We start from the raw sequence: 72,089 nt of genomic DNA, 5'->3' as shown, positions 1-72,089 counted from the left end.
TAGCCTTGAATGCAAATCCAGTGCGGCTTTAGTGCAGATTCAATCTGAAGTATGAAAGATTGATAACTGCTGGACCAGTTTTAGACAAAGTATGACCCTGGGCAAAATTATAAGTGGACTCTTTCAAAACATCACTACTGTCATACCAACAACTCTAGTTACAATCACTAGACCAATATTACCAAAATACTAGTATACCATATACCTACCATAGAAGGGGGCACAACTTGGCTGCCAAGACACATGGCTGCCTGTCCATAGACGTCTTGCTTCACCAGGACTCTAAAATTAAGCAGCTTTTACAGTAGCAGTGAAGTAAATAGGGTTTTGAAAATCTCGTCCACAGCCTGCAAAAGTAATCCACACAAAACCGTGCAGAAATTGACATGCGGTGTGGAATGTAGTTGCGCAGCATGTAAATTTTATCGCCGTTTTGCTGTGGAATTTAACTCTTCTCAATGAGGGGGTGAATTCCACACAGGAATTCACAATTAAACCTGCGTCAAAACCCGCACCAAATGGTGTGAGTGTGGAGGCGGACTATCCACTTAGTGGCCCTCAAAAATAAGCAGTTATGTAGGAAAATGTTAAACAATTATCTCCTGATATTTTTTGTGCACAAGAGATACATTTACTTTCTGGAGATACTTTTCGAATCAAACACCCCTACTGTCCTATAATATTTCAATCCCATTTTACTACCAAATCTAGAGGTGTTTTGATTGCATTTAAAAACTATGGGGATTTTCAACCTATACAGGAAATCATAGATCAACAAGAAAGATAAGTCAAAGTAGTAGTCTGTCCTATAAACAATGCTATAAACACAATAGCCTCTGTCTATGCCCCCAACAAAGAACAAAGGTGTTTTACTCAAAGAATTCTGTGTATGCTCTCTAAATGTAAGCAATGTAAATTAATTAGCTTCATGAAATTAATTGCAATATCAGATCTCAGCATAGATACTACATCTGGTATAGGCAGTCATGTTAATTCTTTGGGGAACATTTGGTGGAAAAAAGAGCTCTTTGATGTATGGAGAGCTATACACAGCTCTGAAAGAGACTACCGATCTTACTCCTAAATTAATAACAGATATATATGTATATATATATAGATATTAACAGGGATACCCCGCATTGCCCGTGATTGGAACTTCAATGAAAGACACATTAACATGTATTAAGATTTTAAAGAAAATCCATGTTGCTAATAGCAATCACAGCACAGTTTTTATTTTACCTCAGCAGTGTAACAAATAGCAACCAATCACAGCGCTGCTTTTATTTTATCTCAGATGTTGGAAATGAAAGCTGAGCTCTAGCAACCAATCACAGTACAGTTTCATTTTACCTCAGCAATATAAAAAAATAATCCTGGGCAACGCCAGGTATCCCTGCTAGCTTAACAATCACATACATGCAGCAATGACGTCTGCCCTGACGTGTCTGGCTGTTTGTGTAGGCATAGCTTAAGATGTGCACCCCCACCCCCTCACGGCACGATGCCAGGAGCGGAGTGGAGGTGCACCTGTGCATCACCCAAGAAATCTTTCTTGTCACATTCCCTAGCGAACTCTATAATTTTGGGAATAAAACAGTCGTTCCATCCTTCCGAGGTCGGTAAAAAGAGTACCCAGCTTGGTGGGGGGTAATAAATAAATTACCTGAAATCGCTGCGGAATAGGTTGGCACTATTCAAATATTTATTTTATATATTGTGAGACAGTGACTGGCAAAGTGCTGGAGGGCAGATATATTTCACCTAGGATGCTCTCGTATGAGGCTTTAGGGAGCACCTGGACCGAAACGTGCCACCGAGCAGCTTGGGCTCGGTGGAGGAAGCCAGCATTTGTGTGTCAGTAACACTAAGTTACTGACACGTTGTAGTGTGTAAGTGGCTCCAAGCCGCATAGTCCGGGACGGCTTTTCCTGGAGTGGTCAAAGCGAAGGGTGGGATGGCCACTCCCATGTACCAGGTGAGGCTGGTACCAGGCCTTATAAAGCCTGGGCCTGCAGGTCTTGGAGAGTACGTTTGCTCAACTCTACACGTAATGTTTTGTGTAGATGCACTGTGCCGAATTTGTCTAGTCATTTGTTATGTGTGTTGCACAGCTGCAGCAAGTAAAGAGTTAATGTCTGCATGTACCTGGGATATGCCTGTGAATGTATCCATTTCATGTCATATGGTGTGCTAGAGGTTATAAGTGAATTGGGTGTGGAGAGAGGATATTAAAAAAGGAGAACGAACAGTCAGTAGCATGGGGGTACCATCAACTTCCATGTGGTGAATAATGGGGAAGAGGAGCGGTTCCCTGAAGCCTGTTATGCCAGGGACCACTGAGGAGTAGAGAGAATGAGAGAGAGTGAGCGACAGAAGAATCTGATCACCGTGCAGAGATATTGTGACAAGAGTGTATCTGTGGAGAGTCTATCCCTTCCGCCTTCCAGGAGCAGTCCCAGACAGATAACAAGGACTGTTGGGCCAGTGTCATCCTGAGTATATTCCCTTCCAGGAGTGGTCCCGTACAAGTATTCAGTACTGTATGGCCAGCATCATCCTGAATTCCTCCCAGACCTTCTTTCTCTGTGTTGCCTGCATCGGTGTATCATCGTGCTTTTGTAAAGTCTTCCAGTTATCTACAGTAAAGTTTTGCCAGGCCCTGGCTGTTCCCAGGGGCTGAGGTACTTAATTATTACTCAGTCTGTGGACTCTGCTTATTACCGCCGAAGTCTTATTCCGGTAGTGAGAGAACGGTGGCGTCACCCGTGACAACCTACAAATCCTGTTAAATGTTTATTGGCCATCCCTATCCTATGGGTGTCTGAAGGAGACCTAGTGGTACTCAGGCTGAGGTCACGTATATCCCTCCGGGAAGGAGTCTTGTATGTGTCGCCGTGACAACTGAAAGCTTCACCCTCCCAGCTCCTCCCCGTTGGCCTTGTGTCCTGAGTGGACCTTTCAGGTCACCACACAGGTGATTTGCAATAATTTGATTTATGCAGTGCTATTTCAGATATCTACAATGCTTTGCATTAAGTGCGTGTGTAATCAATTCATTGTGGCTGCCATCATGCCCTATGAAATGCATGCACTCTGATATGCGCTGTCTGTATGTTTGGAGGTATTATTCATTTGCATGTGTTTGGATTAATGCACCATATTATAAAAAGGGCACATGTACTGATGGCCTTCCATTCCCCCATAGGAAGCCATATGTAATGTGATGATGCAGGTTGTGATTGGGCTGCTACCACAGTCATATATTTGAAGGCTATTTCAGCTTGGATTTGTCTACATCCCCTTTCTGGAGCATGTGTGGTATTTAGGACTATTTTTGCTACTTTCCAGTGCCAGATCATTGTTTCCCATTTGGGACTAGTTTTTTTTTTCTGCATGCTGCCCGCTTGAGTTACAGAGCAACGCCTGTAGACAGGCGGCCTAAAGCTTGTTCATTTTACTTTGGGTATGTATTTTTTTTTAATGTGTTTCTGGTTGTGTCATGTTCACATCTTTTTTTGCACCCCTCTTTTCGGCACAATGCACACGGGCATATTTGCATTGCGGGATCCGGAGCGCGCGTTTGCCTCCAGACCTTGCAGCAAATACTGCCCATAGACATGCTTTGCAAAGTGCGTTTCCATGCCCAAAAGGTGGAAATCAACTGCGATTTTCTGCTCACCGGGGTAAAATCGCAGCATGTCCTATTCTAGAGTGAACCTCGCACAGCTTCGCACAGACGTCTTCCATTGCAGTCAATGGAAGCCGTCTGTCCCGCTGCGAGTCACCATGGATCCGCGTCATCGCCGACGTGACGGCGTGTCATTCTCTGTACTATGCATGTGCGGCAGTGTGCCAGCCTGCACATCCGCAGAGCAGAGTGAAGACCACATGACAGGTCATCCCCCGGGCACAGGGTCTGCTTCCGCTGCGAGCTCTCGCAGTCGGAATCCGACCCAGCCGTGTGCATTCGGCCTTCCTCAGATTTGTGGTGCCCATCTGTTATGGATTACTAGATGATAATAGTGCACCACATATTAAAAGTACCCCCTTTAGACTAAAGAATAATAGTGCCACCTTTTGTACTGCACACAGTGATAGTGATCTTCTTAGTGCTCCTATATCCGGTCGTAGGTGGTGTGACGCAGGTTCGGGATGGTGCGGTGATGACAAATGGAGGCAGAGGCGGCAACATCATTATCTATAAAAATAACTTTACTGAACAGTTGTATCATAAACCGATAGCATGAACTCCCTCACTTAAGAATAATAGTACTTCTCATCACTTGGTGTCTTTCACTGACATATACATCTCGTTCTGTTCCTCCTAGCAGCAGCAAGGCACATGGCGTTTTCATCACTTCTTCACATAACTATCAGCACATACATTTATATTAACCTTTTCCAATCCACTGTCTGACGTCTTCAGACATTCTGATTAAAGGCTGTACAGCTCGGATGTCGGAAGACGTCCGTCAGGGTATTCTTACTGTATATTACTGGCCTCTCTGTTGTCGGGGGCCTCTCCAGCATGTCCCATACCGCAGTACTGACTCTAGCCAGCAGATGGTGCCATTGTATAATGGCAGAAAGAGAAAGCCCCCTAGGAAAACCATGAGTCCAAAATTGGATTGCAAAGAGTTAATATGTCTGTAGGCCCTGATCTTAAATGCCCCATAGGAGCAGCGTTCCTTAACTACTGAACACATCACATGTCTTTAAACATCATCCAGAGGTCGTCACATCATCATCATCGTACGGTTTCGCATTTTTAAAATCACATTGCTTCACACTAATCTGTACTGTGCCATTACACTTACTGCACCATAAACTCTTCATACACCTCATATGCATTATACTCTATTATATTACATCACACATCATAATAACCCATATAACACATTAATTGCTCTTCAGTCTACCTTCAAGGCTGGAGATGCTTATTTATTATTTTCGTTTCTTATTTTATGGGCATGGGGCTAGGACTAGCAGGTTCTTTAGAAGTGAGATTTGCCACAATTACTTGTGTGATTGTTCTCAGTGAGAGAAACCAAGTAATCTTTTATATATGATACCTTTTAATCGCTAACAAAACTAAATGATGTTACAGCAAGCTTTCAGGGATATCTCACCCCCTTCGTTAGGCTACTGAATGAAACTAGTTAGGATGGCACATAATTATAACCTACAGATGCAGAGGGGAGGTGAACACATTACTTTTGATCTAAATAAATGCTCACACAGAAATTTGAGACTGTTTTGCACTCAAAACTTAAAACAGAAAAACAGAGCTAAGACATACATCGTAAATCAGTCCACTGAGCTCAGGACAGTTTTATGATGTGTCTTATTTCTCCTTCAACCTGCACATGGAATGAGATGCAGCACCACCTATTGGATGGCAACATTATTACAAGTCAAGTTCTGAATTTATATGAAGTTTTAAAGAGAAAAATATATATATAATTGGGAAGAGGACATCCCTTTTGACCTCCTTCAGACCTTTCATATTTTCCACTTATGTAAGAATCCATGAGGTTAATTCCATTCTTCAGGGTATCAAACATGACCATGAATTTGTGCTCCCAAATTGTTCTGTGATGCTGCGACTTGAAATTGCCCTTCAGTATAATAACTCTCATAATTCTCACAAGTACTTAGAACTGCAACTATTGCTTGACTAGCCAGATGTACCCTAATACAGATAGGGACACTTGTTATGAGATAGTTTAATCACTTATTCTTATCCTATTTAGGCACCCTAAAAAAATTATCAATGCAGTTTCACTCTAGAGCATTTTTTTTACTAGAGAATACGTTGGTACTGGCATCCTTGGTTTTCATTATACCTTAGTGATGTCCAATATTCTCCTAATGAGGTTCACTTAGGAGTCGTGTTTACAACGAAACGCGTTGAACCTATTTGAACCACTCGCAATCATTTAACATTTCAATGTTATGAAATGTGTTCAGTACTAACTAGAGATGAGCGAACGTACTCGTCCGAGCTTGATACTCGTTCGAGTATTAGCGTGTTCGAGATGCTCGTTACTCGAGACGAGTACCACGCGATGTTCGAGTTACTTTCACTTTCATCTCGGAGACGTTAGCGCGCTTTTCTGGCCAATAGAAAGACAGGGAAGGCAATACAACTTCCCCCTGCGACGTTCAAGCCCTATACCACCCCCCTGCAGTGAGTGGCTGGCGAGATCAGGTGTCACCCGAGTACATAAATCGGCCCCTCCCGCGGCTCGCCACAGATGCATTCTGACAGAGATCAGGGACAGTGCTGCTTGTGCCGGAGCTGCTATAGGGAGAGCGTTAGGAGTTATTTTAGGCTTCAAGAACCCCAACGGTCCTTCTTAGGGCCACATCCGTGTGCAGTAGTGTGGAGGCTGCTTTCTGCAGTGTTGCACTTTTTTTTTTTTTTTTGTATATCGGCCGTGCAGAGCATTGCGTCCTGCAGTAATTTTACATTGTCCAGGGCCAGTAGTGGTGAGGCAGGGACAGAAGACATATTTAGTGTATATAGGCAGTGGGCCTTTCCAAAAACATTTGGGAAAAAAAAATCTATTTGGGCTGCCTGTGACCGTCCTCAGTGTACTGGGTCTCTGCTGGGGGTAGTTGTCCTAATTCATACGCAGCCAGCTAAGTGTTACAGCAGGCTTGCGCAAAATTCTTTCCTGCCTCTGTGTTGCCTCTTACATCACCGCTGTATTCCTGTCCACGAGTGTACTGGGTCTCTGCTGGGGGTAGTTGTCCTATTTCATACGCAGCCAGCTAAGTGTTACAGCAGGCTTGCACAAAATTCTTTCCTGCCTCTGTGTTGCCTCTTACATCACCACTGTATTCCTGTCCACAAGTGTACTGGGTCTCTGCTGGGGGTAGTTGTCCTAATTCATACGCAGCCAGCTAAGTGTTACAGCAGGCTTGCGCAAAATTCTTTCCTGCCTCTGTGTTGCCTCTTACATCACCGCTGTATTCCTGTCCACAAGTGTACTGGGTCTCTGCTGGGGGTAGTTGTCCTATTTCATACGCAGCCAGCTAAGTGTTACAGCAGGCTTGCACAAAATTCTTTCCTGCCTCTGTGTTGCCTCTTACATCACCACTGTATTCCTGTCCACAAGTGTACTGAGTCTCTGCTGGGGGTAGTTGTCCTATTTCATACGCAGCCAGCTAAGTGTTACAGCAGGCTTGCACAAAATTCTTTCCTGCCTCTGTGTTGCCTCTTACATCACCACTGTATTCCTGTCCACAAGTGTACTGGGTCTCTGCTGGGGATAGTTGTCCTAATTCATACGCAGCCAGCTAAATGTTACAGCAGGCTTGCGCAAAATTCTTTCCTGCCTCTGTGTTGCCTCTTACATCACCGCTGTATTCCTGTCCACAAGTGTACTGGGTCTCTGCTGGGGGTAGTTGTCCTAATTCATACGCAGCCAGCTAAGTGTTACAGCAGGCTTGCGCAAAATTCTTCCTGCCTCTGCTGTGCGTTCCGTAAGCGAAGTCAGCCTCCAACCACAGGCCAATAAGCGGCACATTTAATTACAGCGTTCTGTTTCTGCACTACTGGTAATACAGCATGCTGAGGGGTAGGGGTAGGCCTAGAGGACGTGGACGCGGAGGCCCAAGTCAGGGTGTGGGCACAGGCCAAACCAGTGCGGTGGACAGGGGTAGAGGCAGGGCCAGACCGAATAATCCACCAACTGTTTCCCAAAGCGCCCCCTCGCGCCATGCCACCCTGCAGAGGCCAAGGTGCTCTAAGGTGTGGCAGTTTTTCACAGAGACGCCTGACGACCGACGAACAGTGGTGTGCAACCTTTGTCGCGCCAAGATCAGCTGGGGAGCCACCACCACCAGCATGTGCAGGCATATGATGGCCAAGCACCCCACAAGGTGGGACGAAGGCCGTTCACCGCCTCCGGTTTGCACCACTGCCTCTCCCCCTGTGCCCCAACCTGCCACTGAGATCCAACCCCCCTCTGAGGACACAGGCACGAGTGCCTACCGGCCTGCACCCACACCCTCACCTCCGCTGTCCTCGGTCCCATCCAGCAATGTCTCTCAGCGCAGCGTCCAGACGTCGCTAGTGCAAGTGTTTGAGCACAAGCGCAAGTACGCCGCCACGCACCCGCACGCTCAAGCGTTAAACGTGCACATAGCCAAATTCATCAGCCTGGAGATGCTGCCATATAGCCTTGTGGAAACGGAGGCTTTCAAAAGCATGATGGCGGTGGCGGCCCCGCGCTACTCGTTTCCCAGTCGCCACTACTTTTCCCGATGTGCTGTCCCAGCCCTGCACGACCACGTCTCCGGCAACATTGTACACGCCCACACCAACGCGGTTACTGCCAAGGTCCACTTAACAACGGACACGTGGACCAGCACAGGCGGGCAGGGCCACTATATCTCCCTGACAGCACATTGGGTGAATTTAGTGGAGGCTGGGACAGAGTCAGAGCCTGGGACCGCTCACGTCCTACCCACCCCCAGAATTGCGGGCCCCAGCTCGGTGCTGGTATCTGCGGCGGTGTATGCTTCCTCCACTAAACCACCCTCCTCCTCCTCCTCCAACGCAACCTCTGTCTCGCAATCAAGATGTGTCAGCAGCAGCACGTCGCCAGCAGTCGGTGTCGCGCGGCGTGGCAGCACAGCGGTGGGCAAGCGTCAGCAGGCCATGCTGAAACTACTCAGCTTAGGAGAGAAGAGGTACACGGCCCACGAACTGCTGCAGGGTATGACAGAGCAGACCGACCGCTGGCTTTCGCCGCTGAGCCTCCAACCGGGCATGGTCGTGTGTGACAACGGCCGTAACCTGGTGGCGGCTCTGCAGCTCGGCAGCCTCACGCACGTGCCATGCCTGGCCCATGTCTTTAATTTGGTGGTTCAGCGCTTTCTGAAAAGCTACCCACACTTGTCATAACTGCTCGGAAAGGTGCACCGGGTCAGCGCACATTTCCGCAAGTCCAAGACGGACGCTGCCACCCTTTGGACCCTGCAACATCGGTTTAATCTGCCAGTGCACCGACTGCTGTGCGACGTGCCCACACGGTGGAACTCTACGCTCCACATGTTGGCCAGGCTCTATGAGCAGCGTAGAGCTATAGTGGAATACCAACTCCAACATGGGCGGCGCAGTGGGAGTCAGCCTCCTCAATTCTTTACAGAAGAGTGGGCCTGGTTGGCAGACATCTGCCAGGTCCTTGGAAACTTTGAAGAGTCTACCCAGATGGTGAGCGGGGATGCTGCAATCATTAGCGTCACCATTCCTCTGCTATGCCTCTTGAGATGTTCCCTGCAAAGCATAAAGGCAGACGCTTTGCGCTTGGAAACGGAGGCGGGGGAAGACAGTATGTCGCTGGATAGTCAGAGCACCCTCATGTCTATATCTCAGTGCGTTGAGGAGGAGGGGGAGGAGCATGAGGAGGAGGGGGAAGAGACAGCTTGGCCCACTGCTGACGGTACCCATGCTGCTTGCCTGTCATCCTTTCAGCGTGTATGGCCAGAGGAGGAGGAGGATCCTGAAAGTGATCTTCCTAGTGAGGACAGCCATGTGTTGCGTACAGGTACCCTGGCACACATGGCTGACTTCATGTTAGGATGCCTTTCTCGAGACCCTCGCGTTACACGCATTCTGGCCACTACGGATTACTGGGTGTACACACTGCTCGACCCACGGTATAAGGAGAACCTTTCCACTCTCATACCCGAAGAGGAAAGGGGTTCGAGAGTGATGCTATACCACAGGACCCTGGCGGACAAACTGATGGTAACATTCCCATCCGACAGCGCTAGTGGCAGAAGGTGCAGTTCCGAGGGCCAGGTAGCAGGGGAGGCGCAGAGATCAGGCAGCATGTACAGCGCAGGCAGGGGAACATTCTCCAAGGCCTTTGCCAGCTTTATGGCTCCCCAGCAATACTGTGTCACCGCTCCCCAGTCAAGGCTGAGTTGGCGGGAGCACTGTAAAAGGATGGTGAGGGAGTACGTAGCCAATTGCACGACCGTCCTCTGTGACGCCTCTGCCCCCTACAACTACTGGGTGCCGAAGCTGGACACGTGGCCTGAACTCGCGCTGTATGCCCTGGAGGTGCTTGCTTGTCATGCGGCTAGCATCTTGTCAGAGAGGGTGTTTAGTGCGGCTGGGGGAATCATCACGGATAAGCGTACCCGCCTGTCAACCGACAGTGCCGACAGGCTCACACTCATCAAGATGAACAAAGCCTGGATTTCCCCAGACTTCTCTTCTCCACCAGCAGACAGCAGCGATACCTAAGCAATACGTAGGCTGCACCCGCGGATGGAAGCATCGTTGTCTATCACCATCAAAAACGGGGACATTTTTGCTTCATCAATCTGTGTATTCTATTCATCCTCCTCCTCCTGCTCCTCCTCCTGAAACCTCACGTAATCATGCCAAACGGGCAATTTTTCTTAGGCTCACAAGACTCAGTCATATAATTTTTGTAAACAATTTTTATACGTTTCAATGCTCATTAAAGCGTTGAAACGTTCACCTGAACCAATTTTTATTTTAACTGGGCTCCCTCAGGCCTAGTTACCAATTAAGCCACATTAACCGAAGCGATTAATGGGTTTCACCTGCCCTCTTGGTTGGGCATGGGCAATTTTTCTGAGGTACATTAGTACTGTTGGTACACCAATTTTTTGGGGCCCTCGCCTACAGTGTAATCCAATTAATTTTTTTCCCACCTGCATTAAAGCTGACGTTACATCAGCTGTGATGGGCAATGCAATGGGATATATTTATGTACCGCCGGTGGCTTCCTGGCACCCACCCATGCTGTGGGTCCACAGGGAGTTGTAACTGCATGTGTCCACTTCTAAAGAACCCCAGTCTGACTGGGGCATGCAGTGTGGGCCGAAGCCCACCTGCATTTAATTGGACGTTACCTCAGCTGTGATGGGCACTGCAATGGGATACATTTATGTACAGCCGGTGGGTTCCAGGGAGCCACCCATGCTGTGGGTGTACACGGAATTCCCATTGCGGAGTTGTACCTGCCTGTGACTATTTATAAAAAAATGCGGTCTGACTGGGGCATGCAGACACCTTGACAGAATGAATAGTGTGTGGCACATAGGTTCCCCATTGCTATGCCCACGTGTGCAGCTCCTGATGGCGGTGGCACAGGATTATATTTCTCATTGCTTCTGTACAGCATTGTGGGCTATCGCCCCGCCCCTTTTAAAGAGGGTCGCTGCCTAGCCGTGCCAACCCTCTGCAGTGTGTGCCTGCGGTTCCTCCTCATGGCAGACGCACTTATAAATAGACATGAGGGTGGTGTGGCATGAGTGCAGCTGAAGGCTGCGCAGGGACACTTTGGTGTGCGCTGTCGACACTGGGTCGTGCGGGGGGGTTGGGCAGCATGTAACCCAGGAGAAGTGGCAGCGGAGTGTCATGCAGCCAGTGATTGTGCTTTGTTGGAGGTAGTGTGGTGCTTAGCTAAGGTATGCATTGCTAATGAGGGCTTTTCAGAAGTAAAAGTTGTTGGGAGGGGGGGGCCCACTCTTGCCGCTATTGTAGCTTAATAGTGAGACCTGGGAACTTGAGATGCAGCCCAACATGTAGCCCCTCGCCTGCCCTATCCGTTGCTGTGTCGTTCCCATCACTTTCTTGAATTGCCCAGATTTTCACAAATGAAAACCTTAGCGAGCATCGGCGATATACAAAAATGCTCGGGTCAGCCATTGACTTCAAGGGGGTTCGTTACTCGAAACGAACCCTCGAGCATCGCGATAATTTCGTCCCGAGTAACGAGCACCCGAGCATTTTGGTGCTCGCTCATCTCTAGTACTAACCTATACTCGGATATAGATCTGGGGGGTTATTGGGTTACCCCAGTCTACTTATATCTCCTGAGTGCCATCTTTTTTTAAGTCTTTTTGGACTTGGTCATCCAGACAAAAAGGCCCCTGTTTTTCACTTGTGGCTACCCTGGCTATTTTTGACCTTATCTCTGTATGGGACACTCCATAAGAGTGTTGATCAGTTGCACACAACACTCTTTGCTTTATTTAATTGTACTATGTAATTGAGGACTATGTTACTCCTGTGAGGATATACCCCAAGGGCAACACCCTGGTTATATTTAGAATAATAGAATTATGCAAGTTCCAATATTCACCTAGGGGTTGCTGCTACATATGGGTGTGACTATTGAGTATATAGGAGACTAAAACCGTCATAGTCCCATATCTATCAGGACTACTTTTGCACAAAGGGACCCATTTTTTGCCTCCTTTTGCGCACCCATTTATGTTGTTTTGTATGTGTGGTAATGCACCCCTACGGAATTGTTATCCGTTGGGACTGTAGAAGTAAGGGGGTGGAGTCACTTCACATCTTCTCGCATCTCCCTTACTCAAGTACTGTTCCTTTATTTGTTCTTTTTAAGCTCGTCTTTTAATGGTGATTATAAATAAAAGTTACATTTTAGGAGTCAATCCAGTAACATATAAAACATTAACCCTTTATGCAAGGCCATGCTGGTCTATTAGCTATGGTGCCATAACCCCAATTACTATGTTACAGTCTCACAAATCCATTTACTCTCATCCTGACCAGGGATTTAATCTTATACAGTATAGGGGGTTATACTACCCTTGCACAAATAATTTATCCCTGCTCGCTCTCTCTTCAGTTGTTGTCCGGTGCAGGTTTTCAACACCGCCACCACAGTGTCCAATCCTGTGGGGAGGGAGACTCCCTCTCCTCCAACACGCTGTGCGGGGCTTCATCCCATGGATGCAGTTGGTCCGTTATTCTTTGGCCCTTTCGGACTGCAAGGCCTTTTCTGGTCTACCAGGGAGGGCAGCTCCCCCAGCACAAAGTCTCTTTAAATGGCCACTACCACAGAATGTAGTACCTGGCTACTTTTTCGTGGTCACTCAGCAGTAATACTTCCAACTGTTGTGCCCACTACACTGTAAATATGCCGAACATTGTGTCCCCTATAGCGTTATAATAGCCTCTTTGTGACCCCCCAGAAAATAATAAATGTGGGCATTGTTTTTGTGTCTGGACACAATGACAGTTGTTATGGGGACAAAGAAGGGTAATTAATATTTTTTTTAATAAAATGCCCTTTGTATGCTCCATTGTGGAACGGCTGAGGAGAAGCCAAATACAAATTTTAGCTTTTGCCATATACAGCAACAGTGTACATGCTTAACCATCCTTCCATTCATATGGGAGGCTATGGGCCCCTGTTCTCCCATGGTAGTGTAAAGTGGTTGAGGGGGGCAGGTTGGGGTTCTCCTCTACCTCCCAGAGGAGCAAGCTAAGCTAGATGATCATCCAGGGGCAAATCAGGGAGTAAGAGATCTGGCTTCTACAGCATCATGGTCCACCGGCTATTTTTATGTTGGCAAAGGTGCCAGCAAGACCTTGTGGCTGGGTTCTAGCCACACCGGTTCAGGACTAGGCCAGGTTCTAAAGTATGCCTGTGAGATGGCAGTGCTCTGAAGGGAAGGTATCGAGTAAAACGTCTGCACTCCCCCTTTCATGATGCAGCAATACTAGTTTATTAATGATAATTTTCCCTGAACAGGACCAAATGCTTAATATTGGGTAGAGGGGGAACAAGGAACATTTTTTTTTAATGTATGATCTTTTCTCCCATTTCTGGGCAAAGTCACAAATTTCGTTCACAGGTTGTGTTAGTAGAAAGGTCCTTACTTTGCTAGCCAAATTCCAATGTTGGGGACGGTGCTTATTGGCCAAGGGAGGAAGTGAGGAATAGTCCTCTCACTAATTTCTTTTCACACCTGTAGGGCAAACTGTTTTCTAGCCAGCATGACTTCACACAAATGCACAGCAGGACAACAAAACAAACATCCAACTTGCCCTCCTTACAGTGGGACCCCATATCTTATACACAACATAGCTTGTGATAACCCCTTTAATATATGTAGGTTAAAGCTAATAGGACAAATCAATACTTTGAACCTCTACCTAGGGACGTAGCTAAAGGCTCATTGGCCTGGGTGCAAAAGTTTATCTTGGGGCCCCCCAACTTCTCTTAACCCCTTAACGCAGAGGTGTAACTTGAAGCTCCTTGGCCCCAATGCAAAACCTGTAACAGGGCCCCCAACTATAATGCTTTATTCATAGTACTGGGCTCCCTATATGGAGAAGAGAGGCCTGATGGGCCCCTAAGGCTCGTGGGCCCGGGTGCTACCGCCTCCCCTGCAGTTGCGCCAGTGCCTCTACTCCCCAAAAACCTTGCACGCCTGCACTGAAGTGCAAATATACACATAACATATGTTATTTTATTGGTGGCATTTATCCCTCCAGTACACAGGAGAGGCGCTGTATTAATGTGCTCTGTTATGACAGGTAGCTTCCTATATACTTCACTATGTTAAAAACCCTCTGTTAGAAGTCATTCTGGATCGTTTGGCTATATCAGTAGCATATACTTAGATTTCTATACAGATGGAATAAATTTTGGTTCTTCCTGTGAGCAAAAACGATCTTTTAAAGTCTGACATGAAGCAGACTCATAGGAAGGGAAGAAGAAAGGAAGGTGGAATATTCTGACTCCAGAAGCAAGTAGATGAGAGCTGAGTTCTCCTCACGGAATGGGGGCTCCGTTATTTCTATAAAATAAGGCAGTTTCAGATTTGAACAAAATAACACATTTTAAAGAAACATTCCAGATAAAACTGCTTAGTGTAGACCCTTAAAGGCAATGTATAACCTATATTTTTTACTAATTAAAACCAGATAGTAACACATGTTCTCTTTTCTAATGTTTCCATTTTCTGGTTATAGAATGACAGGAAATTTAAAAAAAAATATGACCAAAAATTCTTTAAAAATATGTTTAACATATAAACTTTTTCTTTTTTAAACAATCAGTAATTTTTGATGATGTGTTCAATTTAAAGGGTTTGTCCCGCGCCGCAACGGGTTTTTGTTTTTTTTTAACCCCCCCCCGTTCGGCGCAAGACAACCCCGATGGAGGGGTTAAAAAAACACACCGGGTAGTACTTACCCGAATCCCGGCGGTCCGGCGTCTTCATACTCACCTGCTGAAGATGGCCGCCGGGATCCTGTCTCTCTGTGGACCGCAGGGCTTCTGTGCGGTCCATTGCCGATTCCAGCCTCCTGATTGGCTGGAATCAGCACGTGACGGGGCGGAGCTACACGGAGCCGGCATTCTGCACGAGCGGCCCCATTGAAGACAGCAGAAGACCCGGACTGCGCAAGCGCGGCTAATTTGGCCATTAGAGGCCGAAAATTAGTCGGCACCATGGAGACGAGGACGCCAGCAACGGAGCAGGTAAGTATAAAACTTCTGATAACTTCTGTATGGCTCATAATTAATGCACAATGTACATTACAAAGTGCATTAATATGGCCATACAGAAGTGTATAGACCCACTTGCTGCCGCGGGACAACCCCTTTAAGGGGTCTGTGCATGACACAGGGATTTAAAAGGGTTGTGCCGAATTTTAAAGTTATTCCCTATCCTCAGAATAGAAGATGCATTTCTGATGGATGAGGGTCCAACTGTTGGGACCTCCGCTGATTACAAGATCTGGTGTCACAAAGGTCTCTGCATAAATGGAGCAATGGTTGAGTATGCATACGGCTGCTTCATTCATTTCAGTAGGACTGACGGTTCAAGTGCTCAGCTACCATAGGCAGTGTCATTAAAATAAATGGAACAGTGGTGCACATACTCAACCGTCACTCCATTGATGTGGGGACTTTTAGGATCCCCGTTCTTTAGATTGATGGGGGTCACAACAGTCAGACCCCCAGTTATTACATGGATGGGGATAAATTCGGTATAACTCCTTGAAATAACACCAAAGAAAGATTACAAGTTTTTGCTGTGCCTTAGTTCCCTCCCTTATTTGTGTATATCTCCCCGAGAAGCATGCATGGCCTTATAAGTCTTTTCACTTATCTTCTAGGTACTTGAAACAATACCTCACCCAACTAACAAAGTGTTAGTGACACCTTGATCTTGAGTTCCATTAAAATGAAAGCATCTTTTAGAAGTAGTTATATACATTTGACGTTGTGTTTAAAAGAGTTGCCTGGCTAACACTAAAAATAACTTTTCAAGTACCACATTTAGAAATTATGAGTTAGTAGAGGAGAGTCACTGTCATCCATTAGCTTAAATCCCATTTACGTACTGCAGTACGCTGTAATACCAGGCAGAACCACTAGTAACAATGTGTAACTTATCTGGTAAACAACAATGGGAACATGGCACTCATCGCAATATTGTGGACCTTTCAAACAACTGATCGGAGGGGGTGATGAAGTCGGATCCACACTGATCTAATATTAATGATCTGTCCTAAGGATAGACTATAAGTTTTTAGAAACCAGGTAAACCCATTTTCTCTTGTGTGAACAATGCGGCGGTCAAGCTTGCACGCTAATGCTTCATTCTTCTCCATGGAACAGTTGGAGATTGCTAAGCTTGGGGTGAGAGGAGTTGTAGGGAAGCAGCAGTGTGAGTGCTGCAAGGAAGTCATAGAAGTAACAAGTAAAAGGATTCTCCCATGCATTTTGAAAGAGAGAAGTCTACTACATGAAGGAGAGAGAGAGAGACCGTCGGTGTCCAGTGCATCTTTGTATGATGAAGCGAGTACACATAGTAATTGTTTGGAGCTAGCTACAAAGAGAGAGATGGTCATAAGCGTGAGAAGATCGAAAGCTGGAACCAAAAGAAACCAGTGGAAAACTTGGAGAGGAGAAAGCAGCAAGTTGGGAGAGAGAAGCAAGTGTGATCAGTGGTCTTAACCATCCTGTATTCAGCAGAACAGTCTCAGATTTGGGCAATTGTTCCTCCATCCCAGAAGGGCTTGGCACTGTCATGCCCACTGCTATCACTAGAACCGCCTTCCACTAATTAATCTTTCATCTACAGTAAACTAAGCCAGTGTGAGGTCACTACTCACGGGTCCTGGCAGGGTACTGCACACAGCATAACTTCATTCCCCCCTACTGGACTCCGGATGCACAACGATGAGAGCAAGAGTCAGGGGTTGGAGTGGAATAAAGTTATGCTGTGTGCAGTATGACATCACATTGGCTGAGTTTATTGTGGATGCAAGTAGTTAAAGGAGTGGGGCACTATACGTGGAGCCACAAAGGGTCACTATAACAAAGAGAGGCCACAGAGGGGTTCACTATAACTAAGAGGGACTATAGACTATGACATCAAAAGAGTCACTATAGCAAAGCAGAAGAAAAGGAGGGATCACCTGGAATTATAAAGACACAAAAGGGTCACTTATATCTGAGGGGCCACAGGGGGTGCTCATTGTAACTAAGTGGGGTCCCAAATGGAATACAATGCTATGGGAAGAATTATTAAAAGGAGCTTTAGCGGCAGGATGGGGAGGGTGCAGAGTTGAGTCATGGCTGAAATCAGTCTTCATGGTAGTCAGGGTCTGGAGAGAGGAAAAACAAAAAAGGACATTACCGAATAGGGATGACATTGCTTCTGTCACTGCAGGTAACTGCACTGTAGTCACTATCACCATGTAGAGCTGGTATCTGGCTATTATTTAGGATGGGGGGGCACTGAGGGGATATATTACTGTGAGGTGGTCACTGGAGGGCACTATTACTGTAAGGCTGCATTCGCATGGGCTACAAAATCTTGCTACAAAATCATCGCTACAATGTGAAGCCAATGGTTTCCAATGGGTTCTTTCACATGAGTGATGTTTTGTAGCAAGATTTTGTAGCCCGTGTGGATGCAGCCTGAGAGGAACACAAAGGGTGTGGCTTAACACAAAAGCAACATGGCCCAATGTAAAAAAATGTGTCACAATACACGTGGCTCTAATAGTTGTTCCTCTTTTCATTGTTCAAACGTGGGAAGGGAAGGGTGTGACTGCTGAAGGTCCTACCCTGAGTGTCCACCCTCCTGCCACCAGCGAAGGGAAACTATGCTGTTAGAGCCTGAGTTACTCTTCAGATAATGTTACTTTGCAGCAGCAATTTGGAGTCAGAGATGTCACATTATGGTGTCAAAAATGATTCCACAACAGTATTGTCATTTTTGACATATTGTCATATTGTCACAGTTCTTGGCCCGGTATCCATTTGTGCAGTCAAGAATGGGGTGAATGGAGCTGTCCGTCTCACGTAAGAGTGCGTCCACTAGCTGAGAGACTTCCTGAAGCCAGAGAGTATCAGCACATAGATCTCAGTGAGACGGATACACCATCAACCCACACTGACATCATCACTGGCACCAAGTCAGCTGAAAGCCTCCCTAATCACCATACAGATACTAATCCCCTTACAGACCCCGATTTACCAGACAGCCAGGTCCATTGTTGTTTTGGCATCTTTCCCAGGTTAAGATTAAACCATCTGGTATTAGTATTACGACCCATCTGATAGCTTGGTCACCTGAACGTTGGTAGATGGGCCACCATGATTTGATCAAATTATATACCAAGAACCTTGCATTATTTAATGTGGTTAGAATATATACTATAGTTAGGTATATTTTCTGATAACAAATGTATTTTGAGTGCTGTTGCCACTTTATGTTATGTTGCAGCCATAGCTTTACCGTGCACCTGTAGATTTCTATTGGGAAGTGCTGACTTTTTATTCTTTTTTTATTGTAGGTCCACAAACACCCTGATTCAATATCTGAGTGGTATTGCAATGCCAACTCATGGTAATGCTTCATATGCCCAGAATACCATCATGCAGAAGTAAACAATAACCGTTCCCATTCAATGACTGCAAGCATTGGAGTTAGTGCCCAAAGTACTTATTTAAAATAGGAAAACTTTTATTATACTAAGAATAAGCTTTTCTTGAAAAAACCTCATTGAGACCTTCTCGGCACTGAGTTGCGCTCTGGTATACAGTATATTCTGGTATATGACATACATCTTACTTCCAATCTCAATAAAAATATTAAAACTAAAGAACAATGAGCATTTCTCTGGATTGGACGGTAAAAATACTTCCTTATGAATTATTTCTCCTGTGTTCCTCCAGCCGCTGGAGATGGTTAACAGTGAGGATTGAAATATAGATTTTCCAGAATTTAAAAGGCACTGACTAAAGCTTTTCCCATCTTCCCGGTGAGATTTTCAGCATTATGTTGCACACATTGTACTGTACATTAATAATGTAGTGTCATTGGAGCAGTAGTAGCTCCCCAGTGCTGAAATATATAGATGTAATTGTAATTATCACCAGTGGAATCTGCCAATAGTAGCCAGAACATTCCTTTTAGCTTGCATTCAATAATACAGGAAGGTCTAATAATTCGGGACTTCTTTCCACCCCAGAACTGCAATATACTGCATCATTGTACAAGACCAAGCTAAAAAATAATCATAATAAATATAAGACAAGTCAGGGGCAGGCAGACATTGAACTATAACATACCTGCTACGTGTGTTTACCTATGTGATATAGTGCCATCTATTGACCATAGTATGAAAAGTTATCGAAATGTGTTCCGTATTAAATAGATGGGGTGTATCAGTAGATTACATCATTCTATTCTGATGAGTGGGTGTATGAGACCTTCAGAAGCTTTAACAATTCTGAAAGAAAAAGGGATGGTTGCCCCTTCAGCATTTCTCCTGCAGAGCAGCGCTCCTTGCCACCCACTGTGAAGGGAGCTGGAGTACTGCTCTGTTCAAGGGAATCTGGCTGTGTAGTAGTTCCCTGCATAGTGAGTTGCCGATGGCCAGGAACTTCGCCATGCATAGAGGATTGGTGAAGGGCGAGTCAGACGACTTTTATCTGTACCCTATATCTTGTTAACAGACATTGAGTAGGGAACACATAGATGGGAGTATGACTGCAGGATCAGACTACAGAGATATTTGTATATGCCTCTCAAATATTCTGGACCAGAATTCGGGTGCTGCCCCCTAGGAGGCATGCTGGTTGTCCTGATTTTAAGGCTTTTTTTCATTCTCAGGAAACAGATGTAGTTGAATACAATGATGGAGCAGGGAGCTGTCAGACACCATTCATTTTGGCACCCCTGCCATCCACAGCATGATAATGCAGAGTATGTGCCTACAATCATGTTAGTAGCTGGGAGTTCCAGAGTTGGCAGGGCAAAATGGAGAGGAGCCCTCAACTTAATGCATCCCTCACTCCTGTTGCAAGCCCTTGGACACTGCTGCCGAATACCCAGAGCCTAAAGCACCACGGCACGAATTAGCAAGATGGGAACAAGAATGGTTAGTGGCAGAGGGACGAAGCTATGCTCAGCTGTATCCTCTGCCTAGCAAGGAAGTTGGATAGGGTTCAAGGAGGGGAGAGAGAGGCACTGCACATGGAGGATTTTGTAACAGGTGCGGAATAAGACACCGTATATGGAGAAGATGTACATAGTTCAATAGGAAATATAATTCTTTACTGAATGTTTGGTAATAGTGGAGGTGACAATTATGAAGAGAGTGCACAATTTCCAAAAACTTGGATACCCATAGGAAGTGGTTTCTACAGAATCAGATAACTTAATAATATGGTTCTACTCTTATGTGATCAGCAAATATTCCACCCTGACCAGGAGTCAACAACACAACAGCTTCTGTATCACACTAAAGGACTTCTTCCACTTCGTCTACTGCGTTACAACCTGAGCCAGGGAGAAGGTTAAGTCTCTCAGTCAATCAGCTTGGTGCTTAAGGTCCTGTCAGCTTATTGCATCAGAGCAGAGCTAGATTAGACCATGTGACCTCCTTGAAGGTCCTGCAGATATATATATATATATATATATATACACCATAACTATGTAGAAACAAGCCTATTAATTGGTTAACCCTTTGCATCATCATTTACTACTATGCAGAGGCATTAAGACGTCATTCTTACTTTGTTGGGCACAAAGCTGTAGACACGAAACTGTAGATGATTTTTAATCAGGACTTCATTTTGTTTTTTGATGCATCAAAGTAATAAAAATGGTTGAAAAGGTGAACATGGCCTTTAAGTGTTTTAATTTTATGGCAGGTGATCTTCTTTAAGCATAGTAACATAGTATGTAAGGCTGAAAAAAGACCTATGTCCATCCTGTTCCACCTATTACCCCCAATGTTGATCCAGAGGAAGGCAAAAAACCCTAATGAGGTAGAAGCCAATTCTCCTCATTTAAGGGAAAAATTCCTTTCTGACCACAATCTGGCAATCCGAATAATCCATGTATCAGTGACCGTTCTAAAGTAATTAATGATTGTAACATGTAATATTATGACACTCAAGAATAATATCCAGGCCCCTCTTGTACTTTTTTTTTTTTTGAATTTGCCATCACCATGTCCTCAGGCAGAGAGTTCCATAGTCTTACTGCTATTACAGTAAAGAACCCCCTTTTATGTTGGTGTAGAAACCTTCTTTCCTCTAGACATAGAGGGCGTCCCCTTGCTACAGTCACAGTGCTGAGTATAAAAAGATGATGGGCATGTCCTCTGTATTGCCCCTGATATATCTATACATGAGAAAAATTGGCTTAAACCTCCTCAAATTAGGACACCTGTCAGCTGTCTTTTGTTCTTAAGTGAATAACCCCAATTTTGATAACCTCTCTGAGTATTGTAGTTCGCTCACTCCATTTATTAACTTAGTTGCCCGTCTTTGAACTTCACCAAGCTCTGATATGTCCTTTCTGGGGATAGCATTTCTTAGAAAACTTTCAAACATTTTACCCACAATAGAAGTAATATTTACCATATAGAGTCTTTAAATATAAGAAACAATGGTCTGTCTATCACATTACGTAATTTCCTTAGAACCTGAAAATGTATGCCATTGAAACCCAGTAATTTGCCTATTTTAAAGGGGTTGTCCCGCGCCGAAACGGGTTTTTTTTTTTTTCAACCCCCCCGTTCGGCGCGAGACAACCCCGATGCAGGGGTTAAAAAAGAACACCGGACAGCGCTTACCTGAATCCCCGCGCTCCGGTGACTTCTTACTTACCCGGTGAAGATGGCCGCCGGCATCTTCTCCCTCGGTGGACCGCAGGGCTTCTGTGCGGTCCATTGCCGATTCCAGCCTCCTGATTGGCTGGAATCGGCACGTGACGGGGCGGAGCTACACGGAGCTACACGGAGCCCCATTGAGAAAGCAGAAGACCCGGACAGCGCAAGCGCGTCTAATTTGGCCATTAGACGGCGAAAATTAGAAGGCAACCATGGAGACGAGGACGCCAGCAACGGAGCAGGTAAGTGAAAAACTTCTTATAACTTCTGTATGGCTCATAATTAATGCACAATGTACATTACAAAGTGCATTAATATGGCCATACAGAAGTGTATAGACCCACTTGCTGCCGCGGGACAACCCCTTTAATCTTTTTAAGGCAGCTATGCACTACTTCCTGGGTTAGAGTGATCACATTTAGTGGAGAGTTTAATTTATCACTCTGTATTTCATCTGACATTTTCTTTTCATCTATGAATACACAGATTTGCTTTCTCCTCATCGGCCTCTTCAATTTTTCCTACATTATTTATTAAAAGGCCAACACTTTCAGTATTAATCTTCTTACTATTTATATAATTGAGGAACAGTCTACGATTACCGTATATTCCAGCGTATAAGACGACCTTTTAACCAGGAAAAATCTGCTCTGCAGTCGGGGTTCGTCTTATACACCGGCTATACAAAAAAAAAAGTGTAAAAAAAACCCAGTAACTCACGCGCCATCAGCCATTCAACATTAAGTAGCTGTGATGTCACTGAATGGCTGTGATTGGCTGACGGCGCGTGAGTTAGCCAATCACAGCATTAGCTTTCTGGAGGCGGGGATTTTAAGCCCCGCTCCAGAAAGCAATGCTCTGTCGGGGACAAGGAGGGAGCGACAGCCTGCAGCAGCGCCGCAGAATGCCAGGGGAGGTGAGTACTGTTTTTTTTTTCTACACTGTATTCGAGGCGTATAAGGCGACAGTTGGGGGGTCGTCTTATACGCCGGAATATACAGTAGTTTTACTCTCTTTGGCAATGAGTCTCTCTGTCTCCACCCTTGCTCAAAATTGACAGTCCCATTCTTTTGGTACCTTTTTATATTAATTGATTGTCTTATACTGTACCCTGGGAGCGCAGGAACTTTTTATCTTCTGATCAATCTTCTTGTATTCCTGTAAGATATAAATCACTCATAGTGACTTTTCTTTTTAAAGGTTTCCATTTATTGTCTGTACTCTTATTTTTGAGCCAGAGAGAGATACAACACTGTAGCTAGACATTAGAATAGAGAAAGGGTGATCGGTAGGCAAGAAAAATGAAGCGTAAGTGGAATGACCATCACTTCCCTGAGGCTTCATGAAGGACGGTAGCTCAAAGTCAATACCCCCAACTGAGCTTACTAAAGAGAAAATGATAATGAGCCTGCATCTCCTGTGACAGATAAGAACTGCAGGCAGACACTAGAGCTTTTGTTAATTAGAAGGGTGTAGCATTTAGACCTATTGCTGTTCCATATTCTAAAGGCCCATTTACACCAGTCGATGATCGCTAAAAAAATCGCTAATCGGCAATCGTTTTAGCGATAATCAGTGCATCTAAATGTGCACCCATCATCCGCTTTTCGGGCACTGCTAGCTTATTGTTAAATGCAAGCTAACCTAAAAATCGTTCTTCACTTTTATCAGAAGTTCTCCACGGGGAGTGCTGATAGCATTGTTTCCTCATGGAGAACAAAGGATCTGACCGCAGATAATAGCCCTTGGGCTATTAACTGCATTCAGGGAAGGCTTCATTTGCACACTTAATTGGTACGTAAGTAGCTGAGTAGCTACTTAATAGTTTATGCAAAATGACTGCTCAAAGCTGTTTCTCAAACTGTCATTTGAGCGATCTTTGAGCGTTCATCGCCCCGTGAAAACCAGCCTTTAGTTCTGATGCAAAGACAATTAAACACTTTGTTTTCTTTATTTCTCTCTTAGATGTTTCTCAGAGACATTGCCAAAGTCACAGTTATCTGTAAGGGGACTCTGGTGCTTGTGATTGCAGCTAGTGAGGGTTTGAGGTGATGGGCCTATTGCGTCTCCCTGGCTTCTCTATGCTTTCAGAGGTTTTTTTTTGTAAACTCGCCATTGTGTAGACAGTTCCCGAAATTGAGGCTCCTCACTGTTACAGGTTACGGTGAAGTCTTTGCTCCTTCTCATGAAACAAGCTTCATCCACTCCAGGTCACTGCACCTCTTCTCTTGACTTCTCACTCTGACTCCATAGGAAAACAGGCACAGGCCAAGCAGTAGGGATATCGCTCGGCTTCTTCCATTCTCCTTTCACTCTCCTGACTTGCAGAGACCAACTCTCTCTTCACTCTTGCACTTTGAGCAGAATTTCCTGCATAGACTGCACTCTCAGACTCTCTTTTGCAAGACTCAGAAGCAGACTGACTTACACGGCATCCTTGCAAAACACATATAGATAGCACGATCACATGACTAACAAAAAGATACATTCTCAGACAGACATTTCACATACCAGACAGTTAACTCTTGAGCTGCTGTAGCTATGCAACACACATTCAAAGCTGATTCATGCTGCAAGCAAAACAAGGACAATTACGAATGCACGAGACTCACATAGATCACTCAGGCACATTCTAGAAACTTCTGGAAAGGTCACATTAACTTCAGGACACTACAAAGGTTCATGCCCTAAACTTACATCCAAGTTCCCTGAAATGCATTTTTAAGGACCCCACTAGTCCCCCACCCCCATTCCCCAGTAATCTGTCAACCTGATCCATGATATTTTGAACTCAAGAGCCAGGAAGATAACACACTGTTTGGCAATCCTGACCTTTGTGCAGATTGCCCTGTCTGTCCCCCTAATAATTGAGTCTCCCACTACCAGGACCTGTCTAGCCTGCCCCTTCTTACTTGAGCAGATATCTTCCTGGCAGTCAGAGGGCATATTGTGATGCAGCAGTGTTAATCCTGTCATGCATTTCCCTAATCTACCAATTTTGCAAACGTCTTGGGGTGTGCCAGGTCAGGACTAGCCTTCCTGGTTCTCTTCACTCCACCCCTCCTTATGTCACCCAGCTGGCTGCCTGCTTACCTGTCTTGCACTCCCATGGTACCATCCACCCCAACATCTGTCCCAGTGAGTGCCTGCTCAGTGAGCAGCAAATCCCTTTCCAGGTTGCCAGTGAATCTCAGTGTTTTAATCTGTGTGCTTAGAGCCACGATCTGGGCTTCCAAATACACAACACGCTCACATCTCATACTTCAAATGGCTGTTCAAGGCACAGGATTTACATGGGACGGCATTGTCAATCTGGGAGCACATTCTAAATAGTGATCGCACAGATAGATTAGATAAAAAGTAATATATGCAAAAATTAAAAAGGATACACAGTAATTTAAATACAAATGACTTCTAAAAAGTCCCATAATCCAAAGTCACTGATCTCAAGTCACATTCTTAAGAAATAGCACACTTAAAGACAGCATTTATGATTGCCGTATATAGTTCTTATTTGTTCCCTATCCAGTTTGCAGCTTCTAATTTATAATAACTTCTTATACATAAAGTGTAAGAACTATCAAATAAAAAAGTACACACTTGAAGAAAAAATATATGTGTGCAGAAATATCGTGTACTGGCCCTTTAAACATCCCATTAATCCATAAATGACAAGCAGTTCTCTTTTAGAGGGAATAAAATCCTTGTGACCTCCAATCTGTGGGAACAATTGTCAAAAAAAGATATCGACTGTCACTCAAAATATACCCATGGTTAATAAACCGTCTTCCATTATGCAACATAAAAAGTCTAAAGCACTTCAGCTTTGAGAATTCAGACATTTCAAGAGACTCTCAGATCATTCCAGGGAGCGGATCTGTAAAAGAAATTGCTAGTAAAAAAAAAAAGTAATGGTCCGATTTAGATATGGATCCAAAGCCAAACCACTTTATCCTCTATGATTTTATCAAGCATTGGAACGTAATCACATTTTGCAGACTCAAGAAGTTGGCATTGCCAAGACGTATAACTTTAATTTAAGAACCTGTGGAGAAGGAACATTTCTATAAGGTCATCTCCAAGTCTTCAAGAGAAGACGTTTTGATACATTATCTATCACTTGGTTGCACTACATTTTATTTCTCATGATTACTTCTATTGCTCTGTTTTGCAGATCTCTCCAGCTCTTTCTGAAGTTTCCACAGCCTCAGAAGTCAAGTCAGCCTGTAGAATGGAGATCACAAGAAGACCGGCTGAATGGACAGTTAAACGGAAAACATAAAGGGAAACTCCAATAGAGGCATGAAATCCTTGCCGCCACTTGATGACAACGTTATTCCTTTTTATCTGTGTATTTCACAGACAGAACATAGACCCATTATAGACAATGAGGATGGTCACATTAGTGCTTTTACTCACGGATGAAAAAAAATTATTAGATGTTCTGTTCTGGTCAGTTTCGCAGACAAGAGTAGGACATGCAATGTTCATTGTCCTCGTAGATCCCATAGAACACAGACAGAGGCCCATGTGCTGTCCAATGTGAGGTGTGCTTGAGATTCTAAGCACATCTCATATATGGCCATATGAATGAGCCATATGAAGAGCCATCTCCAGGGTGGAGAGCCAATGGTGCATATGTACTAAAACTGACATTTCATATGTCAATCTTAGTACAATGTTTACTTAAAAAAAGATGCAAACAATGTATTAAAAGACACATGCCTCTTAATAAATGTGGCAGATCTCTGGCCGTCATGTGCAGCAGCATTAAACTGGTGTAGGTTTAGGTAAAAGTAAAGTCCCCTGATGCAAGAACCGAGTCATGACTGAGTCCTAGGGTGACGTTACATCATGGCAGACTGTTTTTGCAGGGTAATTTGCCATTGTCTTCCCAAGTCATCTTTTACCCCCCAGCAAGCTGGGTACTCATTTTACCGACCTCAAAAGGATGGAAGGCTGAGTCAACTTGAGCTGGCTACCTGAAATAAGCTGGGATTGTACCCGCAACCTTCAGGTTGTGAGTGAGAGCTTAGGACCACATTTCTGCTGCCTTAACACTCTGCACTGCATAGCTATTATTACATTTCCCAAAAAAAACTATACTCAAGGACGAGGTACCCACAACACTGTCGCAGAATAGGATGTTCATATGCTGTGTGTCAAGGACTGGGGTACGGGTACAGGAAGTCCCTGAGAAACTGCCCGCAACCCCTTTCCCTACCTACTTGCCCCCCTGGGCTATATCCCAGGACAACAACTGGGCGACGGCCCCTATGCTCACTAGGGTTGCAGGTCAGGAGTCAGACTAACTGACAACGAGGAAAAAACAGACACAAAATGGGTCTGGCAATCCAATCCGGGTTGGCAACTAGAGAGAACGCAGTACAAGGGGTCAGGCGAAAGAGAAGTCAGGTCCAAGCAGTAGTCAAAAAACAGAGCATCAAATATAGGATATATGGGTGCAGCAGGAAGACCTAACATACACTGGCACTGGGGAAAGGAACACTGAACATTTAAATGCTGTCAGGTGGGCAGGGATGTCCCTAAAACCTGGGCACCCCTGTGCCGCACCCCAACAGCTCGGGAACTAGGACCGGTGGTGTGGGCATGGAGACCCCGAGAGCAGCCAGACCTGACATTGTGCTACCAAACTAATTTCACTTCGAACTAGATCTAGTGGGGCTTACCGGGGATTCTCTGCTTTTCAACCTGTAACCCCACCAGTTGGGATCTTGTCTTTGCTGCGGGAGACCCCAGGCCTTTATCTCGGAAATATTCTTGGTTATGAGGCTGCTTGCGCAACCAAGACAGAGCTATTAGGATGCCATACAAGAGGGTATGTAGACAGGGGTGTAGTCATAGAAGAGAGCTGGAGTCCAGGCAAGTGGAATGCTTTCACAATGTAGATCAGGCAAGGACAGTGCAATCAAATAATGAGCTAAGATTAGAATTAGAGAAGTCAGGAAAGCTGGGTGGTTCAGCCACAAATACCAGGAGATCAGACACACACGACCTTGCATCTTCACACGGTTTAGAGACTATATGCTTAGGCACTTGCCAGCAGGGAGGATGCCTTAAAGAGCCAAAGGCCTTGCTGGATTGGCTGGAGATAGGAAAGCTGAGTGCATGTATTGGCCCTACAAAGACCAGGAAACTGACAGCATTTTACAAATGACATCAGAAATCATGATTACGGGTCAAAATTACCAACTAATGTTTTCATTTAATATCAGAAAAGATGAAACTGCTTAAAGGGGTTGTCTCATGAAAGCAAGTGGGGGTATACACTTCTGTATGGCCATATTAATGCACTTTGTAATGTACATTGTGCATTAATTATGAGCCATACAGAAGTTATTCACTTACCTGCTCCGTTGCTGGCGTCCCCGTCTCCATGGTGCCGTCTAAAATCGCCTCTTCTGGCGATTTTAGACGCGCTTGCGCTGTGCGGTCTTCTGTCTTCTGAATGGGGCCGCCCGTGCCGGAGAGCGGCTCCTCGGAGCTCCGCCCCGTCACGTGCGCCGATTCCAGCCAATCAGGAGGCTGGAATCGGCAATGGACTGCACAGTGAAGATCCCGGCGGCCATCTTACTAAGGTAAGTAAGAAGAAGGAAGAAGTCGCCGCAGCGCGGGGATTCGGGTAAGTACTACCCGTTTGTTTTTTTTAACACATGCATCGGGATTGTCTCGCGCCGAACGGGGGGCCTACTGAATAAAAAAAAAAAACATTTCGGCGTGAGACAACCCCTTTAATTTAAATGAACTGATTTCCAAATTGTGATTGGCTCAGAATTTCAATGCAATTAATCATTTTGGCAAAAGTAAAGTCATTCTCCTTTTATTAGCACCAGAACAAAGGGAATGTGCAGCTCGAGTTGTTCATCCTTAATTAAAGGGGTTGTATAATTGGACACCTGAGCAAGAATCCAAAGTAGTATTTATTTCCATATATTAACCCCTTAAATACACGGCCTATTTTGGCGTTGAGGACCAAGCGATTTTGGTATTTTTCCATCTCCATTTTTCAAAAGCCATAACATTTTTATTTTTCCGTCGACACGGCCGTATAAGGGCTTGTTTTTTGCGTGGCAAACTGTAGTTTTTATCGGTGCCACTTTTGGGTACATAGACTATATCGTAAAACTTTTATTATTTTTTTATGATAACAGGGAGAGAAAACGTATCATTTCTACCATAGATTTCTTTTTTTACAGCGTTAATCATGCAGCATAAATGACACACAACATTTTTTCTGGGGGTCAGTATGGTTACAAGGATACCAAAATTCTTAAATTTTTTTTAGGTTTTTACACTTTTTTGCAATAAAAACCGTTTGTTTTTTTTAAATCTTTTTTTTTTCTCTATAGCTGCATTCAAAGTCCTGTAACTTTTTTATTTGTCTATGTACGGAGCTCTATAAGGGCTTATTTTTTGCGAGACGAGCTGTAGTTTTTATTGATACCATTTTGGGGAATATATGGCTTTTTGATCAGTTTTATTGCATTTTTTGGGAGGCAAAATGCTAAAAATTAGCATTTTGCCTCTGTTTTTTAGCGTTTTTTTTAATGCTTTTTGCCGTACAAAATAAAAAGCATGTTCAACTTTTTGTACACGTCGTTACGGATACGTCAATACCAAATATGTGGGGGTTTAATTTTTTTTTACCTTTTTTTATGCTTATATTAGAAAAAGCACAAACAAAGGGGGTTTTTTTACATTTTTTTTTACATTTTTCTTTTCTTTTTTTGCACTATTTGAGTCCCTCTGAGGGACTTGCAGCACTGTACCTATGATCGCTGTAATAAGGCATGGCAGAGCTACTGCTCTGCCATGCCTTATCACTTATACAGCGATCATAGGCATTGGCAATACAGGACGCCAGTGTCTGGCATCCTGTTGCCATGGTGACAGGCCGGGCTCTCGCGATAACAGCCGGCTCCTGCTGCGGGATAGCGCGAGGTCAGTCATGATCTCGCGCTATCCCGATGACGTACCGATACGTCATTTTGCGCGAAGTACTCACCTCCCATAACGTACGGGTACGTCATGGAGCGGGAAGGGGTTAATACTTAGCGGAGCTCCTTTGGCCCTAATGACATCGAATACTCTCCATAGCATACTTTCTATTAACGGCAGATACATTTCAGGTGGTATTTCCCACCCTTCATCCTGCAAACGTTTGGCAAGTTCTCCCAAAGAAGATGGACGTTGTTCATATTTCCTGACCTGACATTCCAGTTCATCCTGAAGATGTTCAGTAGGGTTCAGGTCGGACTCTGTGCAGTCAGTCCAATTGTGGAACATCCATATCCTCAAACCAACATAAAACAGCGTTGGATTTGTGACAAGCAGTGTTGTCTTGTGGGAAGTATAGCTGACCATTCCCAGAGTATTGCCACATTGTAAACAGCACATTATTTTCCAGAATGTCAAGGTACACTTCAGTGTTCAAGGTCCTTGCCACTATGACCACTGGACAGAGACCATGCCACGTAAAACATCCCTGGACCATAAAAGAAGCTCCACAGTACTTACCTGTTGGCACAACACACTCAGGTAAAAGGTGTTCCCCAGGCTCCTCCACCCAGGTAAATCCATCTGATGTGTAGATGGAATAGTGTGATTTAATACTCCGTAGAACGTTCTTCTGTTCCTCAACTGTCCTATGACGACGCTCCTTACACCATTGTAGATAGGCCGATGCATTGTGGTTTGTGCATCGCCATAACCAGTATATCCAATTGCACGCAGCTCTCATCACAAACTATGGCTGACACCTCCAAGGGTCTGCATCTTATGTAGCATGGTTTAGGACACATGACATGCTTATAAGACACAATCCATTCTACTGATCGGGGTGTCAAAATATTTTTGATAAGAGAGTGTAGTATTGAAGAACAGCCATCCACGGAAAAGTTGCTCAACTGATTTTATGCTGTACTCCGGGTCATGGGTTTAATTTCTATGCAAGGAAGCAATCATGAAGGGGCCAGTATCTCTAAGTGGCCATTCAGTATACGTAATATAGACATGCAGGAACACTCCGTGCTGCCAAATGGTCACATGCAATACTTAAAGGGGAGAATACCTGCATACACAGACTCAGATTAACAGGGTGACAAGACAAAAACTCCATGTAGGTGTTGTTCTTGGTCAGATTCTAAACTCAGACCCTAGAGCTAACATAGAGCCATCCAATAACAAAACCCACTGACTAACGTGCTGATGTCAGCCATCCTTGTGTGTTTGTTGAGGTCAAATAATGGACAAGACTAAAACTAATCATAGCAATCCAAAAATAAAAAATAAAATAAAGACTAAAAGTACGGAAATATTTCTTTGAAGTGTGTTCTCTTTTCAAGTTCTGACGTAATATTTAATTTAGGGTCATTGAAATCTCAACAGGTTCCTTCTGTGCATAATTATATGACTTGCTGCCACGGCCTGAAGGACAGGATTATAATTATCAAGGAACAGCTGCTGGATGTTGGTAGCATCATTATGAAATTAGTGTTTATTGCTATTATAATAAGGCTACAGGTAAAGGGAAAGCAAAGTCCGCAGTGCGAGGATGTCCTGTGTACATATGAAGCTTTGCAACCTAATTTGGGATATGATTTATCCATCTTTCCATATTAATGGGGTTGTCTTACAGCCCATCTATAGGACATACAGAGTGGAGCTAGTATCAATGGCATACTTGGCTTAGGCCGGTCTCACACGACCAGATTAGCATTGCGGAATCCGTGATCGTCACCCGCGCGGACAATCCATGGTATTCCGCATCCATGAATGAAAATATGGCATAGGCATGTCCGCTCTCATGACTTCTATGCAGACGATTTCTGTTCGCGGAAATAAAATCGCAGCATGCTCTATTCTTGTGCACATTCTGCACGGATGGCTTCTATTGAAGTCAACAGGAAAGGTCCGACCCGCGGCACATCCGTAATTGACATTACGGATAGGTCGTGGGTACCCGTCGACTGGGGAAAAAAAGGTTTGGAAAAATCTGTACTGCGCATGTCTGACGGCGAGCCTCCGCGGTCATCCGCAATGCAGGTACTTGCAGATTTAAACATTTCCGTGCAGATGCTGGCTACGGTCAGGGACGGATTCTACTGCGGGCTCCCGCATGCGGAATCTGACCCGTCCGTGTGAGACCGGCCTTATCCATGAACTATGGCCCTGTTAATGGCTGATATATAATACTAGATTTTCATATCACTGTGGGCATTATATCTGTATCATGACATCATTATGCTTGTTATTCTTGTACTATGACATCACTGTATTTAACCCCTTAGTAACGGCCAATACACCTTTTTACTGATCGTACTAATGAGCTTTAAGCCTGCACATACAGTACATACATAAGGCAGTGGCTTAGCTGACTGACAGCCAGGCTCCTGCTCTAACTGCCAGGAATAGAGAAACCTCAGATCCTTATGGTTTAACCCCTTATATGCCACAATCAATAGCAACTACAGCATGTAGGTAGATGACAAGGAGAGAGGGAACCTTTTGTCACCTATCTGCACCCCACAATGAATACCAATGGGTTTCCATGGCAGCCGGACCCTGATAAAAGCCTCCATGTCTGCCATGTAAGGCCGGTCTTACACAACCAGATTTGAAGTGCAGATGATCCGCGCTAAGACATGGGCATTAAAAGGTATGTACTTAATAATAATAATCTTTATTTGTATAGCGCCAGTTTATTCTTCAGCTCTTTCAAAGCACAGGGAGCACAAGACAAGACAATAATTACGTGTGGTATTCAGATATTAGGAAACAAACAGGGGGGGGGGGGAATAGGAGGTACAGGGGCAGGAGATGTACACAATAGACATAATGGAAAATGTGGAGAGCCATAGGGAGGGGCAGGGGACATGTTATGGGGAGGGGGGACTAGAACAGGAAATTTGGTATGCTTCTTTGAAGCGGGCATTTTTAAGCCACGTGTGAAGTTTCCTGCATTGGGGATTATCAGTATGTTTTGCGGTAGTGTGTTTCAGAGGACCGATGCTGCTCTGGTGAAGTCCTGGAGGCGAACATGTGAGGGTCGTATTAGACGAGTTTTAGTCTGAGTGTGTTAGCAGTGTGTTAGTAGTGAGCGGGCTGGGTGATGTATGCAAGGAGGGAGGCAATGTACGGTGGGCCTTTACCGGAATTTAAGGCCTCATTCACACGATTGCTGTTTCAGCATAGTATAGGGGCGTGAAAAAAAAATTGCACTTATATTGCGCTAAAATTCGCGTAAACGGGCAGCTGCTCCAGTAGGAGAGAAAGAAGAAACGTGCAGGGCTTCAGGATTTCCCCATAGCAAGGAGAGAGAGAGCAAAGCGATGGGGGATTAACCTATAGCCCGCTTTGTCTGTCCTTGCTATAGGTTAATCCCCCATAGCCCTGCTCTGTCTCCCTGCTATGGGGGATTCACATATGGCCCGCTCTGTCTGTCGCTGCTATGGATTAGTCCCCCATAGCCTTGCTCTGTGTCTCCCTGCTATGGGGATCCCCAAGGGATATCCTCATAGCTCAGAGAGAGTGGATGGGGCTAGAGAGAAAGGCTACATGGCTTCTCACAGGGATTGCCCTAACAAAAATAGAGGGGGCAGATCCATCAAGCCCCACCCCTTCTTCCCACTTTCTCAGGGAAAGCCCTGTAAACCCGCCCACGTCTCTCTCCCTGCTCTAGGGAAATCCCTTGGGGACAGAGGCAATTTTACAGTATCAGGTCTGGAGAAAAACCCCGCTGCTTACAGCAGGACATTTAAAATGTGCTGCCCAGAAGCACATTTTAAATGCCTCATTGCAAATTCCTGTTAATCCCAATGGGGATTAAGGGAACCCTTGGGGAGTCTCCTCATCCCCGCGGGGACTAACAGGAGATTACAGCGGGACATTTAAAATGTGCTTTTGGGCAGCACGTTTTAAATGTTCTGCTGTAAGCATCTTCTTTTCCTGTGCAGGAGCTTCTATTGATTACTGCTCCCATGGGAATCTATGGAAACTCTTGCCAAACTCACACCAAAGATAGAACATGTTCTATCTTTTTGCACAGCACGCACATTAGTTGCGGGTATTGTAGCCACGCATGTCCTATCTTTGTTAGATGTGCTAATTTAGTGCCTATCTTTGTTAGATGTGCTAAATCATGGGAACGCTTCTATAGGAACCCATTGGTTCCTATAGAAGTGCTTTCTGTGCTCACCTCTCATGCGCTAAAACAGTGCTCTTCTTAAAGAGGCTTAAGGCTGGGTTCACACGGGGCAGATTTGCTGTGGAAATTCCGTGTGGAATTTCGTCGTGGCAAATCCGCATCCCAGGGATTAGCCAGCCATGTGGACGAGTTTTCTCTGAAATCTCGTCCACACGGAACGACAAATCCGCTGCGTCTAAGCCGGCAGAAGCCGTCGCTGCGGCACGGATTTGCCGACCGCAGCATGTCCATTTTTTTTCCGCAGCGGCTGTACTCTCCTCTATGGGAGCGCCGGCCGCAGTGGAAGAGCGAGCGGCCGTGCCGCTTCAAAGCCGCCGCGGGTTTTGCAGCAGCGGTTCTCCCGGCGTAAATCTCGCGGTTTTTCGCTGCGGCCAAACCGCAAGATTTCCGACGAGAATCCACCCTGTGAGAACCCAGCCTAAAGAAGACAAAAATTATACAACTGCAAAAAATGGCCAAATTCAAATCAAAACTTCATCTTCCTTGGTTCAAAAATTGACCAGGCTGGAGAATTTACACCAGAGACAAAAGGTAGGATAGCATTGGGGGCGAAGCGCAATGCTAAACATGGACAAAATCTGGACAAGTTGAGATATCAGCATAGCAACTAAATGCAGGATAGTGCAAACCACCGTTTTCCCTATAGCCATGTATGGATGTGAAAGCTGGACTGCGGAAAAAGCTTATAGAAGGAGGATTGATGCATTAGAGCTGTGGCGCTGGCGAAAGCTGCTGCGTATGCCCTGGACAGAGAGAGTAACAGAGAAGTCCTGAACCATATAAGACCTGATATATCACTAGAGGGGAAGATGGCGGGGCTCAGTCCCACAGATTTTGGCCATATAATGCAAGTAGAGTGATTAGAAAAATCTATAATGCTCAGACAGATCAGTGGTAGAAGAAGACCCGGCTGCCAAAGGACATGATGGCTGATACTGTCAGAGCTGATACTGGCATGGATATCACACAACCGAAGCAGTGCAAAACCGAAAAACATGGAGGGGGGGAGCAATTAGGGTCACCGAGGGTTGTAAACGACTAAACGGCTAACAACAACAACTGTGACATAGCTGTGATCATTATCCCTGAGCTTTAGTGAAGCAAAATTTGATCAGCTCAGAATTACTCTCTGCAACATTAAATGGGACAACGTCCTCAAAAATAACAGTACAGGCAACAAATGGGAGAAGTTTAAAAACATCCTAATCACCTCATGTGAGCAGTTCATACACTTTAAAAATAAAAGAACTACAAGTAGAAGGAAACCAATGTGGTTCGACAAGACGGTAAGGGGGACAATAAGTGAAAAAAAGAAAGCATTTAAATCATTAAAACAAGAAGACAGCGTAGAAATGCTAAAAACATACAGGGAAAAAAACTAAATATGTAAGTAAAAGATAAGAACTGTCAAGGAGGCAGAGAGAAGGATTGCCAAAGAGAGCAAAAACAACCCTAAGCCTAAACAGTAAAATGATTTGCACTGAGAGCACTGGCCCTTTAACAAATAATGCAGGAGAACTCATAGAAGATGATGGAGGGGAAGGCAAATCTATGAAACAGTTTTGTCTCAAGTATATTTACAAGAGAAAAAGAAATGTCACACGAGATGCAAGGGGATAAAATGCAACCGATAGAAGACAACACACTTCTGTTTTTGGATAATTTTGGCCACAGCAGCCATTTTATTACAAACAAAATACATAAATTAACGTAAATAACGTGATCAACCCAAGTTACCCAACGAACACAAAGGGGGGGGGGGTCCTTGAACCCCAAATATCTGTCATTTCACCATCTAAAATGAAGTATATACCAATTGCCTCCAGGTGATCCCACCTGCCTCGGAGACCCACTAGCGTTTACAAGACTAGACACTCCTCCATCTCTGCAGGGATTACCCCCCTATCAGAGAGAAGAGGTGACAGACCCAATCTTATCATGGATAACATAAGGGGAAGGTAGCTCTCTAACCTCCTGCCTTCCCCCTCCATCCCATTTTGTTTCTGACTTCAAGGAACCCCGCACACGAAGCTGCAATGAGAATGGAGATAAATAATAAATAATGAGATCTCCTCACGACTGATGTCACTAACGATTCTTCGTCTTCCAACACTTTTTTGGCCCCACCCCTTTATTCACAATACTCCACATTTTTCTCACATCAGCTCCACATTTTCCTCTGAAGTCAACCTTACATTCCACTTCCTTGTTAACCCCATCATGCCCAGGCCTCCGCCTACAGCCCTGCGGGCCTTGCTCCGGCTCTCACTCTATTATTGCAGACAGAACTATTGTAGCCCATTGTTATTATATGTATTTGCTAAATCTTAAGCTCCTAAGCTATTTATTGGATGATCTTACCCCATTTACAACATAACAATTGCCTAAGTGTAAAATATTACAAGTATACTTACTACTTAAACAATTCACGCAGGGCAGAGAAGATTTATTCACTGTGATAGGCACATAAAGAACATGAGAAATAAAAGCTTTAATGCCACGGCCACAAGAGACCAAACAGCAGTTATAAGTACAATAAAAAATTCTGTAAAAATAATATTGTAGCGCTGGGTATTTAGAGGAGGCAGGATTATTATACTAAACAGAACATATATAAAAAATCTACACTAAATTTCAGGAAGTCTAAAAATAGAGCAAAATAGTCTGCAGCCTGTGAGAAACCTTTTTTTAGGACACAATATAACTAGGCAGAGTTGATGAGACCTGAGAAGAGAGGGTGGAGCCACATGTGGGGTGGAGCCACTAGTAGAGGTGGAGCCTAACACCTCACTGTGAGCTCCCTCTGGCTGACAGGTGTGATATTAGGCTTCGGCCCCAGGCATGGCTCTGGCTCGGGTCTCAAGAAGCCATGCTAGTTACACTCTAGGACCAGGATCTCCCAGGCTGCAAACGGTGGCCATTGTGTTCATCTGCTAGACTAGGATTTTAACCCTTTCCAATCTCCCATCCACTGTCTAACCTCTGAAGACATAATGATTTAAGGCTGTATAGCTCCGATGTTTGAAGACGTCCGTCGGGGTTCTCTTACTGTATATTGCCAGCCTCTCTGCTGTTGGAGCCTATCCAACGTGTCACCTCATGCAGTACTGGCTTTAGCCAGCATATAGCATCATTGTATAATGGCAAAAAAAGAGTAAGCCCCCTAGGAAAACCAGGATACAAATTGGATTGGAAAGGGTTAAAGCAAATGTCAACTTTTTACACCAGCTGGTTGTTCCTTCTGAAATTCGGTGCTGATTCCCTTCATAATATGTGTGTCCAGGGGTCAGAGCTCTGGTGTTCTGGACATTTACTTTAAGGAGTTTGATGGCCCAACTGTGTCTTAAAGAAGCAAACATGAAATATACAACCATCTTGCTCTCTGTAGACTTGCTTTATAAGGCCACTTCCACACGGGCCATTTTCTCACGCGATTTTAAAGCCATGTGACAGTGCTACAAATCGCTTGTATGTAGCGCCCATGCTTACCTCTGGTTTTCCACACGAGCGATGTTTTGTAGCCTGGGACATTGCAAGACTACAAAATCGCGGCATGCTCTATACAGCTGTGATTTGCGATTTTGTAGCCCATGTTTCCCTATGGAGCCTCCTTGTTTATCGGCATAGCAGCGCGATGCTACCGGTTTTCAAGAAAAAAGCATCACTGACGCTACATAATCACGTGAACATTGCAGCTATAGTGCAGCTATTTTGTAGCAGCGATATCTCTGTCGCCCGTGTGGAAGCAGCTTTAGGCCTCCTTCACACGGGCGGCATGGCATCGCTAAGAGGAAATCACTGTGATATTGCATCCGTGGTCCGTGTGATATCGCAGCGTTTTCTCACGGCAGTACCGCTATCGTGTGGCGCTACAAAGTCGCACATGATGCTACAAAGTTGCGCGACTTTGTAGCACCACATGCAAGGATTTGGGGAGGGGAGGGATGGCAGCACTTACTGGAGGCGGGGATTTTCCAATCCCCGTCCAGAAGAGATGCTGAAGACCAGTGCCGGGGAGAAGATGCAGTGGAGCCGGACAGCGCTTCTGGGTGATGTACGTGTATTTTTTTTTTCCTGCAGCCAGGGCTTAGTTTAGGGCTTTGACAGTGGGATTTCCCACTGTCAAAGTTGCAACGTATCCCACGAAAACGATGCGATGTGATGAAATAGAGAGGAATGTCACATGCTACTAAACATTACAAATGTGAAGGAACCCATAGGAAAACATGGGCTCCACATCATGCGATTTGTAACATTGTCGCAACGCAAGAAAATCGCACGCCTTTGTCGCCCGTGTGAAGGAGGCCTTAGGGCGCCTACATACTTGCATTTTTTTTAATGCGAATGTCAATGGGACTTTCTAATGTTAAAAACGCATCGCACAAAAATCCCAAAGCACAAACTTGCGATGTGTTTTTAACATTAGAAAGTCCCATTGACATTCGCATTAAAAAAACACAAGTGTGGGGGAGCCCTAAAGGACATGTTTTAGGAAGTACTAGGGCTACAGCAAAAAAAGAGACCCTATAACTTGAACCTAGCTGTGAGCCACAGAAAATTAGGCCGGCACCACAGTCTAACCAGAGCTGCCCTGAAGAGAATCTGTCTGTGTTGCTCATAGTAGCATAGTCAGCTTTCATTTTACCATAGCAGTGTAAGAAATGGCAACCAATCACAGGGCAGCTTTCATTTCTTATACTATTAAGGTAAAATGAAAAGTGTGATGTGATCGGTTGCTGTTTGTTATACCGCTGAGGTAAAATGAAGGCTGTACTGTGATTGGTCGCTATTTTCTATACTGCTAAGCTAAAATGAAAGTTGTGCTGTGATTGGTCGCTATTTCCTATACCGCAGAGGTAAAATGAAAGCTGCGCGGGGATTGGTTGCTATGGGCAACGAAGATTTTCTTTAGGACAGCTTTCATAAGAGTGCGGTGCTGGGTGACTTTTCCATGGCCCACGCTGTATTTTAAAACTCACAAGCCACCCGCCATACAAATCTTCCACACCGGCCAGGTGCACACTTGCACTTAAAAATCATTCTTGTTACAGATGTTTTTCCATCCATGAGCAGCTCGTATCAAAGGCAGGTCATGTGGTTGCTTATTGGGTGGTAAGAGCAAGACTCTCTTCACCAGAAGAACTGCACTATTTGCAAACGGGGGGGGGGGGGGCAATGAGTTAACTCAATGGTTAAAGAAGTGGTGCCAAACATCAGGTCTTGTGCCCTGAGTGACAATACTTGGCTCCATGGCTGAAGGTCTAGCTTCATCTTTGCTCCTGGCACGCTCTCCACAACTGTATGTGTACAATTGTTGGTGCAAATTTAGTAACGCCAAATATTTTTTTATAAAATGCAATGTTTAAAAAAATTTCCCTGGACTAAGATATTGATGAGGTATCCTCAGGATAGGCAATCAATATCAGATTGGTGGGGGTCCACTGCTTAGGACCCCTATAATCAACTGATCGAAGAGGCCAGGTCGCTTTTCTCTGGCTGGCGACATCACGTTCATCATTCACATGAAGGGGACTGAGCTACAATACCAGGCACAGCCACTAGGAAATCTTGATTGTGATCTTCTTGGGGGTCATAGTTGTCCTTTATATTTCTACTAGCTGATATACCCGGCTTCGCCCGACTTAATTTGGTACTGATGTTTATATGGTGTTTACATGGAAATTATTATGAAGTCGTGGTTACTTTAGAGATACCGGGAAAAAAATATGTTCACCATTTTGCATGGTTCTTACGTTACCCAGGAAACACCGCGTGGAGGCAACCATGCGACATTTCCTCAGTGTATAGGCAGATAGGAGAGAGATTTATCTCAGACTGTATGTGATAATGTCACCCCACAGAATGTGCCACCTCTCACACTCTCCTCATTTTTACCCTGAAAGGTAACGCCCCTTTTTATTCAAATTTCCTACCCAGGCTGAAGGTTGCAGCCCCTTGTTATACTTAAAGGCTTACTCCATCCCAGCAGTCCATGTCCACTTCCTTTTGTACTTTACAGCCTTTCAATACATACGACAGTCAGTTTTATTCCTGTCAGTATATACTCATATTTCTAAATGCATTTTGTTTTGCTGAGACACAATACCGGAATTTCCTTATCTGGATATGATTTCAAAATATTGTCTATTATTGGATACTTGACTTTTAAAAAAAACTGCCCCATTAATGAATAGTGATCAGTTGAGTTAAAGGGGTTTAAGGGTTATGTGGGACTTAAATATTGATGAATTATCCTTAGAATAGGTCATCAATATCAGGTCATGGAGTCCTCCCCTTGGGACTCCCACTGATCATCTTACTGAAGAGGGTGCGGTGCTCTGGTGAGTCTAAATCCAGGCAGCTACACTAATCAGCTGTTTGAAAGAACCATGACACTTGGGTGAGCACTTAGGGCTCTTCTTAAGCCTGTGACACCAAGTGCATTGGTGAAATGGCCTTTCTGCAGCTCAGTCCCATTCAATTGATCGGATTGGGCTGCAGTATCAGCCTGATGCAATTTACAGCATTGTGCTTGTTATACAATGAAGAGGTCAGAGCATTGTGGCCTCTTCAAAGAGATGATTGGTGGGGTTCCCAGGAGTCAGCTCCCCACCAAATTGATATCGATGACCTATCTTAAGGAGCGGGATGTATTGGTTGTTTCCTAAAAGGACAAATATAGACACAAAGTATTACTGCAGATAACACAAAATAGGAGAGACAGGGAAACTAACCCTAAACCCTAAGAAATGAGAAGACCACTCGTCCTGATAAGGGCAACCCTACATCAGGGACATAGGACAACCCTGACTTTCCCTACCTGATAACAGGGAATAATAACAAAGGTTAGTTAACAACGTAAACCCACCATTGTAGAGGGAAAATTCTGTAAACACCTCAGAAGAATACATAAATCATCAACAGACTTATCTTAACAGAAGTGCAGTTCAGAACCAGGAACCGCCAACTGGACCAGAAACACCTTCAGACAGACAGTATTACTGGCGTCCTCTGCGAGGAGGAGCCAGAATAGATATATACAAATTAAAGCTGACTGGCTGGCTGGGACACACACCTCCCAGTCAACCAATCAGTCTACAGACCAGCAGAGAAGTGTGTCTGTCAGCGGCCAGCACCAAAATGACAGGGAGCATGCTCCGGTGTGAGGATCACATGGGCCGATGCTGATGCCGTGATGTCATCCCAGTCCCAGTCCTCACTTATGGCCAGCGAGCAGTGACATTTCTATACTGAGTGGAAGTTTTGTACCGAGCATACACATATTTTTATTGATGAAAAGGAAATAAGGTACTGCTAGACTCTTTTTGACACCAATGTATGCTGCCCCGCAACAAAAGATCATGCATGCTGAATTCCCACATGCCCGATCTTTTTTTCCACCAACGCTTGTTGTTGGGTAGGAGTCAAGACACCCCTGTACCAACATTTCTTCTTTGAATAGTAATTTTGGGCTAACAGTTACTGTTTCTCAGATTTCAAGCCTTAAAATGATGTTGTAGGACAATCTGAATCTGCTAGTACAACACATAATAATATTACATTCGGTCAGTGTTTTGACTTTGGGCTACCGTCTTGATTAGAAGTTTCTTGGAAGACATCCAACAATTGCAGTCACTTTAACAGTGGGCATGGTGTAGATGTAGGGGTTCCTCAGGGAAGCAACATGTTTTCAGGGGTTCCCCCATAATAAATAATTGCATTGGGGGTTATCATGCCACCACATCAGGTAATGCCAATGATGCATGCAACATTATCTAGCACCATATGTCGTTGAAGGAGGATATAAATAGAGGAAGCTGAGCCCTGCCCGTTATCATGGTCTGCCACGTACTCTGTGCATGTCATGAGCTTTGGCGGGGCTTACCACTGGAACAGGGCCAGGTAAGTTCATTTGAAGAGTTACTACATAGCTAGTTCCGTAATATTGTATCTCCTGTAGCTCTGCCAGATTGTCTTCGTAACTGTCTGCACAGAACCTACCCCGGTAATTAGCATTTTTGGAAATGTCATTGTTATACCTGATATTGGAAAAATGAACAATCCTCCAGCATTGTTCAACTAAGCTGTTAGAGGCGTGTCTACCAACAAACTTGTTGACTGTTTCCAATGATAAGCAGCAGAAATGAGAATGTATCTATGATGTATAGTACAAGACTTTACTCAGAATTAGTACAAGATAAACTTACTGTGTAGACAGTGAAAAAACATAGGGTGTGAGAGAGTATAGTTCTGAAGATCGCAAAATTGTGAATTCACACAGTAACACAGGAGTAGTAAAATATAAAGTCACATATTTACACATATATGTAATATCAAGCTTCCTACCGTTAGAATTGACCATCAATGTTTCATAGGCAAGTGTTCAACTCCCAGCACCACGCTGATCAGCTGAATTAAAGCTTTAATTCCCCTTCATTATTTATCCAGACACAGTGCCATACATATGGTTGTGGCTGTATGTGGTACAGCAGCCTAGCCCCATTCAAGTGAAGGGTACTGAGTTGCGGTACCAGGGATAGACAAAACTGTATATACAGTGTTTGAGTGCCTTAGCCCCTTTATTGAGCTGATTTGCAGAGGTGCCAAGAGTCAGACCCCAGACACTGAAATTTAAATGTAATGATCCTGCATTAGGAACAGCTGGCACATGACCAGTAGCATGGTACCACACGATGGCCGCATCACTAACTGTTCACAGATAATGTGCTGACCTCTCTCCTGTACAGTAGAAGGCAACATTGGGCAGTCATGGGTAAATGTGGTGACTTCAGTGACTTTGACCAAGGGCAGATTGCTGGTGCCCAGAGGTGTGGGGCCAGTATTTCTGAAACAGTCACACTTATTGTCTAATCCTGAACCACAGTATCGAGAATTTACTAGTTGAACCATGGAGAGACATCGGACAGAAGATCGCACAATGGCAGGCCACATGTGGTTGATCCTAGAAGTAAGTGTTTGGTGGCACTTCTGATATCACAGCAACGACATACCACAGTGGATCAACTGACCCACTGTACCATGAGTCGATTGGGGTTCGACAACCTAAAACCAACAAGGGTGCCCCTAATGACCCTGCATCATTGCCAACAAAGCTTTGCATGGGCCTAGGAAAGACATCAATAGATCTTGGACACATGGCAAAAAATCATCTAGAATGACAAATCCCATTCTCCTGTTGGCCTGGTCCACATCTGGCATAAACAGCCTGAAGCTGAATCCCGTGGGTGTACCATTGAGGGTCAACAGGCCGGTGGTGGCAGTGTCATGGTCTGGGGTTTGTATTCCTGACATGGTCTAGGACAGCTGGTCATAATGCCACAATTCTTGAATGGTGAACGCTACAGGGACCTGTTAGCTGACCATCTGTACCCATATCTTCAAGAAGTCTTTCCCGACCTCAATGCCATCCTTCAACAGGATAATATTCTGTGTCATCAAGGTTGGATCACCAAAGAGTGGTAGAGTAACACGACCATAAATTCTCCACACTACCTTGGCCCCCAAACTCACTGGACACATAGAATCATAAAATGGTAGAGTTGGAAGGAACCTCCAAGGTCCAACCCCCTGCTTAGTGCAGGATTCACTAAATCATCCCAGACAGATATTTGTCCAGCCTTTGTTTGAACACTTCCATTGAAGGAGAACCCACCACCTCCTGTGGTAACCTGTTTCACTCATTGATCACCATCACTGTCAGAAAGTTTTTTCTAATATCTAATTTGTGTCTCCTCTAGAGATGAGCGAACGTACTCGTTTCGAGTACTTACGCGCCCGAGTACCGCCATTTTCGAGTACTTCAGTACTCGGGTGAAAAGATTCGGGGGGCGCCGGGGGGCGGGGAGAGGCGTGGCGGTGCGGGGGGTAGCAGCGGGGAACAGGGGGGAGCCATCTCTCTCTCCCTCTCCCCCCCACTCCCCACTGCTACCCCCCGTGCCGCCACGGCGCCCCCCGAATTTTTTCGCCCGAGTACAGAAGTACTCGGAAATCGCGGTATTCGGGCGAAAAAGGGGCGTGGCCGAGCACGTTCGCTCATCTCTAGTCTCCTCCCTTTCAGTTTCATCCCATTGCTTCTAGTCTTTCCTTGTGAAAATGAGAATAGGACTGATCCCTCTGCACTGTGACAGCCCTTCAGATATCTGTAGACAGCTATTAAGTCTCTCTCAGCCTTCTTTTTTGCAAGCTAAACATTCCCAGATCCTTTAACCGTTCCTCATAGGACATGATTTGCAGACCGCTCACCATCTTGGGAACTCTTCTCTGAACTTGTTCAAGTTTGTCTATTTCTTACTTAGTGTTAGCTGTCCCTCCTAGCTTTTAGAGACCATCCACATCTGGACTGGTAGTCTGCCGGGCTGGGGAGATTCCCGGTGGGCTGGTTAGTGATTTGGCATTGCTGGAGTAATATTTTCTGCTGTAGTATTTATTTGGTGCTACTAGGATGATAGTTAGTGCGGCACCGTGGTATTAGATGCAGCTAGGGGCTAGTAGTATATGCGATGCATGGTGACTGTTGTTTGGTTCTGCTGGGGATAATATCCAGCCTTCATGTCTGTTCTCAGTCTGCAGCACTGTAAAGTGAAGCTGAGTGATCGATAAGCAATGCTCTCGGGTCTATTAGTGCACTAAACACCAGCTCAGCTATTCCATCTTTTTTATTGCATGAAGTTATTAGTCACCTTTGTAAAAACAGCGAACATCAGACACATACGGTTCTGTCATCCTACATCCCTAAGTAGCTTTCACAATCCAGGATATTGATCAATGTTGTTTTAGTTGAGTATGCCGCCTAAGAAAATATTAACTAGATTAGGCTTTATCGGCTTCAAGTAGTCAAGTACCGAGCAGAGGCACGACAAGAAGGCATTCGGAAGAGGGTCAGGTGAGAACGACTTTATGCTATCAGTACATACAAAGCAGATACAGTATACAGAGCAGATCTGTACATTAACTTTGAGAATGGACATTTTTTCCCTAAAGCAAAGAAAATTGGCTTTCACCTCATTGGGGTTTTTTTTGTCTTCCTCTGGATCAGCATTGGGCATTGGGGGGTGGGGGTTAATAGGCTGAACCTGGTGGACGTATGTCTTTTTTCCATCTTGAAGGTACATACAATTTTTGAGCTGAGAAATTTGTCCGAAAGTCGGATGGAAAAAGCATCTATTTCTTTGAGTGGATTTATGCACATGGGCTTTTTTTATTTGGCGAATAGTCCAAGTAAAAGAAATTGTAGCATATCCTATTCTTGTCCAATTTTCGGATGAGAGTAGCACATGTCAATGGGCAGCACACTGATAGGATGTCCATGTGCCGGCCATCCGATCTGAGTTGCGCCCAAGGATCTCGGACGCAACTCTTTTAACACCTGTGTGCATGTACCCTTAGGCTACTTGCACATGGACAAATTTAAAAATGCTCTCAATATTCTCGACTGCTACTTAAAATGGGAGAGAGCATGGACATCCCATCAGTGTGCTGTCCGATATATGGGACCCCCACACATGTGCTATTTTCATCAGAAAATCAGATGAGAGAAGGACACACTGCTAGTTTTTTTACTCAGACTTTCCATCCATGTGCATGTGCCCCTACATACTATGACAGGACGTACATATGACATTAGTAGGGTTCAGATATTATGTACCAGGATTACCCAATGGAGTTTGATTATAGCTTGTCAAGGGAGAACTAAGAACATATCGTATTCATAGAGAGTCAAAATAGTTTGTATAGTTAAGTCCATACTAAATGACTATTTTGTGTTTCTTTCATATTATAAAGGGATTGTCTGCTTTGCAAACCAAATTTTCAAATACTCAATTAGTGAATTTTGGCAAATGTTTAATTATCAGACTTTTTTAGGTTTTCACCTTCCTTTTTATCATGGCCGGGAGCCATCACTTTTCTATTTTTCTGTTGGCATGAGAAAGATTGTTTTTTGTAGGTTGAGTTGCAATCTCAATGGTACATTTAATCTACCTTATAATGTATTGAAAAAAAATGTTGTGGGGTGAATTGTAAAAAAAAACATAATTGCGTCATTGTGAGTTTGTTATGATGGAGTTCATGGTGGAGTAAAAATGTCATTTGCTCTATTATACGGGACAGAATAATTACTACAATATCATGTTTATATGTTTTTGTTTGTTTCACTAGTTAAAAAAAAATTTAAATAAAAAGCAAAAAATAGACTTTTGATTTTGTCATCAATGGAATGAGGGCTTGTTTTTGCAAAGTGAGCTGTAGTTTTTACTTTATGACTTTTTCGTCACTTTTTATTTCATTTTTTGGGGGGGAGACAGGGAGATCAAAAAAATACAATTCTGTCATTGCGTATCTTTTTCTTATTTCTGAAGTGTTGCTCACTTTGCAAGATAAAGAATAAGATTTTTAAATACTTTCGGATTTTTCAGACATGACGCCATCAATTAGATTTATTTTTTTTATTTAGATTTTTATAGGAAAGATGGCAGAAGGATTTTTCTGAATCCATAAGATATTGTTTCACACCTGAATTACGTCTCAGTCCAGGGTTTCCATTTCTCAGCTCTGTTTTGGGGGGATGTAAAGCTGAAATATGGGTTGCTCACCTCCGCGTTTGGGATCCTGCTTTCCTGCTCCGTCCAGGGAGCAGGCCGAACAGTTTTGTCTCTGTACAGAACTGACCAGCGCCAGGTGGACCACATTGACTATAATGGGGTACGCCCGCTTTCTGTCCAGCTTTTAGACAGAAGAAAAAGTACTGCATGCATTGCTTTTGCTTCCGGAATTTTGAGCCGGATCTCTGACCAGAAGGTTCCAACGCAGATCTGAAAACGGACTTAATTGGTCTGTTGTTTTCCCATTGAATTTAATGGGTTTTCAAAAAATTCTAAATGCTTTCAGTTTGCTTCAGTTCTGTTTTGCCTTAGTTTGTTTTGACTGGAACAAAAACGCAGTTCCTGGATTTCAGCAGCTTATCTTTGACCCTTTAAACAAAAATCCATTGAGCAAAGAAGACAGACACTTTAAGTGACCCAGTACATAGCATTTGAAGAAATATACCCCAAAACACCTGTAGGCTAAAAAAAAAATTAGACAATATAGAGCCATTCCTGCAACAAATGTATTAAAAGGTGCAAGCTTGTGTGCGCCAGATGGTATAATTTACGGTGCACCCGTTTCTGCCATAATTATACCAAATCATGTCCCCTAAAGCTAGACGTCAACTCAGTGCACCAAAAATTGCAGCTTTTATATAGCAAAAAAATTATAAATATGCCGCACTGTATATGGCAGTTCAGGGTTTCAAAAAACATCCCATAACTAATATGTTACATTCTTGGCAAAACTCTGCATGGTTTCTGCACCAAACACAACTGGCAAAATTGACATGCTGCGGATGTAAATTCTCCACAGCAGGTCAATTTCTGCACCGATATTAAAAATCCCATTCAAACAATTGCAATTGTAAATGCTGCAAAGAAGATCTGTAGCAAATCCGCCCTGTGTGGTCATTCCTATTCTCGGTGGATGCAGGAAACTGAGCGATTTATTGGCCCATGTAAAACAGCCCTTAGTTCTAGCCTAATCTAATTCTCATTCACAGGCACAGCTTAAATGTTCTGAACTGTCAATGGTATAATATCACCTTCTTTACAATCCACGTACTACTTCAATTAAATCTTTATTCATGTAATGTAATAGGTTCTTGTTCACTTCTCAGTTATATTCTCCTAGGACCCCATAACACCCCCTATCATTGTAACTTGCTGGTATCACAGTAAGAAGCAGACAGGTTATCCATCTACTCAGGTAATCCATCATTCAGAGATCATGAAGAAGCCCTTTGTGCATTTATAATCATAGGCCCACTAATTGAAAAAGTCAAGTTTCGTTCCTTGCTTAAATGTTTATGTGTGACTATCAGACATAGTTAGTCATAAATGTATTGTGCCAGGAAATCAAGTTTGTGCAACAATGTCTTCACTAAACCAAGACAGGAACTTGATGAAACAATTCCGCACACACTGTAGGTCTAGACAGATAAATGATTAATATATTCCAATGGAACAAGATCTGGTACCTGGGAAGATTTCTTCAAATTAGGGCAATTATAAGACGTCTTTAAGAGAATGTCCACTATTTCAGGGGAATAGTTAAAGGCACGTGAGCACTGGTGCAAAAGTTCACCTTGCCCATGTTTCTCACCCCCTGAAATGATTACACTGGTCAACAAATCAAAAACAAATTTCTGTATCTGGTTTGAAAACAGGTTGGTTTAACTACTTTTGGGGTGCTGAATTCAGTGGAAGAATCAGATTCTATCTATCAAGTCACATTTCTGAGATACATAGCACTATTACATATACAATAATGCAGTATTACCAAATATTGTCTGAATGAAGAGAAGTGCTTCATGCAGATTGCAACAAACACTAAGCAGTACACATGGGCTCATGTCGGTAACCTTCCTGCTCAACCACATTGTTCTGTCATCTATTGACCATTTTTAGAACTTCATCCACTGTGTGTTACATTCAAATAAGGAGTTTAGCTTAGTCACAGATTTAATTAATTTTATACAAATAATTTACCAGAAAATGAGCACAAACACAAAAACCTTTTTAAACAAAATTGAAAAAATATAAATTATATAAAAACTAGAGATGAGCGAACGTACTCGTCCGAGCTTGATATTCGTGCGAATATTAGGGTGTTCGGGATGCTCGTTACTCGTAACGAACACCACGCGGTGTTCTGGTTACTTTCAGTTTCCTCTCTGAGACGTTAGCGCGCTTTTCTGGCCAATTGAAAGACAGGGAAGGCATTACAACTTCCCCCTGTGACGTTCAAGCCCTATACCACCCCCCTGCTGTGAGTGGCTGGGGCGATCAGATGTCACCCGAGTATAAAAATCGGCCCCTCCCGCGGCTCGGCTCAGATGCCTTGTGAGTTAGCTGAGGGACAGTGGTATCGTGCTGGAGCTGCTGTAGGGAGAGCGTTAGGAGTGAGTGTAGGCTTCAAGAACCCCAACGGTCCTTCTCAGGGCCACATCTAATAGTGTGCAGTACTGTGTTAGCACTGTATTTTTTTTTTTTTTTCAAAATTGGATCTGCAGAGCATTGCGCCCTGCAATAGGGACAGAAGTGGTGGTTAGGCAGGGAGAGTGTTAGCAGTGAGTGTAGGTTTCAAGAACCCCAACGGTCCTTTCTAGGGCCACATCTATCCGTGTGCAGTACTGTCCAGGCTGCTGTTAGCAGTGTTGCATATTTTTTTTTTCTTCTCAAAACCGGCTGTGCAGACCATTGCACCCGGCATTAATACTACAGGGATAGAATTGTGTAGGCAGGGCCAGAAGACATACATTATTCATTGAATAGACGCAGTGTGGCTTGTCCTTTGAAAAACAAGGGAAAAAATTCTATTTCGCCTGCCTCTGACAGTCCTCAGGGCTCTGGGTACGTGTGTGCTGCGTGCAGAACGTTAAAAAAAATCAGACGCAGCCAGCTATGTTTTACTGCAGGCTTGCGCCAATTTTTTTCCTGCATGGGAAATCCCTGATCTGCTGGAGCCAATAACTTTGCATCACTGCAGTTCTCTGACACATTTGCAGGGCCACAACACAGTTATTAAACTTAGTAGTATTCATTGAATACACGCAGTGTGGCTTGTCCTTTGAAAAACAAGGGAAAAAATTCTATTTTGGCTGCAGGCTTGCGCCAATTTCTTTCCTGCATGGGAAATCCCTGATCTGCTGGAGCGAATAACTTTGCATCACTGCAGTTCTGTGACACATTTGCAGGGCCACAACACAGTTATTAAACTTAGTAGTATTCATTGAATAGACGCAGTGTGGCTTGTCCTTTGAAAAACAAGGGAAAAAATTCTATTTCGCCTGCCTCTGACAGTCCTCAGGGCTCTGGGTACGTGTGTGCTGCGTGCAGAACGTTAAAAAAAATCAGATGCAGCCAGCTATGTTTTACTGCAGGCTTGCGCCAATTTTTTTCCTGCATGGGAAATCCCTGATCTGCTGTAGCGAATAACTTTGCATCACTGCAGTTCTCTGACACATTTGCAGGGCCACAACACAGTTATTAAACTTAGTAGTATTCATTGAATACACGCAGTGTGGCTTGTCCTTTGAAAAACAAGGGAAAAAATTCTATTTTGGCTGCAGGCTTGCGCCAATTTCTTTCCTGCATGGGAAATCCCTGATCTGCTGGAGCCAATTACTTTGCATCACTGCAGTTCTCTGACACATTTGCAGGGCCACAACACAGTTATTAAACTTAGTAGTATTCATTGAATACACGCAGTGTGGCTTGTCCTTTGAAAAACAAGGGAAAAAATTCTATTTTGGCTGCAGGCTTGCGCCAATTTCTTTCCTGGCTTGGAAATCACTGGTAATACAGCATGCTGAGGGGTAGGGGTAGGCCTAGAGGACGTAGATGCGGCCGAGGACGCGTAGGCCCAAGTGAGGGTGTGATCCAGGTGTGTCGCAGCCGACTGCTGCGCGATTAGGAGAGAGGCACGTTTCTGGCGTCCCCACATTCATCGCACAATTAATGGGTCCACGCGGGAGACCTTTATTAGAAAATGAGCAGTGTGAGCAGGTCCTGTCGTGGATGGCAGAAAGTGCTTCGAGCAAGCTATCATCCACCCAGAGTTCTGCGCCGTCCAGTGCTGCAAATCCGAATCCTCTGTCTGCTGCTCCTCCTTCCTCCCAGCCTTCTCACTCCACTACAATGACACATGCTCAGGAGCGGGAAGACTCCCAGGAACTGTTCTCGGGCCCCTGCTCAGATTGGGCAGCAGTGGTTCCTCTCCCACCAGAGGAGTTTATCGTCACTGATGCACAACCATTGGAAAGTTCCCGGGGTCCGGGGGATGAGGCTGGGGAATTCCGGCAACTGTCTCAAGACCTTTCAGTGGGTGAGGAGGACGATGACGATGAGACACAGTTGTCTTGCAGTGAGGTAGTAGTAAGGGCAGTAAGTCCGAGGGAGGAGCGCACAGAGGATTCGGAGGAAGAGCAGCAGGACGATGAGGTAACTGACCCCACCTGGTGTGCAACGCCTACTCAGGACAGGTCTTCAGAGGGGCAGGCAAGGGCAGCAGCAGGGCAGGTTGCAAGAGGCAGTGCGGTGGCCAGGGGTGGAGGCAGGGCCAGACCGAATAATCCACCAACTGTTTCCCAAAGCGCACCCTCGCGCCATGCCACCCTGCAGAGGCCGAGGTGCTCTAAGGTCTGGCAGTTTTTCACAGAGACGCCTGACGACCGACGAACAGTGGTGTGCAACCTTTGTCGCGCCAAGATCAGCCGGGGAGCCACCACCAACAGCCTCACCACCACCAGCATGCGCAGACATATGATGGCCAAGCACCCCACAAGGTGGGACGAAGGCCGTTCACCGCCTCCGGTTTGCACCGCTGCCTCTCCCCCTGTGCCCCAACCTGCCACTGAGATCCAACCCCCCTCTCAGGACACAGGCACTACCGTCTCCTGGCCTGCACCCACACCCTCACCTCCGCTGTCCTCGGCCCCATCCACCAATGTCTCGCACCGCACAGTCCAGCCGTCGCTAGCGCAAGTGTTGGAGCGCAAGCGCAAGTACGCCGCCACGCACCCGCACGCTCAATCGTTAACCGTCCACATAGCCAAATTTATCAGCCTTGAGATGCTGCCGTATAGGGTTGTGGAAACGGAGGCTTTCAAAGCTATGATGGCGGCGGCGGCCCCGCGCTACTCAGTTCCCAGTCGCTACTACTTTTCCCGATGTGCTGTCCCAGCCCTGCACGACCACGTCTCCCGCAACATTGTACGCGCCCTCACCAATGCGGTTAGTGGCAAGGTCCACTTAACTACGGACACGTGGGCAAGCACAGGCGGGCAGGGCCACTACATCTCCCTGACGGCACATTGGGTGAATTTAGTGGAGGCTGGGACAGAGTCAGAGCCTGGGACTGCTCACGTCCTACCCACCCCCAGAATTGCGGGCCCCAGCTCGGTGGTGGTATCTGCGGCGGTGTATGCTTCCTCCACTAAAGCACCCTCCTCCTCCTCCTCCTCTGTCTCGCAATCTAGATGTGTCAGCAGCAGCAGGACGTCGCCAGCAGTCGGTGTCGCGCGGCGTGGCAGCACAGCGGTGGGCAAGCGTCAGCAGGCCGTGCTGAAACTACTCAGTTTAGGAGATAGGAGGCACACGGCCCACGAACTGCTGCAGGGTCTGACAGAGCAGACCGACCGTTGCCTTGCGCCGCTGAGCCTCCAACCGGGCATGGTCGTGTGTGACAACGGCCGTAACCTGGTGGCGGCTCTGCAGCTCGGCAGCCTCACGCACGTGCCATGCCTGGCCCACGTCTTCAATTTGGTGGTTCAGCGCTTTCTGAAAAGCTACCCACGCTTGTCAGACCTGCTCGTAAAGGTGCGCCGGCTCTGCGCACATTTCCGCAAGTCCCACACGGACGCTGCCACCCTGCGCTCCCTGCAACATCGGTTTAATCTGCCAGTGCACCGACTGCTGTGCGACGTACCCACACGGTGGAACTCTACGCTCCACATGTTGGCTAGGCTCTATGAGCAGCGTAGAGCTATAGTGGAATACCAACTCCAACATGGGCGGCGCAGTGGGAGTCAGCCTCCTCAATTCTTTTCAGAAGAGTGGGCCTGGTTGGCAGACATCTGCCAGGTCCTTCGAAACTTTGAGCAGTCTACCCAGGTGGTGAGCAGCGATGCTGCAATCAGTAGCGTCACCATTCCTCTGCTATGCATCTTGAGAAGTTCCCTGCAAACCATAAAGGCAGCCGCTTTGCGCTCGGAAACAGAGCCGGGGGAAGACAGTATGTCGCTGGATAGTCAGAGCACCCTCCTGTCTATATCTCAGCGCATTCAGGAGGAGGAGGAGCATGAGGAGGATGAGGAGGAGGGGGAAGAGACAGCTTGGCCCACTGCTGACGGTACCCATGCTGCTTGCCTGTCATCATTTCAGCGTGTATGGCCTGAGGAGGAGGAGGAGGAGGAGGAGGATCCTGAAAGTGATCTTCCTAGTGTGGACAGCCATGTGTTGCGTACAGGTACCCTGGCACACATGGCTGACTTCATGTTAGGATGCCTTTCTCGTGACCCTCGCGTTACACGCATTCTGGCCACTACGGATTACTGGGTGTACACACTGCTCGACCCACGCTATAAGGAGAACCTTCCCACTCTCATTCCCGAAGAGGAAAGGGGTTCGAGAGTGTTGCTATACCACAGGACCCTGGCGGACAAGCTGATGGTAAAATTCCCATCCGACTAGTGGCAGAAGGCGCAGTTCCGAGGGCCAGGTAGCAGGGGAGGTGCGGAGATCGAGCAGCATGTACAGCCCAGGCAGTGCAACAGTCTTTAAGGGCCTGGACAGCTTTATGGCTCCCCAGCAAGACTGTGTCACCGCTCCCCAGTCAAGGCTGAGTCGGCGGGAGCACTGTAAAAGGATGGTGAGGGAGTACGTAGCCGATCGCACGACCGTCCTCCGTGACGCCTCTGCCACCTACAACTACTGGGTGTCGAAGCTGGACACGTGGCCTGAACTAGCGCTGTATGCCCTGGAGGTGCTTGCTTGTCCTGCGGCTAGCGTCTTGTCGGAAAGGGTGTTTAGTGCGGCTGGGGGAATCATCACAGATAAGCGTACCCGCCTGTCAACCGACAGTGCCGACAGGCTAACACTCATCAAGATGAACAAAGCCTGGATTTCCCCAGACTTCTCTTCTCCACCAGCGGACAGCAGCGATACGTAAGCAATACGTAGGCTGCACCCGCGGATGGAAGCTACGTTCTCTCTCACCATCCAAAACGGGGACATTTCTGCTTCATCAATCTGTGTCTAATATTCCTCCTCCTCCTCCTGCTCCTCCTCCTGAAACCTCACGTAATCACGCTGAACGGGCAATTTTTCTTAGGGCCACAAGGCTCACTCATCTAATTTTTCTAAACAATTTTTATATATTTCAATGCTCTTAAAAGCGTTGAAACTTTAACTTGAACCAATTTTTAGTTAAACTGGGCTGCCTCCAGGCCTAGTTACCACTTAACCCACATTAACCAAAGCGATTAATGGGTTTCACCTGCCATCTTGGTTGGGCATGGCCAATTTTTACTGAGGTACATTAGTACTGTTGGTACTCCAATGTTTTGGGGCCCTCACCTACAGTGTAATCATAGCAATTTGTATGTTCTTCGCCTGCACTCATGGTACAGAAGTGTGTGTGTGGTTGGCCTACACTTTAGCTACATAAATGTAACTTGGGCCTTGGCTATACTGCAGCTACTGAAATGGAACTAAGACTATGCTCCTCCTATACTGCTGCTTCGGAATTGTTCCTGGGGCCTGTGTAGGCTGCTACTATTACTGAAATGGATGAAGACTGCGCTCCCACTATACTGCTGCTTCGGAATTGTTACTGGGGCCTGTGTAGGCTGCTACTATTACTGAAATGGAACTAAGACTGTGCTCCCCCTATAATGCTGCTAGTGATATGTTAGTGGGGCCTGTCGCTAATGCTACGGCTGAAATGTTACTAATTCTGGGCTCTGCCTATACCGCTGCTAATGGTATGTCTCTGGGGTGTGGAAACAGAGGCTTCCCAAAGACATGATGGCGGCGAGGCCATTTCCCACCAACGCTGTTACTGTTAAGGTGCATATAACTACGGACACGTGGAGAGGACACGTAGTGCCTCAAAAACATCCCCCGCCACAGCCCACTTAATCCTGGCCACATTCCGAAAACCAACAAAATAAAACCGCGCTACTAGGTCCGCAGTCACCAACACATTACCACCAACGCGGTTACTGTTAAGGTACATATTACCAGTCTGACTGGGGCATGCAGTGTGGGCCGAAGCCCACCTGCATTAAGCACGACATTACTACCTCAGCTGTGTTGGGCAATGCAATGGGATATTTCTATGTACCGCCGGTGGCTTCCTGGCACCCACCCATGCTGTGGGTCCACAGGGAATTATAAATGCATCTGTTTCCACTTGTAAAGAACCCCAGTCTGACTGGGGCATGCAGTGTGGGCCGAAGCCCACCTGCATTAAGCACGACATTACTACCTCAGCTGTGTTGGGCAATGCAATGGGATATTTTTGTGTATCGCCGGTGGGTTCCAGGGAGCCACCCATGCTGTAGGTGCACACGGAGTTTAACCTACATGTGTCCACTTGTAAAGAACCCCAGTCTGACTGGGGCATGCAGTGTGGGCCGAAGCCCACCTGCCTTAAGCACGACATTACTACCTCAGCTGTGTTGGGCAATGCAATGGGATATTTTTGTGTATCGCCGGTGGGTTCCAGGGAGCCACCCATGCTGTCGGTCGACAGGGACTTCACAATAGGGAGTTGTACTTGCCTGTGTCTATGAATTAAAAAGCCCGGTCTGACTGGGGCATGCAGAGACACCTTGACAGAATGAATAGTGTGTGGCACATAGGTTCCCCATTGCTATGCCCACGTGTGCAGCTCCTGATGGCGGTGGCACAGGATTCTATTTCTCATTGCTTCTGTACAGCATTGTGGGCTATCGCCCCGCCCCTTTTAAAGAGGGTCACTGCCTAGCCGTGCCAACCCTCTGCAGTGTGTGCCTGCGGTTCCTCGTCATGGCAGACGCACTTCTAAATAGACATGAGGGTGGTGTGGCATGAGGGCAGCTGAAGGCTGCGCAGGGACACTTTGGTGTGCGCTGTGGGGGGGGAGGGGGGGCGGTTGGGCAGCATGTAACCCAGGAGAAGTGGCAGTGGAGTGTCATGCAGGCAGTGATTGTGCTTTGTTGGAGGTAGTGTGGTGCTTAGCAAAGGTATGCCATGCTAATGAGGGCTTTTCAGAAGTAAACGTTTTTGGGAGGGGGGGGGCCCACACTTGCCGCTATTGTGGCTTAATAGTGGGACCTGTGAACTTGAGATGCAGCCCAACATGTAGCCCCTCGCCTGCCCTATCCGTTGCTGTGTCGTTCCCATCACTTTCTTGAATTGCCCAGATTTTCACACAAGGAAACCTTAGCGAGCATCGGCGAAATACAAAAATGCTCGGGTCGCCCATTGACTTCAATGGGGTTCGTTACTCGAAACGAACCCTCGAGCATCGCGAAAAGTTCGTCCCGAGTAACGAGCACCCGAGCATTTTGGTGCTCGCTCATCTCTAATAAAAACCTTACATGATACATCATTTCTAAAGGTAAATTCAGATTCTACACCCCCAAATCTATAGGGATTGATATATCGCTCACCAGATGCAAAAATGCTGTTGAACAGTGTTATTATCTACTTTCCTGATGGTGTAGGGCAGTGAAGGGATTATTGTTTGTATCGCTGGTGGCCTATGGCAGAAAATATGTTAGTGTTTGAATTTCTGGTGATTTAAGGCACTGAAAGGATTATGATTAATATTGTTGGTGGTTTATGGTGGTAGAGGGGTTAATGTTAAAACCCCCGTTGGTTTAGGGCAATAAACAGGTTAATGTTAGAATTCCTGATAGTCTAAGGCAGTAAAGGGATTAGTGTCAGATTTGTTTGTGGCCTAGAGCAGTGGAAGGGTTAATGTCAATATATTTGGTGGTCTAGAGCAGTGAGTGGGTTAATATCAGTGTACTGGTTGGTCTAGGACAGTGAGGTGGCTAATGTAAGGATCCTTGTTGGTCAAAGGCAGTGTAGAGGTAAATGTCAGTAAACCTGGTGGTCTTGAACAGTGAGGAGAAATATATGTCACCATTACACACTAAATGGGAAACCAGTGGGTAACATGGACATGAAGAAAGGCCTTGGGGATTTTAGTTAACTGTAAACTTAACTGAAACAACCAGTGTCAGGCAGCTGCTGCCAAAGCAAATAGGATCATGGGGTGCACCAAATGAGGTCTAGGGGCACATGACGAGAACATTGTTCTTCCTCTTTACAAGTCACTAGTCAGACCACACATAGAATATTGTGTAGAGTTTTGGGCACCGGTACACAAGAATGACATATCAAAGCTTGAGCAGGTACAAAGGCAGGCAACTCAAGTAATAAATGGAATGGGCGGACTACAATACCCAGAGAGGTTATCAAAATTGGGATTATTTGGTTCAGAAAACACATGGCTGATGGGCGCCCTAATAACTATGTATAAATATATCAGGGGACAATACAGAGATCTCTCATCATCTGTTTATACCCAGGACTGTAATAGTAACAAGGAGGTGCCCTCTACGTCTAGAGGTAAGAAGATTTCTACACCAACATAGAAGGGGGTTCTTTACTGTAAAAGCAGTGAGACTATGTGTTGCAGGTGGTGGTATTATGAAGCAGATTCAGAACACAAGGCAGCAGTAGGGGTTACAAAATATACAATGCTTATTTATAAACAAAGGAACAAAATGTGAGAACTGTTATAATGGCAAGAAAGTGATTACACTGTTAGGGTGAATGCAGAGAATTCTTGCAGCAGGATGCGACCCGTGCCCCAGCAGTGAGCCGCGGCTCACCTCCTCCAGCGTCTTCTCTCTGCTCTGCGATGTGCCAGTCAGCGCACAGCCGCACATGTGCAGAGCAGAGTTAGTGCATCAGCGGTAATGTTTCTGTGCAGGCCTCTGTGAGGCTCGCACAGAAATAGGACATGCCGCGATTTGTTTACCGCACGAGGTCAAATTGGATTGCATAAACCAATGCAATCCTATGGCAGCATGCACGAGCGGAAATTCTGCGGGCAATGTCGACGCAGAATTTCTGCCCGCATGCATTCACCCTTACCATGGAATAACTTGATGCTAGCTATGGCTAATAGATTACTAGGATTACAAATACTTTGTGCTCAATTCAGTATGACTGCAATACAACAAGAACAATATCAATGCACTCAGTGACAATTAAGTCCCATCCACAGAAATACGGTGCCACACAGTACTGCGCCAGTCCCCTTTAAGGGTTAACAGTTAACTCTCATCGATATGGTTTTCTGGACATACAGGGTACTGATCCTTTAAGGTCTCCTGCCCACTTGCGTTTTTTTAACGCTGCGATTTTGCTGCTTTTTTTTTTCATGCGATTGTCAATGGGACTTTCTAATGTTAAAAACGCATCGCAAGTTTGTGCTTTGCGATTTTGTGCGATGCGTTTTTAACATTAGAAAGTCCCATTGACAATAGCGTTAAAAAAAAATGCAGCAATATTGCAGAGTTTAAAAATCGCAAGTGGGTAAGAGCCCTTATAGTTGTTTCTAGATTTACCAGCTTGTTCACTGCCCACAATAACACTCTACTCAATCAGAGATGGTAGTGCTAATACACACAGTTTGCTCAAAAGCACAATTTCTTCAATGCTGCTTGTTGAGTCTACAACAGGTATGTTGTTTACCTAACAGCATCCCTAACTGTGAGTACACCTAATATGGTAATTGAGGCCAGCCTCACTTACAGTTGTGTTGCCAGTAATCATCACTTCCACTGATCCAGGCTACCTTAGGTGCAACTCCACCATTTTATCTTGTTTGCTCCTGACTGCATTCCAGATGCCTCATTCGATTGGGGTAATAGCACAGTCTCTCTCTGGTGGCTTCATGCAGCAGGCAGTCTCGGCCTCTTCAGTCTCTCTGTTCCCACTGCTTCTCCTCTACAGCTCTCTGGCAGCACTTCTAGCTCAACATATCACACCCTGCTCTCTGCCTGTAGGTAAGAAATTGCACTTTTATCGGGCAGTCTGAACCAATTGACCAACATCCATTGAGCTTACTCAGTTCTATCATGCCAAAATCTGATGCAAATTTTGGTGCATGCCATAATTTTGGAGTAATTTTTAGCTCATCCTTCAGTCCATCACTATGGCAACATTCTTAACCCTTTAATGGATTCCCTTACATATGTAAGTCTCTGGCTGAGGACCTGGTGATGGAGAACTCACTAAAAAAGTTCAAAAGGGGCCTGGACACCTTACTTGAGTGTAACAATATTACATGTTATAGTCACTAATAACTCCAGACAGATTGGTGATCCGATTGCCAGATTCAGGAGTTGGGATGGGATTTTTTCCCTATTATGAGTAAAATTGACTTCTACCTCATTAGGTGTTTTTGCCTTCCTCTGGATCAACACAGCAGGATAATAGGCTGAAGTGGATAGACATATGTCTTTCCAGCTATACCGACTGTTACTATGCTAGTATGGTAGTCTCAGTTACTGCTATCTAGAAGAACACATATGGCAATGACCTGAGGTAGAAGTTTCCCTGTCAGGGGCACCAAATATGCAATAAGGGGACCTTTGGTAAGAGTAAATGCCATTTCACAGCTCTATACTGTTGTCATTCTCTAGCTGAGACCAATAAAGATCAGTGGTGCTTTACAGTTACCAGTCTGCTGTTGCTTCTGTTATCTTTATTACCCTTCTCACTTTCTCAGTTGTTGTGATACAACTTCCATGTACAGTGTCCCCATTATTTGAGCTCTAGTAAAACATTAATTTGACTTTTGACCTGTGATGGTATCACTTACTATTGTGCATGGCAGTGACACATCCCATCCTGTTTTATCGAGATCGGGTTCAATGTCTACAAATCAATAGGTAACATTATGTCAAAATGTTGCCAATTCCTGAATTGTTCTGTGAGATTTAAAGAAAAATAAACACTGTCTGTTCATGTACATTAGTGTCGGAACTCTAGGATCCCCCTCCTGTGGACGGCTGACCACGCGCACTGACCCACCCTCATCTTCTTATTCCGAGGGAAGAATACTTGGGCATCAGTGCATTCAATGTATTCAATGTATTGGTCCTCTCCTTCCGGTTGTTTGGACTACCTATTGACATCCATGATAATTAAGGATCAAACAGATTCTCAAAGTGATCTATGTGGCCTGCTTCTGAGGGTGCGGGGGATTTGGCACGGGGTGAAGTAGAGGGGGAATGCTCATGGCCAACTGGTGCAGAATGACTGCTGTGTGCCTGAGAATGGGAGGAAGAGGAGGTGGTGGTACTTGAGGTATACTGTGCCATCCACTCTGTGACCTGTTCTGCTTGCTGTGGATGTAATGCATGGGCAGAAGCACTTCTAAGGAATGGCAGTGGGCTTACCTTGCCTCGTGCAGAATGTGGAGCTTTGGCTTCAGTGGTAGTTTCTTGAAGTGCTAACATGGCCCATCCTCTACTGCCTCTACCACCACCAACATGTCCCCTACTCCTTGCTTTCTTCATGTTTCCTTTTATTTAATTAGTTTTGCATATTTTTTGTTTATTTTAATAGTGTAGTTTTATGTAACTAATCAGCTAACTTTGTAGTTGGCAGAAAACCACTGCGAGCTGCGTAAGACCTGGAAATAATTAGTGTGGCCAGGTTAGCAACTTTGAATGATGTCTGAGGCCCCAGACACACACTGTGTGTATTTGCTGTTTCCCTGTTTGGATTTATCTTTGTTTTATGTTAACAAAAAAATGCTGACTACTAAATAAGCCACAATCCTTGGGAGGCACGATATGCGAGAATGGAAGGCCACCTAGCATAGCTTGTATATTTGTGAGCTGTCCCTCTTTAGCACAGTGTAATTAAATTCTCCAAACCCGACTGCTAGCTGCGTAAGGTCTGAAAATAGTTTTTAGTGTCCAGACTGGCGACTTTGAACAATGGCTAAGATCACAAACAGAGAACTGCTATATTCCTCATGCCAAAGAGTATTTTGTCTGTCTGCTTTGCTGCTCTATATGTTGAAAGCAGAAGAAATATCCCTTCTCCCAATGTACAGACCACATTTCATAGAGGCATATAAACATAATGCAGCAACTTTCTCTGCTACCTCCCATAGGAACCTGTTTAAGTTTTCTATTGGTTTCCTCTATATATCCTCTGTAGGATATCTGTCACTATTAACAATAGACCTCGTGTTATAAAGACATATATATGTGATGCGGCTTCTCCGTCCTGGGCTCAACTGTAAAATAGCTGCAGGTTATACTCTGCCCATGTTATATATGTGATGCAGGTGTCCAATGAAACTGCAGCCCATATGCAAGATGGAGAACACATTTAGTGACATCAGCAAGATGCCCTGGCTGCAGCAGGCCTTATGGGCGGTTCAATCTGGCAAAAATGTTGTGCATCCCATAGTTGAAAGTACGCCTAGGACATGCTTTGTATTTTCTGTCTGGTCCGGCTCTCTAATATTTAGACAATTTTCTTTTTTTTTAGGTTCTGATTTTGCATTGAAGCAATGATTGTTAAGAAACAGAAATCCGGATGTCTCAGTGGCCTCTGCCGTTGGTACATTTATGCAATTCATGGACTTTTATGTGAAATTTTGTTTACAGCGACCTGGGATTACGTCACCACCTCCTGCTGGAAATTGAGAGGTGTGAGTAGCATCTGGGCGATTTTTATATATGGGACGGCAATATTCATCATGGAGAAAATGTATCTCTATCTGGAGGAGAAATATCACCTTCTTTACAGATGCCTCGTATATACACTCTGGATATTCATCTGGGAGTTCTTCACTGGTTTTCTACTAACAACATTTAATTCCTGCCCCTGGGACTACTCTCATTTCAGTGGAAACCTCATGGGGCTCATAACCTTGGAGTACGTGGTGCCTTGGTATTTTGGCTGTATGATAGCTGAACAATTTGTGATCAAAAATACACTTAGACTAAAATTCATCCCGGAAGGCCAGAAAAGGTGCAAAGAACAATAACACTTACAATGAGGAGATCCTGGTCCTCATTCACTTGAATGGATCTGTGTTGCACTTCAATGAATAGCAATTGGCCAGAAATGCTGTTCTGTAGGAGAATTGCTAAAGAGAGCTTTTTACCTTCGTTATGGGTTGGTGTGAATCCCAGGAGTCAGCCCCCCAGTGATTACAATGTCATGGCATTTCCTAGCTATATGCTAGAACATTATATTAAAGGATATGGAAACATTTGTGTATGGAGCAACAATACACACATATTTTAATAAGTCTCTGCATAAACAATGATGCACGTACCTGTTTTTTTTTTGCATTCAATTTTCCTTCTGATGCATTTAGAAAGCATCATACTTGGTTTGCAGGCTTTCATACATTCAAGTTTCTGGCTAAGGGCATTTCCAGCACTGATTAGCTGGTCACGCATGAATGTGCACAAGCTCAGCTTCCTCTCCTCTCTCCTCTTTCAAAGGCTGTGCAGAATGACCACTCCCACTCAATACTACACAGCTATCTATCATCCTCTCTGAGTAGCTGCTGGTCCCATTACCCAGATTTAATTACAGCCCTTTGTAATAGTAGCTTTCTCTGTTCTCCTGATCTCTTCCCCAATACAGACCACTGTAATAGCTCAGTGGAAAGGCAATGAGTGCACATTCATAACAGGGGTGCAGGCTAGGGAAGGAGCTGTCAGTTTACTCTGATTGACAGAATTTGCTAAGTTTTCAGTCCTCCAGTCTGCAGTGCCTTGGAAAACAATACAAGAATATAAATCAATCATAAATTTGTAATGAAAACCATTTACAAACAGTTTTCATTTCCAAAAACACATTGATTAAAAAAAAAGAGTGCAAAGGTGTACATAGCCATTAAAAGGAATACCCCTTTAAGGACAAAATTTGCAAAAGAGTTAAAACAAAGGGGCATTCCCATCTTGAACATCTATAACATATCCACGGGAAAAATGCAGGTCCCACCTCTCTAACCTTCACCTATTGCCAGAATGAAGGTTCCCCCAATCCTGTCCTAGCTCACGGCTGTGGCCATTATCATCTGGGAGTATGGAAGGAGCTGAATTGGTGGTTCTACGCAGTTTCCTTAACTCTAATTCAAGAGTTACGAAAACAATGTAGCATAGCAAGCCAGTATCGCTGTTTATGTACTCCCGGCTAGCAGTGGCCGCAGCATATGGGCTGTATTGTTATTTCAGCCAAAGTTTGGCTAAGCTGGAAATACCCCTTTAATACCTTTAGGTGATGCTGTCATTTATTTTCAATAGCTTTTGCTGCCTTTTAGTTCTGATCTGTTTGGATGCTAGTACAGTATTTTAATATTACTTAGTTGCATTGTCTAAAGGGAGTCTCAGGTAGTCTGAAACCCACCCAGTGGTTCAACAAAGGTTCACACTGCAGCCCCCAGCATTTTACTGCAACTCTGCCTATTCATGTTGGCTAATCTGTGTGAGCAGAAGCCTAGCACCCACCTATAGACCAGTGCAGAGAGAGCAAATTGTGGCAGGAACAGAATGATTATAAACTACGAGCGCCACGGTCTGTGCTGGCAGGTCTTCTACTGTAAGCAGTTTTAATTTATCTTATAGATGTCATAGTTGTGAAATTATTCATGTACAAGATCTTATCTATACAAAATCAGTTCTGTGTCTTGGAATTGGAGAATTAAATTGTGAACCCCCTGGGAACTGGGAATGATGACAATCTCTGAACAGCATAGTGGAATTTATTGGCACTATATAAGATTAATAAATCAGATTTTTGTCTAACATGAATGAACACCTATGCCCCCTGATTAGAGATAAGCGAGCCTACTCAGAAGGCAGTTACTCTAGCGAGCATCGCTCTTTTCGAGTAACTGCTTAGTGATCCGAGCAGGCTCGGGTGGGCTGCGGGGGTAAGGGGAGCGGGGGGAAGAGAGAGAGATTTCTCTCACTCTTCCTCCCACTCCGCTCTGGTCGCCCCAGCCCCCCCCGCCCCCCGTATCCCACCCGAGCCTGCTCGGATCACTAAGCAGTTACCCGAGAAGAGCGATGCTCGCTCGAGTAACTGCCTTATCGAGTAGGCTCGCTCATCTCTACCCCTGATCTGTACAGTATAGCTTACTTGGAGGCAATTGCATTAATGTGTAGATCAAGATCAATGCAAATAAAGCTTATGTCATTTTACGTAATACTTAGACCAGTCTATATGTTTTCTAGTGTTACTTTGTTATACACTATCCTAACAAAAGTAATTGGACACCTAAGCAAGCAGCAAAAGCAGTATTTTCTCCATTTGTTAATACTTAGTGGGGCTCCTTTGCCCTAAATGACTTTGGATACTCGCGGTGACTTTCTACTAACATTTGATATACCTTAGCTGGTATTTCCCTTCATTTATCCTGCAAACGTCTGGCTCGTTCTCTCATGGAAGATGGATGTTGTTCATATTTCCTGATCCTGTTCCAAACATGTTCAGTAGGGTTTAGGTCGGGACTCTGTGCAGCCGCTCCAATCGTGAAACATCCATATCCTTAAACCAATGTAAAACAGTGTTGGATTTGTGACAAGGCGCGTTGGCTAGTTGGAAGTATGGCCGACCATTCCCAGAGTATTGTCATATTCTCAGTAGTACATTATTTGCTAGAAAGTCAAGGTACTCCTCCGTGTTCATGGTTTTTGCCTATACAACCAATGGACCGAGACCATGTGACATGAAACAATCTCAGACCATAACGGAACCTCCGCAATATTTATTTGTTGGTAGAACATACTCAGGCTAAAGGTGTTCCTCAGGCTCCTTCAAACCCAGGTCCGCCCATTTGATTTGAAAATGAAGTAGCATGATTTATCACTCCATAGAAGGTTCTTCCATTGCTCAGCTGTCCAATGACGGCGCTCCTTGCACCATTGTAGACGAGCCAATGCATCTTTTTTGACAAACCTTGCCAGACATTTGCAGTCCAAGGAGGGAAATAGTAGCTGAAGCGTATCAGATATTAGCGTAAAGTATGTCACGGAGAGTATTCGATGTCATTAGGGCAAAAGGAGCCCCACTAAGTATTAACATATGTGAATAAATACTACTTTTGATTCTTGCTCAGGCGTCCAATTACTTTTTGTATGATTGTGTATTGTACATAAACCATAAAGTTAAACGTTGGACCTGTACTTCCTATGTCAAATATCTTTGTACAATTAATAATATGCCTTAAATGGGTTTTATTTTAGATTTTCTAGAATCAGCAAATTGGCCAGAGAACAGATGAGTGTACAAAAAAAACCATGACTTACCTTTTAAACGTCCTGCTGCTCCTACGCCACCATTACAGTCTTTGCTGGTCTGGCCCCAGGGGCTCCTGTTACAGTCCCGTATCACTCATCATTCACATGTGTATGAACAGCATGTGACCACTGAGGTCAGTGACCGGAGGCTGGGGTCATATGCTGGATGCATGACATCTGACCAATGAAGAGACCGGAGTGACGTCACATTTAAAATGTGCATAATGTTTTTTTTTTTCTTTAATTTGTAAACTCATCTGCCCTCTGGCTTAATTTAGAAAATCTCTGAAAACTCTAACATTTCTCTATTATTTTTTTTTACAAAAATGCCATTATTTTATACTTATTACAGCTATCATAAATGTTTCGTAATATATTGTTCATATTTAGAACACAATCCGTGTCACAGGGTATCAATAAAAGTGCTGTGTTTTTCTACAGATTATCCTGTGTGTGATCTGATCTTTTGATCCAGGCTGTGAGCGTCACTGATTTTTACATTGTATTTGGAAACATCTAGTTACTGCCCTGCCAGGACCTTACTGTTTAATAACATGGAGTGAAAAAGAGGGAAAAAAACTGTGCAAGGCATAAGCATCCACATATAGAGTGTTCCAAGACAGGATGTATTAACTTTTCTTTGTGTGCCCCTTTCTTCACCACAGGCTCACAACTAGGCCCATTTACCCTGCTATAGTTATGTTCCCTCCAGAATTTAGTGATTAAGAGCCCTGTTGTAGTGGCCCAGCAGATCCTACAGAACACTCACAGCACACTTGTCCTGTCTCACCTGTCTATATGCCGTCCATGGTTACAGAAGATGTCATCTGTGGGAGAGACCCTGTGTCTCCTCTTTTGCTCTAAGCCTAGAGCTCAACACTGATGTCAGCTGGTCTCTTATTGGCTGACATTCAGGTTTAATTTCATTGGTGCAGAGCCCAAGGGCGAAGAAGCAGCTTCACAAGTCCCTATGCAGGAGAAGGAGTCCAGAAAGTGCGGGAAGGAAAGAGAGGTTATAAAAGGGAGTGACAGAGAACAGTTAGGCAGACTCAGCCAGGTGTGAGTATGGAGACGTTGCATTTCAGAGAGGAGGAGTCAGTTTCATCACGTTTGTCACCCAACGTAGAGTGAGGCGAAAAACCCACTCTCTTGGCATCCTGCAGCAGAGAAAAAGAAGAACCTTTTGAGGTCCATCTTCCACAAACAGTGAGTTATATAGCTACCTGGTGAAATCGTGTGCCAGGATTAGCATACAGCCACTTGACCCTCTGCTTCATAAATCCTTCAGTCTAATTCAAATCAATTATTCATCTAAATCCACTAGTGGGGGAAATTGTCTAGTTAAATCAATCTACAGTAAAGTAAGGGAGAGAGCCTTGAAATCAGCGTATCATCAATTTAATACTGCTACATCTTGTTGTACTCAAATTGCCTGTGTACTTGCTGCAAATACGTTACAGAGAACTCTTATCTAAGTTGTTACTGCCATTTTCAAAGTTAGTAAATCTACACACTCTCAGATTACTAAACTAACTCTGGACTTGTCTCCGTTATTTCTGCGGCATATCATCCTGAGTGTCCAGTTAGAGTGTTGGCGTCACGTGACAAGGACTAGGCCTCCGTCCATATGGACAGTAAGTTCATTGGGGCATTACACTGTTGCCTTGAAACATGTTTTCATTTTGCTGTACACATAAATAAAAGAGAAGTCAGATTAAATCAGCCTGTCTTTGAGCAGGTATTTTGCTGCTTTCAATCCAACAGCAATATTGAAAATTTGCATCTTTCTAGGGCTCCCTCTCCCAAGAAAATCTATAGGAGTACTCCATCCATCTCAGGTCTAAGCTGGAGGCAGGCTCACTGGATAGCCCAAGAGACTCAGCCCCTGCTGCCATTGTGGTACTCTAGCAGTTCGGCCTACTCTCTGGAACCATTGTCTCTTGGAATAAGTCGGTGTGGCTAATGCAGAAACAGCTTGTATAGCTATACACCGATATTGCTTTGTCTAGTAGAAAAGAAGGATAGGGCTTACTTGACTTGGCACTTCACTTGCATCTGGTTTGACCACACTGCAGCCATACCCTCAGAGCTCTACTCCCTGAATACACAACACTTCCAAAAGGCACGGGGGCACACAGGTAATGGTCAGCACTCTTGAAGGAAACTTCATAATGCTCAACTTGGTATCCTCTTGCCCAACTACTTGCTGCTCTTTCTCAAAGCACTATGTGGTAATCCTCTGACTCAGTTCTTCCTGCGACCAAGACTGGACAACCATACTCCACTGCATTACATCAACACTCACAGCGCGAGAACCTAAACTTCCCTATATTGCATTGCATATCACACCCCTCATTTATTTTAACCCCTTAAGGACTAAGCACCGTAAATTTACGGCGCGTGGTCCTGGTCTTTAATCTCGGCCAATAGTAAAAATATGGCACAGGATTAAAGCCTCTGCTCCTGCAATCAAGCAGGAGCAGGTCGGGACCTCGGGCTGTTAGTTACAGCTGAGGACCCAGAGGAGAAGGCAGAAGCAGTTTTCAACCACTTCTGTCTTCTCCTTTCCAGGTCCAATGAACATTATATAGTGAACAGATAAAGCGGAAGTCTTACTTCTGCTATTCGACTTGGCGATCATGTGACTGCTGGATGCACCCTGCCAAGGCAGAGCTACAGGGTCATAGCAGACCCAGTTCAGCTCTGTTAGTGACTACTGTCATTATGAGGGGGGTTGATCCCCTGTAACTGAGGCTTTAGCTACACTGGAAAAGTGTGAAATTAAATAAAAAAAATACAATGTGAATGGCCCCCCGAGTACTTATATGGCATCATGGTGGACACAGATGTAAGAAAAAATTGTCACAAGAATAAGTTAAAAAAATTACAGAATAAAATACAAATATATACATAAAAAAGAAAATTATGCAATTTCAAACAAAACAGTTGCCATATGCTCCCTGTAATCTAAAACTGTACAAATTATATATCAAAACTAGAGATGAGCGAACGCGTTCGTCCGAGCTTGATATTCGTGCGAATATTAGGGTGTTCGGGATGTTCGTTATTCGTGACGAACACCATGCGGTGTTCTGGTTACTTTCACTTCCTTCCCTGAGACGTTAGCGCGCTTTTCTGGCCAATTGAAAGACAGGGAAGGCATTACAACTTCCCCCTGCAACGTTTAAGCCCTATACCACCCCCCTGCTGTGAGTGGCTGGCGAGATCAGGTGTTCGCCTAATATAAAAGTCGGCCCCTCCCGCGGCTCGCCTCAGATGCGGTGTGAGTTAGATGAGGGACAGTGCTGTTTATACCGGAGCTGCTGTAGGGAAAGAATTGGTAGTTAGTGTAGGCTTCAAGACCCCCCAAAGGTCCTTATTAGGGCCACTGATAGCTGTGTGTTGGCTGCTGTTAGCAGTGGGATTTTTTTTTTTCTCAAAATCGCCTCTGCAGACCGTTGCACCTGGCATTAGGGACAGAAGTGCTGCATAGGCAGGGAGAGTGTTAGGAGTGAGTGTAGCCTTCAAGAACCTCAACGGTCCTTTCTAGGGCCATATTTATCCGTGTGCAGTACTGTCCAGGCTGCTGTTGGCTGTGCTGCATTTTTTTTGGGCTTCTCAAAATCGCCTCTGCAGAGCATTCCACCCTCCATTGATACTGCAGGGAAAGAATTGTATAGGCAGGGCCACAACACAGTTATTATTCATAGAATATACGCAGTGCTGCCTGTTGGTGGGAAAAAACTGAAAACAAATCTATTTGTCCAGCCTCTGTCCGTCCTTACGGGCGGTGGACACGTGTGAGCTGCGTGAAAAACATTGCTAAATCATACGCACCCAGCTACGCTTTACTGCTGGGTTCGCCATTTGCTTTCCTTAATTGGGAAAAAAAATACCTGCTCTCCAAGAGTTATAATAACTCTGCTACCCTCACGTTCTGTGACACATAAGCAGGGACACAGCACAGTTATTAAACTTCTCAGGTTCATTGAATATACGCAGTGCTGCCTGTTGGTGGGAAAAAACTGAAAACAAATCTATTTGTCCAGCCTGTGTCCGTCCTTACGCCTGTGGAGACGTGTGAGCTGCGTGAAAAACATTGCTAAATCATACGCACCCAGCTACGCTTTACTGCTGGGTTCGCCATTTGCTTTCCTTAATTGGGAAAAAAAATACCTGCTCTCCAAGAGTTATAATAACTCTGCTACCCTCACGTTCTGTGACACATAAGCAGGGACACAGCACAGTTATTAAACTTCTCAGGTTCATTGAATATACGCAGTGCTGCCTGTTGGTGGGAAAAAACTGAAAACAAATCTATTTGTCCAGCCTGTGTCCGTCCTTACGCCTGTGGAGACGTGTGAGCTGCGTGAAAAACATTGCTAAATCATACGCAGCCAGCTACGCTTTACTGCTGGCTTCGCCATTTGCTTTCCTTAATTGGGAAAAAAAATACCTGCTCTCCAAGAGTTATAATAACTCTGCTACCCTCACGTTCTGTGACACATAAGCAGGGACACAGCACAGTTATTAAACTTCTCAGGTTCATTGAATATACGCAGTGCTGCCTGTTGGTGGGAAAAAACTGAAAACAAATCTATTTGTCCAGCCTCTGTCCGTCCTTACGCCTGTGGAGACGTGTGAGCTGCGTGAAAAACATTGCTAAATCATACGCACCCAGCTACGCTTTACTGCTGGGTTCGCCATTTGCTTTCCTTAATTGGGAAAAAAAATACCTGCTCTCCAAGAGTTATAATAACTCTGCTACCCTCACGTTCTGTGACACATAAGCAGGGACACAGCACAGTTATTAAACTTCTCCGGTTCATTGAATATACGCAGTGCTGCCTGTTGGTGGGAAAAAACTGAAAACAAATCTATTTGTCCAGCCTCTGTCCGTCCTTACGCCTGTGGAGACGTGTGAGCTGCGTGAAAAACATTGCTAAATCATACGCACCCAGCTACGCTTTACTGCTGGGTTCGCCATTTGCTTTCCTTAATTGGGAAAAAAAATACCTGCTCTCCAAGAGTTATAATAACTCTGCTACCCTCACGTTCTGTGACACATAAGCAGGGACACAGCACAGTTATTAAACTTAGATAATTCATTCACTAGAGGCAGTGGGGCCTTTCGTTTTCCAAAAAGGGCAAAAATTATATTTGGCCTGCAGTCTTGCGCCAATTTATTTCCTGCCTGTGAAATCAAATCACTGGTAATACAGCATGCTGAGGGGTAGGGGTAGGCCTAGAGGACGTGGACGCGGCCGAGGACGCGGAGGGCCAAGTCAGGGTGTGGGCACAGGCCAAGCTCCTGATCCAGGTGTGTCGCAGCCGACTGCTGCGCGATTAGGAGAGAGGCACGTTTCTGGCGTCCCCACATTCATCGCCCAATTAATGGGTCCACGCGGGAGACGGTTATTAGAAAATGAGCAGTGTGAGCAGGTCCTGTCCTGGATGGCAGAAAGTGCTTCGAGCAACCTATCGTCTACCCGCAGTTCTGCGCCGTCCACTGCTGCCAATCCGAATCCTCTGTCTGCTGCTCCTCCTTCCTCCCAGCCTCCTCACTCCACTACAATGACACCTGCTCAGGAGCGGGAACACTCCCAGGAACTGTTCTCGGGCCCCTGCTTAGATTGGGCAGCAGCGGTTCCTCTCCCACCAGAGGAGTTTATCGTCACTGATGCCCAACCATTCGAAAGTTCCCGGGGTCCGGGGGAAGAGGCTGGGGACTTCCGCCAACTGTCTCAACAACTTTCTGTGGGTGAGGAGGACGATGACGATCAGACACAGTTGTCTTGCAGTGAGGTAGTAGTAAGGGCAGTAAGTCCCAGGGAGCAGCGCACAGAGGATTCGGAGGAAGAGCAGCAGGACGATGAGGTGACTGACCCCACCTGGTGTGCAACGCTTACTCAGGAGGACAGGTCTTCAGAGGGGGAGTCAAGGGCATCAGCAGGGCAGGTTGCAAGAGGCAGTGCAGTGGCCAGGGGTAGAGGCAGGGCCAGACCGAATAATCCACCAAGTGTTTCCCAAAGCGCCCCCTCGCGCCATGCCACCCTGCGGAGGCCGAGGTGCTCTAAGGTCTGGCAGTTTTTCACAGAGACGCCTGACGACCGACGAACAGTGGTGTGCAACCTTTGTCGCGCAAAGCTCAGCCGGGGAGCCAACACCAACAGCCTCACCACCACCACCATGCGCAGACATATGATGGCCAAGCACCCCGCAAGGTGGGACAAAGGCCGTTCACCGCCTCCGGTTTGCACCCCTGCCTCTCCCCCTGTGCCCCAACCTGCCACTGAGATGCAACCCCCCTCTCAGGACACAGGCACTACCGCCTCATGGCCTGCACCCACACCCTCATCTCCGCTGTCCTCGGCCCCATCCAGCAGTGTAGTTCAGCGCACCGTTCAGCCGTCGCTTGCGCAAGTGTTCGAGCGCAAGCGCAAGTACGCCGCCACGCACCCGCACGCTCAAACGTTAACCGTCCGCATCGCAAAATTCATCAGCCTTGAGATGCTGCCGTATAGGGTTGTGGAAACGGAGTCCTTCAAAAGTATCATGGAGGCGGCGGCCCCGCGCTACTCAGTTCCCAGTCGCCACTACTTTTCCCGATGTGCCGTCCCAGCCCTGCACGACCACGTCTCCCGCAACATTGTGCGCGCCCTCACCAACGCGGTTACTGCCACGGTCCACTTAACTACGGACACGTGGACAAGCACAGGCGGGCAGGGCCACTACATCTCCCTGACGGCACATTGGGTGAATTTAGTGGAGGCTGGGACAGAGTCAGAGCCTGGGACCGCTCACGTCCTACCCACCCCCAGAATTGCGGGCCCCAGCTCGGTGGTGGTATGTTCGGCGGTGTATGCTTCTTCCACTAAAGCACCCTCCTCCTCCTCCTCCTCCTCTGTCTCACAATCAAGATGTGTTAGCAG

General features: G+C 45.2%; 1 protein-coding gene across 2 annotated transcripts; it reads left to right on the top strand.

The window, feature by feature from the left end:
- The first annotated feature begins 42,043 nt into the window (after nt 1-42,043).
- On the top strand, nt 42,044-61,993 carry TMEM229B (transmembrane protein 229B). Of its 2 annotated transcripts, none has more exons than XM_066594503.1 (2): nt 42,044-42,098; nt 61,385-61,993. In XM_066594503.1, the coding sequence occupies exon 2, from the start codon at nt 61,407-61,409 to the stop codon at nt 61,884-61,886; it is 480 nt and encodes a 159-aa protein (XP_066450600.1). In that variant the 5' UTR covers nt 42,044-42,098; nt 61,385-61,406; the 3' UTR covers nt 61,887-61,993. The 2 variants fall into 2 exon arrangements, with proteins under 2 accessions (XP_066450600.1, XP_066450599.1); XM_066594502.1 differs by lacking the exon at nt 42,044-42,098 and adding an exon at nt 45,040-45,099.
- The last annotated feature ends 10,096 nt before the right edge of the window (nt 61,994-72,089 follow it).

Source organism: Eleutherodactylus coqui, chromosome 3 (assembly GCF_035609145.1).
Source record: "Eleutherodactylus coqui strain aEleCoq1 chromosome 3, aEleCoq1.hap1, whole genome shotgun sequence".
NCBI lineage: Eukaryota > Metazoa > Chordata > Amphibia > Anura > Eleutherodactylidae > Eleutherodactylus > Eleutherodactylus coqui.
The sequence above is the reverse complement of the archived record's forward strand: the minus strand, read 5'-3'. Positions and strand labels throughout refer to the sequence as shown.

Excerpts from the sequence above, each read along its gene's own strand:
- TMEM229B (XM_066594503.1), top strand. The coding sequence starts at position 61,407 with ATGATTGTTAAGAAACAGAAATCCGGATGTCTCAGTGGCCTCTGCCGT.